This window comes from Xenopus laevis, chromosome 8S (assembly GCF_017654675.1).
Source record: "Xenopus laevis strain J_2021 chromosome 8S, Xenopus_laevis_v10.1, whole genome shotgun sequence".
NCBI classification, from domain to species: domain Eukaryota; kingdom Metazoa; phylum Chordata; class Amphibia; order Anura; family Pipidae; genus Xenopus; species Xenopus laevis.
Genome location: NC_054386.1, coordinates 84708650 through 84780738, shown reverse-complemented (window position 1 = coordinate 84780738; position 72089 = coordinate 84708650). Strand labels below are relative to the sequence as shown.

Here is a 72089-nt window from a genome sequence, read left to right as displayed (position 1 = left end):
AATTCCAATCCACAGCAGTAAATGAAGGGAGAATTTCACTGCATACAGTCAGGTTTCTTATAAAAATGGTACACATTTTTTAATTAAAGTATATTGGAGATTGGTTTCTTTTTCATTAAAGAAAGCAAAAATGGGATTTTATTTTTTTGCCTTTACATGCCCTTTAAATGGATAATGATCGAGTATAAATAGGACCAAAGCATTTCTACCATTTGTCATTCATATTATAATAGGTGTATCCCAACTGCTCAGAGACGAAGCTAAGAAACCATTCAACCTTGTTTTATAACAATCGTTTTCATTCCAAAAATATTATCTAAAGTAAATGGCATTTAGCCATAGTAATTTATGTGAAGTGTTATTTCCAGATCTCTCATAGCTTCTAAGTACATGGTATTCATTCCTTTGGCATTTACATTTAAAACGTTTTTTTTGTATTTTATTTAATTTATTTATTTATTTATTTATTTTTGCTGAAAGTGTCTCTTTATATATTTCTGCAGAATTACAGCACCACCTTGTGTTAAAAATACATTAATGCAAGTAAAGACTGTCTTCCAATTGATTTGTGGATTTCTGCCTGTAACAAATAATTTTCCTTGGCCAAATATGTGTGCTGGGCAGGCATGGACTGAGATTCAAAATAGGCCCTGGCATTTCAGGTATACAGAGGCCCAAACAGCCCCCGGCCAGCCCAATATATAGTGACTGTCTATGGCAACTATGGCCCCTCTGGTATTTGCCAGAACCCACAGTCCGGGCCTGATGCTGGGATAATGACGGAGCTCTGCACAAAACTTTGTATTTAGGGTCTAATTACAAGCTGCTTAGTGGCCATTAATTATCATACAATCTCCACTTCGAAATGCCGGTTTCCCTTTGACAGACCAGCGCCTATTTTTTTTGTTTTTTTACTTGGTGATCTTAATTACAATCCTATTTAATCCTAAGAATCTCTAGCTTCCTCTCCACATCCATGTTCCACATTTCCCTGCAGGAAGACTACAGGCTGAGCCACAAACAGTTTCACAAAAGACAGAATAAACAAACCAAGAGGAAAACAATAAGAGGTTACAGTTTGTAGTATATCAAGACTGATAGATGTAATACTGGAAACTCTTTGAACTTCCTTCCCTTTAGGGTTAAACACAGTGAGGCGTATACGTGTCTGCTGGGAAAGGACAAATCTGAGATATCCTGGACTACTTACGATGGGGAATATCAGGATACCTGGTTCATAATCATGAACAATAACAAAAAGATTGCAGCTTGAAGGCTGATGGAATAATTGCCCACAAAAAAATCTCCTTTTCTGTGGGCAACTAATCTCCTGTAAATGCTTTCCCACCATCGATAAAGTGAATCAAAAGTGGTAAAACCCATGTGTCACTTTGATCTTCCCCTTGGGGACCATTACCATGGCATTTGTTTTTAGATGGGGTCAGTGACCCCCGCTTGAAAGAGTCAGAAGAACCAAAATAATTCAAACACTATCTATGAAATAAAACATTAAGGTCAACGAAAAAGTTGCTTAGAATTAGTCATTTTAAACCTTATTTTAAAGTTTCCTCATGAGGCTACATGCCATCCCGTATGCCATCCCGCGGGCGATTCGTATTCTTGCCAGCAGGAAGGCATTTCAGGGAGATTTTTTTTACAAAAAAATATTTTTTTAATAACCTGCAGGTGGTGCATATCCATTATACCAGTAGTCGCCAAAAGTTAGATCATGCTTTTCATTCAGATTTTTAATTTGTTAAAGGAACAGCAACACCAAAAAATTAAAGTGTTTTAAAATAATTAAATTCAGATGTACTGTTGCCCTGCACTGGTACAACTCGTGTATTTGCTTCAGAAAAACTACTATAGTTTATATAAACAAGCTGATGTGTAGCCATGGGGGCAGCCATTCAAGCACAGGATACACAGTAGATAACAGATAAGTACTACTATAGTTTATATAAACAAGCTGCTGTGTAGCCATGGGGGCAGCCATTCAAGCACAGGATACACTGTAGATAACAGATAAGTACTACTATAGTTTATATAAACAAGCAGCTGTGTAGCCATGGGGGCAGCCATTCAAGCACAGGATGCACAGTAGATAAGAGACAAGTACTACTATAGTTTATATAAACAAGAATCTGTGTAGCCATGGGGGCAGCCAATCAAGCACAGGACACACAGTAGATAACAGACAAGTACTACTATAGTCTATATAAACAAGCTGCTGTGTAGCCATGGGGCAGCCATTCAAGCACAGGATACACAGTAGATAACAGATAAGTACTACTATAGTTTATATAAACAAGCTGCTGTGTAGCCATGGGGGCAGCCATTCAAGCACAGGATACACAGTAGATAACAGATAAGTACTACTATAGTTTATATAAACAAGCTGCTGTGTAGCCATGGGGGCAGCCATTCAAGCACAGGATACACAGTAGATAACAGATAAGTACTACTATAGTTTATATAAACAAGCTGCCGTGTAGCCATGGGGGCAGCCATTCAATTTTATAAAAGGAGAAAAGGCACAGGTGAAAGAGCAGATAACTAAAAAAGTTCCCATTGTATATTACAGGACTTATCTGCTATGTAAACCTGAGTCTTTTCTCCTTTGAATGGCTGCCCCCATTGCTACACAGCAGCTTATTTATATAAACTAAAGTAGTCTTTCTGAAACTAAAATTTTTTTTTACCAGTGCAGGGTAACAGTACATTATAAATTATAAAGTATGGGCACTCCTGTAATATACAATCAATAATAAAAATACATTGCTGTGCATGCCTCTCTCAGCTACACTGTATGTTCCAAGTCTTTCTGTATACACGTTACTAAATATTATTTTTGGTTTGCACATCTCAGGCTCCTTGTATACAGCTCAAACATTTAGCAACTATTTTTAAATCTCACACAGTTGTTGACTAAATGTCTAAAATGAAGACATAGAAGAATTAGCATCTGGTGGCATAAAAAGAAGTTACAGGCCCTAACAGCAACATCTTCAGGAAGACCCAGCAGTTGAAGGGTATGTTACCTGTTTTGAAAGGTCAACCTTGGCAAGCAGGACACCAGAAAAAAATCCAGTGGGCCCTGATAGAGCTTTAAGTCTCCCACTCGCCATATAGCCAGTTCTTCAGTCCCAACTATCAGAAACTCGCACAGGAATTGGCAGGGGTGGGGAGGTTTAGGCAAGCAGCAGTTAAGGGGGTCTCCTAGCCTAGTGGTGGCAGCTATATAAATCCAGGTGTGTTCATGTGCAGGTAAACTTTAAAAATAAGTGAATTTAAAATGAATGAGGGTGATATTCTGAGCACTTTTTCCATTTCCATTTATTATTTATTTTGTATTTATTCCAAGATATTAAGGGATACATGTACTGTTAATATGAATAAGTTTTGTTACAACAGCGCCACCTGCTGGTCAGTTTCCCACCAGTCTGACCACCAAGTAGTCAAGGATGTTGTCAGGTGAAAGAAAGAGGCTGCTCTGACATGAGAAAGGTTTCTACATTTTTTTCCTAAGCAGAAGAACATCAGAGCAGCCTCTTTATTTCTCCTGACAACTAACAGAAGCACTATTAACTGATGCGGTTTTAAAAAAATATTTTTTCCCATGACAGTATTTTGTGTGCTCTAAGTGGCTGACGTAGGTTTATGAGGGGAGGCCCAGCCAAGGTAGTACAAACTTACAGAAATTGTTTGATGTATAAACTTTGGTTAAAAGGTATGCAACTTCAAGAAAAGGCTTGTGTGACTTGGGTAGAAACTTCCATAGGTCTTTATGTAACGTATGTGTCAAGCGATTGCAACTCCGAGTAGAAAGCAGGTTTGTAGAGTTTAAACTTAACACAAACTATTCTGCAATAGAACATCAAAAAAAATGTTAACATCAACTGTTTATATTAGGATATATTTACTCAATGACACAGCCGTCTCCTACATGAACAGTAGCGTTCGTTGAGGGGGCGGGCCCTGGTGCGTGACGCGCAGCCGGGCCCCGCCCCCCTCCGTACCGCCACATTAGCCCGCATTTCTCAGTGGTGCACGGACTGCCGGGGGGCCCTGGCCCGCTCACACCCCCTGTTCCCCCGGTAGTTCCGCCACTGTACATGAACTTTTCTGCAATGGAATGACGTTTTACTGCAGAAAAGTGGGATTGAGCACAATATCAATGTTCATTGGGATCTTGATTTGGGAAAAAGACATTTTCCATAAACATATTTTGCTGCTGCTTGTAAGTCACAGTGCCACTTGGCCCCCTATAGTTCCTGGGCGCCCCAGCAGTTGCAGGGTCTGTTTCTTTTATAGTTACACCACTGATTTTCAGACCAAGTGGTTGTGGTTGAAAAAAAAAAAAACATACATCCTTGGTGCAAATCTTTTCGCTTTACCTATGCAGATATGTTTCATTATATCTGGTATTATTACTCTTATCTTTATCTCTTTTTATGATGAACTTTAATATTGTGCTGGGAACCTTACAATAAATAGGCTGTGTCTTATAGCTACACCTTGGTGTATATTTTGGTGTATCTTATTAGTTTTGTTTGTCTCAGCATCATTGAATCTCTAATTCTGGCCCTGGAAACTCAGAGAATCAAAATGCGCTCATCATAATGAGGTATTTTTATTGCAGCTGTTACAATAGAAATCTTTATTTATCTTTCTTTCACATAAAAAAGATCTGACATTCATCCAGTAGATAGGAGACAAACCTCCCCTACCCTCAGTGGATTTCTCACATTTGAGAGGCGCTGCTGGTGCACAGAAGTGGCTAGAGGTAGCCTGTACTGACAACTTCTTTACCCTTCTCTCCAACAAACCCATCTGTATAGCAGTGCTGTTCAACATGTAGTAGAGCTGTTTGACAATAATGAAGAATCTAAGGAAGTCCATAAGTAGTTCACATAATTCAGCACATACTGAAAGAGGCCCAGTTGCACAACCCTGAGCCTTCAGCTTCAGACCCAACTGTATTTAGATACACATGGAGGCTACCTCCATGTGTACCTAAATATATGACTACCTGATTTTACACGTTTCTTTGGGGAGACTACTCTTTGAGTGGCTGTTCTTCATCTAGACGATGTAGTAGAGCTGGTTATTTCTCATACTACATGTTCAAATGATGCCATGCAGAAGTCTACAAAGCCCTTGAGCAGACTGAGGACCATATAATTATTTTTATCTTGACAGCGCTATATAAATAAATGATGATGATGATTTTTATGGATTTCAGACTCGTTCAAAAAGTGCACTTTAAAAGGAAAGGTAACCTAAAAAATAACTTTTCAGGTGTTGAAGACCAAAAACCTCAGTTATAGCACAGTTATTGGTCAGGTGACTTCTTGAGGAATAAATAAATACCTGCACCTTGGTGATTTTTGTTCATCCCAACCACTTACAAATCACACCAAGGGGGAAATTTACTAAAGGGCGAAGTGACTAACGCTGGCAAAAATTCGCAGCGTGATGTCATTTTGGAACTTCGATTTACTAACGCGTAACTTCACTAGCGAAGGAGATAGTCTCTAGTGGTACTTTGCACCCTAATGCCAGACGAAGTTGCACTCCGGCGAACTAACGTAACTATGCTAATTCACTAAGGGGAAAATTTACTAAAGGGTGAAGTGACGTCATTTCTGGACTTCGCCGATTTACTAACGGGTGCTGGTGTAAATTCGCTAGTGAAGGAGATAGACTTCGCACTCTAACGCCAGGTGAATTTTCGCTCTGGCGAATGGACGTAACTAAGCAAATTCACTAAGATGCAGATTTTAAAGAACGTTAGCTCTTGCGCCAGACTTGCCTTCGCCACCTCAGACCAGGCGAAGTGCAACAGAGTAGAATAGAGTTCCTCAAAAAAAATTTGTAAATTTTTCTAACTCCCAAAAAACGCTGGCGAGTTTTACGTTTTTCAGGGTGATAGGCTGCAAAAGATCGTAAAATTTTTTTTTGGGTACCCAGCTCCCGCCCTACATTTCCTAACATTTGGCACATAAACTATACACTGGGCTCATGTGTAGGGCAATATAACAACTCTATTTTCTTTTATTAAGGTTCCCTGGGCTTGTGTAGTGTAATGTATTTGCTGTAACATATACGTCCATTGTAATTTAACTTCCCGCCGTATTCAAATTAGCCAAAGCTAGCGCAACTTCGCTTTGCTTGCCGAATTAAACTTCGCCATTGTTCGGCGCCCTGGACGCAACTTTGCATTTTAGTGAATTAGCGTTGTCTTGGCGAATTTTCGCCTGGCGAAGTGTTGCGCTGTGAGCGAAGCCGTCGCTGGCGAATTTTCGGAGGTTAGTGAATTTTCCCCCGAGTAATACAGAATTTTGATGTCTAAGAACAGGCAGGTCAGGAGACAAAACAGCTGAAAAGACAAAAATAACCCATGTACAGGTATTGTACTTGATAAGATAAAAAATATTTACCCATGGCCTGTAACCCTCTGCACATCTCTAGGAACCAAGTGAATGCCTAGTACTTATAACCCACCATGCCTCTGCGCTGCCTCATTGAAACTGCCTTCATATTACTTGTCATTTTGCAAAATACAATGATTTAAATTTAGAACAGATCAGCTGGAGGATTCCACCCTCTGTGACGTCTCTTTATCCAGGGGAAATAGCAGCTGAAACTTCGGTAGTAACTCCAACAGCAGCAAGTTAATCAATCCCTGTTACATAGTACCAGGGCAGGATACTGGGACGTGAATGCCTTTCTGTCCGGCAGCTGCAATTGGGGCGAGAATATAAAACATAATTATAGTAGATTAACAGAGTAATGGGGTATTGAGCCTCCTTTCTGTATTTGAGCCTAGCAGTACCTATCTGTGTTCAGTTTATAAAACATGTGCAGCAGGTTATAGATACCGCAATACATTCTTAAGGGAGAAGGAAAGCTACAAAGGCAGTTTATTGCCAATAGATTAGTCACAATAGTGCAAGCTAGAATGCCATTTTTATTATTTAGAATGCCTTACCATACCTGAATAAACAGCTCTAGACACTGTCTCTGTTTGTTTAGGACAGCAGCTGCCATATTAGCTTGGTGTGATATCACTTCCTGCCGGAGTTTCTTCCTGATTGCTCATAGCTCTGAGCTCAGATTACAGCAGGGAGGGGAGGAGGGAGAGGAGCAAACTGAGCATGCTCAAACCCTAGCCCTGGAGGTTTATGCTGAAGGCAGGAAGTCTGATACAGAAGCCCATGTGTAAACAATAGAAGGAAAGAAATGTGGTGTTTCTTTTGACAGAGGACTCAGAGCAGCATTACTTTGCAGGGTTTACTGATGTATTTATATGGACCTTTCTGATAAAGCTTACTTAATTTCAACCTTTCCTTCTCCTTTAAAATAAGTCCAAAGTGGCAGAAAATCTGATCACACACCGTTATAAAGTGATCTTTAATATAATTCAATTGTATTATCTTGTGAAATCCTTTATTCAATCCAGTACTTTGTATAACTCTTATAAGCTTTTATATATGAATAATTTAATAAAATGCTTTATATCCAAAACAGAATGACAGAGCTTGGGGCCTGGGAGCTCTGATACTAATGATATTAATTCAAATTCTTGACAAAACACTTACCTAGCCTGTATTTATTTTTGGCCTCTGCTCGCTCCTTTGCATCGAAATACCAGACAGTGATGGCGTAACTGCATGGAAAGGAGACAAGTGATTAACAGCAGCTTCTGCTAAATAAATAAACATATTTGTGTGTGTGTGTGTGTGTGTATATATATATATATGTATGTGTATATGTATATTTATTTATATATATATATATATATATATATATATATATATATATATATATATATATATATATATATATATATATATAGTCCAAGCGAGCGTGGAACGCACACCATAAGCAAACATCCAAATGCTGGGTGCCAGTCTGTAAAATTATACAAATATCCCATAGGTGACGGCACTCCAAAAATAGTCAGGATACACAGGTCATCTAGTCATAATCGAGGTTTATTGGTGGACCAACGTTTCGATTTCGTATTGGAATCTTCGTCAGGGTGACCAACGTTCTCACCCTGACGAAGATTCCAATACGGAATCGAAACGTTGGTCCACCAATAAACCTCGATTATGACTAGATGACCTGTGTATCCTGACTATTTTTGGAGTGCCGTCACCTATGGATATTTATATATATATATATATATATATATATATATATATATATATATATATATATATATATATATATATATATATTAGGGATGCACCGAATCCACTAATACATATATATATACACACATATATATATATACATATATATATATATATATATATATATGTATATATATATATATATATATATATATATATATATATATATATATATATATATATATATATATACACACAGCTGGAATATTAAATCATAGTATAAAACATCAAAAAAAACGCACTCATGGGTCTTTAAATTGCAAAAAGATTAAATTTCAAACACACACATATATATATATATATATATACATACATACACACACATCTGCCATAAGTACATCCACATATAAATACAAAACAACACACAACAAATGTACATCATGCACTTTTACATTTTATATACATTCTATATTCTATAACACCCCGCACAGAAACATACTACATGCTTACAATCAGAAAACATACACAGCAGAAGAATACACAGACACACCCCCCATCCTCACCGCATGGCAAAGGCTGGTTTAACTTCATGAGGATTGCGCCGGTCTGACCAGAAGATTAATAACCGATCAAATAATGGCTCAATTTTGGCAACCACTGAACGGCCCTCGGGGAAAATCTGCAGCAGCCCACCTTGGACCTGAAAGCAACACAAGGATATAATGTGACTGGTATCTTCCATGGCTAGTAGAAGGAAGTAACATTTAACTCATTAGTAAAATGAATCCTTTAAACAAAAGAACGGACAAATGTATTTATAGCTCATAATTATTCCTTTTTAGTTTATCTTCAATACACCATTTAAAGGGATTGTTCATCTTTAAATTAACTTTGAGTATGATGCGGAGAGGGATATTCTGAGACAATCTGCAATTGGTTTTCATTTTTTTATCATTTGTGGTCTTTGAGTTTTTTAGGTTGGTATTCAGCAGCATTTCATCTGGTTGCTATGGCCCAAATTACTCTAGCAACCATGCACTGATTTGAATAAGAGACTGGAATATGAATAGGAGAGGGGCTGAATGGAAATATGCTTAATAAAAAGTACCAATAGCCATTAACATGTAGCCTTACAAAGCATTTGTTTTTTAGATGGGGCTAGTGACCCCCATTTGTTGACAGTTAGTCAGTCCTACCTTGGTATCCCAGTTCTGATTAAGGTAATAGATACAGGTTAAGCAGCGACCATCTCTGTTCGGATTATCCACATGTCGGACATATCCCATCCCATTTCCAGGATAACAAGCCACCATTGCCTGAATGTACAAGATATTAAATTCCATTAAGTGCAGTTTGTTCAATGTAATATAATCACTATAATTATTGGCAGCATACAAAAAAACTCAACATTTTCCACCTTTTTTACAATATAATGCTGCCGTTATTAAACTAAACACCATGTATACACATCAGTGAGGCTTTTTTAGTAAACAACGTGAGCATTAACAAATTATCACTCAAGCTGTACCAGTACTGCAGTAACAATAAAAGAGAAAGCAGATCTGATGCTTTTTAGGAGTCACCTCATACTGGTATAATGCAGTTAAACTAATAATAGCAAACTGACGACCAGTTTCTCTTGGTTACTGGACCATGACAACGTTTGTTCATGTTAAAGGGGTTGTTCACCTTCAAATAAACTTTTAGTATGATGTAGACAGAGAGGAGAGTGATATTCTGAGACAATTTGCAATTGGTTTTCATTTTTTATTATTTGTTATTTAGCTTTTTATTCAGCAGCTCTCCAGTTTGCAGTTTCAGCAGTTGAGTTGCTAGGGTCCAAATTAGTCTAGCAACCATGCACTGATTAGAATAAGAGACTGGAATATGAATAGGAGAGGGACTTGACAGAAAGATGAGTAATCAAAAGTAGCAATAACAATAAAGTTATAGCTTTACAGAGCATTTGTTTTTAGATGGGGTCAGTGACCCTGGTTTGAAAGCTGAGAAGAATTCAAAGAAAAAGGCAAATAACTAAAAAAAAACTATAAAAAAATAAAGAAAGAAGACCTATTGAAAAGTTGCTTAGAATTGGGCATTCTATAAAATAGTAAACGTTAATTTGAAGGCGAACCACCAATTTAATATATAATTCATTTTATAACACTGAAGTGATCTCGGTGTGCGTGTCTCAGTGCATTTAAAAACAGATTATACGGATACTGTACAGAGGGGTCCTGACCAAGATATAGGCAAATAGGGGATTAGGGGTCCTACTGTGATATAGGCAGTGCATGATACGAGAGGTTATTATAATACTTTGCTTGGACAGAGTTGATTTTCAACGAAGAAGCTGCTCGGATTAGTAGTGAAACGTCTTCAATGATTACTCAGCAAGTCCAGTTGTTTTAAAATTACCTATACTATATATACCATGACCTGTACAATATAGTTGGATATCCCTCAGCTCAAATGAAATTCAAATTAATTCTAAATGCTGAAGTAGTCTTGTAGTATTTATGGGTAGCAGCAAAAAAAAAATCTTCTTAAGGGGGTGGGGTGGTGTGTGGTGTGGTGTGGTGTGTGTGTGTGTTGAATAAATTACCCCCTCTTGTAAATTATAAGGATATTAGAAGTTACAGAGGAGTTTCATGACCATCTAAAAACACGAGGCCGATGGAACGCCAAGGTAACTTCTAATATCTTCATATTTTACAACTGGGGTACTTTATTTATTATAATACACAAGTTTCAGTGAGTCATGTGACAGAAATTACATCAGAACTCACCGTTTATAACTGATGACATCAGAACTCACCGTTTATAAGGATATAATTCACAAGATATTCATGGCTTTTGTGTATTTTATATATTATTATATTATCGCTCACCCTGCCTTCATGGTGACGTGGGTATAAATACCCCAGGTCCTGCATTTCTGGGTTTGCGAACTTTAACACATTAGTCACAGATCAGGAGGAAAGAAACGCACTCACCGAGTTGAACCAGTGGTCCGGGTGCATCGCCCCAAACCCTTAGCTTGAGGGAAAATCCTTGAAGTGAAAAATGTCGGCAAGCACTCCGTACACCACTCGTAAGGATAAAACGTTGAAGTTTATTTCAGCAGTTTAAAATCATCAGTATCCTGATGATTTTAACTAGTGATGCACGAATCCACTATTTTGGATTCGGCCGAATCCCCGAATCCTTCACGAAAGATTTGGCAGAATACTGAACCAAATCCTAATTAGCATATGCAAATTAGGGGTGGGAAGGGGGAAAAAATTTGACTTCCTTGTTTTGTGACAAAAAGTCACACAATTTTCCTCCCCGCCCCTAATTTGCATATGCAAATTAGGATTCAGATTTGGTTTGGCCAGGCAGAAGGATTTGGCCGAATACTGGCCGAATCCCGAACCAAATCCTGGATTCGGTGCATCCCTAATTTTAACCTGCTGAAATAAACTTCAACGTTTTATCCTTACGAGTGGTGTAGAGAGTGCTTGCCAACATTTTTCACATACCATGACCTGGATGAATGAAAATCTTCATAGTCATTCCTAAGCATACTCACACCTACATATATACAACATGCTCATTATCGTCATGTAGATACCCAGCTTTCTGCCTGCTTCATCACAATAGGAATGTGGTAGGCTAACTGTATAAAAGCCTATACTCTTGATATCTTACAGAACAGCATGTTGATTAATATAGTAATTCTAATTTTCACTACAGGGTACAGGGTTTCTGTTATTGCTGTAGAACTGCACAGTACAGCTTTACAGTAAAGCATGTAAAGTCTCAGTGTATGGATAGTCTGCATACGTATTCAGTGAAGTTGATCTTATCTTTCCCAGCTCCGGCCCCATGTGCGTCAGAGCTTTAGGAAACTTCACAATATCCTGCTGATAAATCACCAGGGGGCAAGGCCACAGCGTTCCAGCCAGTCACTCTTAAAATGGCCACAGAGGGAGGACAAACTCTACCTGCCTGAGCAATTGGGGGCTATTTTTAGACGGGGTAAAATTTTCCTTGCGACCTGGTAAAATTCAACAACCAATTCTATTCCCGGATGCAGCTGAAATTGCTGAATAAAAAGAAAAGGAGGAATTATATTGCCTCTTTTTTTTTGTGGTGTTGTATAAGTTTTATGACTTAAAGATAGAAAACACCTACAAGTGCACTCATCTACAAGTTAGAAAACAAAAGCAAAGATCTGATTGGTTGCTATGGGCAACATCTCCAGAAATCTCTCCATTGTTAGGGCTTTAGCGCACGGGTAGATTCGGGGATATTTCGCCGCCTGGCGACTAATCACCTCTTTTTCAGGGCCACAATCTTCCCAAACTGCCTTCCCCCTGTCTTTTGGCTGCTGCAATGCACTCGCGGCGCCCGAAGTTTACTCGTAAAACATGCCCCCTTAGCATTTTGTTATATCTATGGGTGTAGCCAATACATGAATTGGTCTTTTGTCATGTAGGGGCCCAGATAAGATATCACTTCAAATATGGCTATGCCAAAACATCCAGTACCCCATAAAGTCTGGTTGTTGACAAGTTGCAGTTGAAAAACAGAAAAGAAAACAGGCAATATGGTTTCCTTATCACCAAACAGTTTGAGCTATGGGAGAGTCACAGAGTCACCTCTTAGATGTGGTTGCCACAACTGCTACAGGCCCTTGTATAGTGAACACAGAGAACATGTGTGTATAGTGAACAGAGAACACGTGTGTATAGTGAACACAGAGAACACGTGAGTATAGTTTACACAGAGAACACGTGTATATAGTTTACACAGAAAACACATGTGTATAGTTAACACAGAGAACACGTGTGTATAGTTTACACAGAGAACACTTGTGTATAGTGAACACAAAGAACACATGTGTATAGTGAACACAGAGTACACGTGTGTATAGTGAACACAGAGAACACGTGTGTATAGTGAACACAGAGAACACGTGTGTATAGTGAACACCACGAACATGTGTATTTAATGAACACAGAGAACATGTGTGTATAGTGAACACAAAGAACATGAATGTATAGTGAACACAAAGAACATGTGTGTATAGTGAACACAAAGAACATGTGTGTATAGTGAACATAGAGAACATATGTGTTGTTACTGAGTTTTGCCACACTCTCGCCCCTACAACTGCTTCTCTGCAATGGCCCATTGTGAAGACTCCAAGGCTTGATACCCCCTCACAACCTCTGTCTGCATGGAGATGATCATATTTTTTTGTGCAAGAGGAAGAGTAAACAAAAGTTTTAACTGAAAAAAAAAACCTCATACTGCCAAGCACTGGAAGAGTTAGAGGCCCATTTAGAGTCGAATAATGAGGGTTAATTAACCTTCGATATTCAACCATCGAAGTAAAATCCTTCGACTTCGATATTCGAAGTCGAAGGATTTACAGCAAATACTATAACGAAAATACCATCGAACGATTCAAAGGATTTTAATCCATCGATCGAACGATTTTCCTTCGATCAGAAATTGCTTAGAAAGCTTATGGGGAAGGTCCCCATAGGCTAACATTGGTGCTCGGTAGGTTTTAAGTGGCGAAGTAGGTAGTCAAAGTTTTTTTTTTAAAGAGACAGTACTTCGACTATCGAATGTTCGAATAGTCGAACGATTTTTAGTTCGAATCGTTTCGATTCAAAGTTGTAGTCGAAGGTCGAAGTGGCCTATTCGATGGTCGAAGTACCCCAAAAAAAACTTTGAAATTCTACGTTTTTTTACTTCGAACCCTTCACTCGAGCTTAGTAAATGTGCCCCTTAATCTCTTGTCAGAAATGACACTTTGTAGATCACACCCGATTAATTGCAGTTGCATATATGATTTCACATAATCACAGGACACTAGAGGGCAGGACTCAAACCCCTGACCTCTAGACTCACCAGCAGCTGTCTGTACACGCTGGCAGTTGGGCTTGTGCAAAGAATCACTGTAGGAGGCCTAGTTACATACAAAAGTGACAGAGCAAGTGACTGACCGATACTAGCTTTTTACATGCAAGTACAATTAACATTTATGTTATACTGTGCCACTATTAAAAAGACCACTGCTGAAAGTGATAAAGATTTAAAACTGGCCCTTGTTTATGTATAAGTATAAGTGTACCTTAACATAGGCTGCAGATACCCCCGCGGATACAAACATTATTATGGTATTTGAATGTATCAGTCAATGCAATTGAGGTGGACTCCGCGCTTGGTGACGAAGGTTTCTGAGTGGCATCGCTTATAGAAACTCCAGGACCCACTTGTCCACATTTAAAAAAGGATAATTAAACAAAGCTAAAAGCGCGTTTTTAAGGCTTGACAATTCCTAAAAGAAAGAGGGTGCCTCTAAACTCTGCAAAACTTTTGTTTTAATGGGTTTGTACTAGTTACTATAAAGAATGATACCGATCATATATAAAGGGGACATATATATGAAACGCGTTGGTTTTTTTTTTTATTAATGTGAATAAAAGATTCTATTATATATCAAAGGAGTTCCCACTGGCTATTTACATTCTAGCTGACAGGAAGGCAGGGGAAGCAGTTCGGGGGGAGTTTAGTCGCCTCGATTAAGAAGAGATTTGTCGCCGGGCGACTGATCTGCCCGAATCTGAGCGTGTCTGCCCTAAGAAGGCAATGCATACAAACGCTGATTACCGCTCCTACCGAATGTGAGTAGGCTTATTTAGATCACAGCTCCCTATTTAAAGGTTTAATACACAATTGGCACCCTCTTTCTTTTAAGAATAGTCAAGCCTTAAAAGCGTGCTTTTATCTTCGTTTAATTATTATGGTATTTGTTTTTGTTAGATTCTATTTTTTTTTCCTCATCTTTTCTTTCTTTCCCTTTTATTCATACTGGCATCCCTTATTTTCCACATTGCGTATATAATATTTGCTATATTGACAACGTTACGTTATGTTTTTTAAAGCAATGTGTACCAACTGTTATACCGTGGAAAAACGACTATTACTGTAAACCTTTCACTTTTTCTTGTATGTATTGTAAAATAGAATTTTAAAAAACTGCTAAAATACCAAATATCTAATAGCCTTTAGCTGCCAAATTTCTACTTCCTTCCACCTCATATTACTATGCATTGACAGGCCTGTTAGTGTACAGACAGGGTGGATTTTGTCACAAAAATGAATTCCACACTGAAAACTGAAATTAAATTAGAATATAGGTTGATCTCCGCTTCAAGCAGAACAAGAGTAAATGCTCCTTCAGTCAGGAAGACAAGTGAAGAAAGGAAGCAAATTTTATGAATTTTTGTCATGGTTTCCCAGATAATCTATGCTTGTTCGAGATTCCATAACAGAGTTAAAGGAAAACTATACCCCCCGAACAATGTAGGTCTCTATATAAAGATATTGTAAAACCCTGCTTCATGTAAATAAACCATTTTCACAATAATATACTTTGTTAGCGTTATGTGCCATTGGGTAATCATAAATTGAAAATTGCCATTTTAAAAAATAAGGGCCGCCCCCTGGGATCGTAGGATTCACGGTGTACACAAACCAACCAAACATGTTAGGTCACATGAGCCAATTAACAAAGAGTTCTGTCTTTAACTAACAGAAAGAAGTGTGGAAGCAAAAGATGTAGTATTTCTGGTCAGGTGATCTCTGAGGCAGCACACAGACCATCACGAAATGGTGGTTCAAGACAAGAGATGTAAAAGGGTAATATTTACTTAAATATATATTCCAGTTTGGTAAGATTCTTTAATATGCCACTTAATATGATATAAACTGTTGCTTAAGTATTCATTTTGCGGGGTATAGTTTTCCTTTAACCAGTGGAGTGAAGCAAGGCTTCACTGCCAGAGTAACCAAAATTATCCCCGTTAAGGTACAGTTCAGCCAGAGTTAGCCGACTATAAACAAACTCACACATGATTATTATTATTGTTATTATCCTTTCACAATAGGAAACTGCTTCACAGAAATCATTCACATTAGTCCCCAGCCCAGCCACAGTGGAAGTATCAGTTTCCTCTTTCACAAACGCACCTACAACTAACTCATAAGGAAGGAAACATGATGGCTAAATATGTTCTGACCCTGGCTGATGATTTGGCCACAGCAGACATGTTGGCAGCTCACTGGCCCATACATTATGCCAAAATGGCAACCTGCCTAATTAATATCTAACTGGAGATTGCCCGGTTATCCTGTTTGGAAATTCTCTTGAAGGGGTGGTTCACCTTCAAGTTAACTTTTACAGGGGAATGTAATAAAAGTCGCAAAGAGCAAAACAATTTGCACCAATAAGACTAAAAATCAACATCTCGCAATGTAATATTGTTCCTTAAACTGTTATTGCATTGCGAATTTTAATTGCGCATTGCGAATTTTAATTGCGCACTCATAAGAAGTGCTTGAAGGTGTCGTAATCTTTTGGAGCAAACATAACTTTTTCATTAAGAAGTTTTATTACATTGACTGCGCATTGGCGCAAACTATAAAATTCGCAAACAGTCTTTCACTGTCGGAAGTGGTCGCTAAACAGTTTCCGGGCTCGCAAAAGCTATATTAAATTCGCACAAAGCAAAATTTGTTCGTGCAAAGGCAAAACTTTTCACATTGCGAATAGTTTTTCCGTTAGCGATTTTTATTACATTCCCCCGTTAGTTTGTTATAGAATGGCTAATTCTCAGCAACTTTTTAATTGGCCTTCATTTTTTCTTTTTTATAGTTTTTGAATTATTTGACTTTTTCTTCTGACTCTTTACAGCTTTCAAATGGGGGTCACTGACCCCTTCTAAAAACAAATGATCTGTAAGGCTACACAATTGTTGTTGTTACTTTTTATTACTGATCTTTCTATTCAGGCCTCTCCTATTCATATTCCAGTCTCTTATTCAAATCAGTGCATGGTTGCTAAATTCATTTGGACCCTAACAACCAGATTGCTGAAATTACAAACTGGAGAGCTGCTGAATAAAAAGCTAAATATCACAAAAACCACTATAAATAAATAATGAAAACCAATTGCAAATTGTCTCAGAAAATCACTCTCTACATCATACTAAAATTTAATTTAAAGGTGAACAACCCCTTTTATTTTGAAATGTAATTACTGTCTGGCAGTTTATATTCTCTATGGCAATGTAGCAAAATTCTGTTACAACCCTCAATAATTTGTCAGAAATATCCTTATACATGTTGCTTAGTTGTTAAATGTAATAAATGACTCCCTGAAACTTGCAGAGTATCTCAGTATATACTGTAAAATATGTTGCTGTTCAGTTTAACTTCACTGAAACAGCCCTTATTTGCAAATGTTTTTGTATAAATGGGGAAAGATAAAATCCCAAGCAACATGAAATGTTTTTTTGGACAAACAAGATTCAAGGAATGGAAGGCAGGCAGGTGGGGCACAAAACAAGCACAGCTTATCACTGTAGTCCACAGGTCCATGTAATGCTTGATCTATAACAAACAAGGGAAAGTTGTGCTCTCCACTAATTTTTAAAAACCATTAGGCGGGGGTGCAATGAGGCTGTGACCACAGAATACATATAGACAAATACAAGAGGTTCTCTGCACTCAACCCATTATCAATATATTTAAGACAGAGACATTTTGTGCATACTGCTACTGAAAAATGCCTTACCCTTTAAACAAAACAGGGATTGTTTGTCCATATATTGCAATATATTTAAGCTGGCCAACTACGTCAAAGTCATCCCATATCTGGCCAGTCCTACACTCAATTTTCATCTGATTCATTAAGAATTCTATTGCTTCATTATACAACTTTTTACCTTTACCTTTTTACAACGATTTACCTACAACTTACTTGCTGCTTTCAAGGCTAAAACTCCCAAACATGGTTGTAGCTCCCACCCTTCCCAGCTATAGTCCGGTGCTCCCAGCGGTGGCCAATAAAAGGGCAACCGTGTTTGGGAGTTTTAACAGAAAAGGGATACTTTGCCACAAACATGTTTGCAGCACTGGGACACATTTTTATATAACGTTTATTTTATATACCTTAGGTCAATGGCACACAGGGCACTTTGAGAAATCATGAGCTAGAGTCCTGCGCGGAACCAATTTACGAGACCTGGACCCGACCCCAACCCGCGACCTGAACCGCAACCCGCATATTTGCCCACATTGATATGCTACCCGACAGCGACCCGCAACTGCCTTATCCGCAACCCGCCGACAGGACGTGACAAACCGGAAGTGACATCATCAAAAGTTTTGTAAAATTTTTAAAGGAGTAAAATATAGACAATATAACATTAAAAATTTAGATGAGAAAATACTGGCCAATCGATTGGCCCCCCTTATGCCCCTACTTATAGATGATGATCAGGTGGGCTTCATACTGGCACGACAGGCGGGAGATAATACCAGACGGACTATTGATCTCATAGATATTGTTAATACTGCACCCCAACCAACCCTACTTCTAAGTCTTGATGCCGAAAAGGCCTTCGACCGTCTTGATTGGAATTACATAATTTCTCTTTTGGAATTTATGGGCTTTGGGGGGAGTTTCCTCAGGGCGGTCGAGGCCTTATATAGTGTTCCCACAGCTGCGGTGAAAGTGAATGGCTCCTTATCTAGGGAATTTCAGATTACCAATGGGACCCGACAGGGTTGTCCTCTTTCACCCCTTCTCTATGCCTTGTGCATAGAGCCCTTGGCTTTGGCCATAAGGTCTAATCCTGATATTAGGGGAATTCAATTTCACCAAAAAACATACAAACTGTCCCTATTCGCGGATGATGTCCTTTTAACGGTGACACAGCCCTATACGTCCCTCCCAAATCTTCATAAAACACTTCAGGAATATGGTATTCTCTCTGGATATCAGATAAATTCACATAAAACGGAAGCTCTTCCGCTCCATTTCCCTCCCCTTATGTTAAAAACACTCCAATTAAATTTTAATTATTCTTGGAAGCTAGACTCTATTAAATACTTGGGCATCAATATTACTACAACATATGAGGGTCTGTATGCGAGCAACTTTCCCCCTTTATTGCAACACCTCAGACACGATCTTGACAAATGGAACCAGGGTACGTTGTCTTGGTTTGGACGGCTGGCCACGATAAAGATGAATGTGATGCCGCGATTGTTATATTTATTTGAGACACTTCCCATTCCAGTACCCACTGCGGTGTTGAACCGTATCCAATCTATGTTCACTAAATTTATTTGGGCCTCTCGTAAGCCTCGCATAGCTAAGGGGGTGTTATTGAAGCATACAACACAGGGGGGTCTCTCAGTCCCGGATGTTAGGAATTACTACAGGGCTTGTCAACTTAGGCAGGTAGTTCATTGGACGGCTTTGAAACCTCCAAACAAATGGACGGAATTAGAAGGCTTAGCGGTGCATCCCCTTCATTTAACTAACCTTATATGGGGTTCCAACCAGACACTTCATAGAGTGTCGCGCACACTACACACAATCGATTTCACGAGAAAAATATGGAAAGTGGCCCAAACACAACATGCTTTGCAATCTGTGTCCTCCCCACTGCATAGTGTACTTGGGAACCCGGGATTTGTGCCCGGCCTGAACTCAGATTTTAAGGATATTTGGGGCCATCCAAAAATTTTTCATTTACAACGTATCTGGGATGTTGCCAAGCACAGACCCCTTGACCTAGTGACTTTACAAACTAAAGCGGATGGCATAACTATCCCACTTTACCAATACTTACAGGTTTCCCATTACTTGAGGTCTCAAATGAAAATGTTCTCTGCAGGGGGTTTGACACCGTTTGAGCAAATCTGTCGGAACGGTCCGGGACAAAAGAAAGCTATTTCTAGTATTTATGGGTTGTTGTTAAGTCTCCCTACGACAGACTTCCCCAAACATGATTACATGACATACTGGGAACATGTGTTCCCTGCTGATGTGAGTCTCACCACGTGGGAAGCTATTTGGGACAATGCGAAAAAGTCTTCTATTTGTGTTCAATACAAGGAAAACATATATAAAATTCTGTTTAAGTGGTATTATACTCCGGAGAGGCTCCATAAAATTTATCCCACTACTTCGGATAGATGCTGGCGGAATTGTGGGCAATTAGGTTCTCTGCCACACTTACTTTGGGATTGCCCCGTAATTACCCCCTATTGGGAGGAGGTGAGGGAGCTTCTCAATACAGTCCTTCAGGTGACTGTTGAAAAGGATCCTTGGACATTTCTGTTGGGGAAACCCGATTCTACCTTTGTTAAGCCAGTTAGGCGGTTGATGAATCACATTCTGTCTGCAGCTAGGAGATTGCTCTGCCAGAAATGGAAACAACCCAACAAACCCACTATAGAGGAGTTACAGAATAAGATTGTGGAAATAAAGCGTATGGAATATCTCTCAGCACTTAGCAATATTTCGATGCCCATCTATACCGAGACATGGAGCTCTTGGGTCGCCTGCTTCCCTGTAGATTGACACGTTTTGTAATTGTCCGGCCGTTCCCCACCTGCCCTTCCTTTTAAATATGATACTGGAATAATGTCCTCTGCCTGCTCTTATGGTTTTGCTTTTGTTTTCGTTTTTACTTTTGTCTTTTTTTCTGCTTTTTCTTTTTTGTCTCTCTCTTTCTGTTATATCAGTATGTATGCAATTTCCAACATAGATAAATCTGCAATGTGTGCAGTACTCTCATGCCTATTTCGTGTGACTTTTCTGGATTGTCATTTTATCTATGTGAAATGCTGTCACGGATGCTTACTGATATTTGTTGTTCAAAATACTGAAAATAAAGTGTTTCAAAAAAAAAAAATTTAGATGAGACCGTTAACCCGCATCTATTCCCACTCCCGAAAATCCTACCCTCATCCCGCAGGGTACCCACTTTTTTTTAGTGGGTAACCCATGGGAACCCAACCCACCGCAGGACTCTATCATGAGCCCCTCAATAACATAATCAGGAAAAAATGAAAAGGAAAGGAAGCAGTTATGTGACTGGAAGGCTTATGACACGGTGATTCCATTATCCAGCTATGTAAAGGGTTTTTTTGGCACTATGTCTCCAGGGGAATGCAATTTTCCACATCAAAGCACCCTGTGTGCCAATGCCCCTGAAGATTAACAGATTGCAACATCATTTATTGGAAGTCTTGCCAAGTAAACAGAGGCCAACAATAATGTTCAGCCTGGGACCTGATGCATCGCTTCTCTCCTGCAGTAGTGTTTACCAAGCAAATAATGGCACAGAACTACTGCTTGCAGATGAACTACAGCCAGGCCATACACAGCACCTGTTAATGTTTGTTTTCTTGTTTTTTGTTGTGTAGTTAAGCCACACTGGCCCTACTGAAATTTGGCATAGGAGAAAAATTATGAGAAGAACAGTACTGTAAAACACAGTGCATGGTGGTCATTTGTTCTAGTGTTAGAAAAATGTAAAACGTACAGATAAAAAACTGAACAACATATAGAAGCAATAGTAATTATTATTACAGGTATGGGACCTATTACCCAGAATGCTCGGGACATGGGGCTTTCTGGATAATGGGGTTTTCCGTAATTTGGATCTTCATACCTTGAGACTACTAGAAAATCATGTAAACATTAAATAAACCCAATTGGCTGGTTTTGCTTACAATAAGGATTCATTATATCTTAGTTGGGATCAAGTACAATGTACTGTCATATTATTACAGAGAAAAGGGAATTGTTTTTAAAAATCCGGATTATTTGATTATAATGGAGTCTATGGGAGATGTCCTTTCTTCAATTCTGAAACTTTCTGGATAACGGTTTTCCGGATAATGGATCCCATACCTGTATTAATAATAATATTAACAACACATTGGGATCCCTTAAACGCTCATATTACTGCAAACACTCAAGATTGTACCAGTCAAAAATATAAACTATACATAAAGTAGAACAAAAAATACATAGAACAAAAAGTTTTTAAAAGTACAACTGTACTTAAGAAATAGTCTTGCATTGTGGACACAAATTCAGCCCAAAATAAAAATACACAGGGTTAAAATAGCACACAGGATACTTCAGAAACGATTTTTTTATAGTGAGAGCTGTGAAGATGTGGCATTCTCTCCCTGAATCGTACAGGCCGATACGTTAGATAGCTTTAAAGGACCAGTAACATCAAAAACAATTTTTTAAAAATTTGTTAGTATACATAGAAAAAAAAAACAAGACAAATTAAACTTTAAAATCACAAGCCCTTTATTAAGAAATAACTTACCGAAACTCCACTTACCTAAAAGGCGACGCGCGTTGACGACCCATCGTGCGGCACTAGATTTCTCCTCCCTGGCTATCTCCCATAAGGAAGGCAGGGAGGAGAAATCGAGTGCCGCACGATGGATCGCCTGAGTTCGGTAAGCTATTTCTTAATAATGACTTTGCAATTTTAAAATAGAATTTTTCTTGTTGGGTTTTTTTTTTTTTTCGATGTATAGTAACACATTATATTAAATAGTTTTTTGATGTTACTGGTCCTTTAAGAAGGCTTTTTAGCAAGTGAGGGAATACAGGGTTATGGAAGATAGCTCATAGTACAAGTTGATCCAGGGACTAGCATACCTCCCAACATTTTGGAAGTAAAAAGAGGGACAAAAAAATTTTTTCCGCACGTAGAGCAGCAATTTTTTTGACCACACCCATTTCTGTGGCCACACCCCCTAATTACCATGTTCTTTTACAAAATTTGGCAGGTTATGAAAGTTTGAAAATATTTCTGTGTTTTTGTGTCTCAAAATTGTTACAAAGTATCTTATTTGCACCTGTTAGCTGTTCTGGGCTCTCTGCTAAAAGCCAATTAAGTGAGAAACTTTGTTTCTTTTTCTGGCTGTTCAGTGCAGAGAAAAGACGGACTTTCCAGTACAAATGAGGGACTGCTGGTTGAGCTGTCAAAAGAGGGACTGTCCCTCCGAAAAAGGGACAGTTGGGAGGTATGGACTAGTCCGATTTTCCCCCTCTGAGGCAAATTGGAAAGGCTGCAGATGGGGTTTTTTGCCTTCCTCTGGATCAACTGGCAGTAAGGCAGGTTAAAAAAAAGAGTCAAAAGGTTGAACTTGATGGACGTGCCTATTACTATGCTATTAGTTCTCCATAGCATTCTCATCATTCTAGGTACATGGCTTACTATATCGTTCTTTAAGCCTCTGATTTGATACAAACATTTAAAACGAATCGTATGACCGTCACACAGTGTGACTTCTCATTTGGCACCTTTAGGAGAGTTCTAGTAAGCATGAGATTATATAATACTGTTAGTGTAGTGGGACAGGGGATCATTTGCAGTGCTAGCGCTGTGATAAAGGTTACAATATTTTAAAGTAATATTTTGAAGCAGGGAGAATTGTGCAACACACGGCTTCTATTGCATCCAGTTATGCTGAAGGCAAATCTCACCAATCAAGAGCAAAATATATTGAATTTTAAATCGATCCCTAGAGAAAAATACTTCTGTTTCCAAATGCCTAATACCGGTCTTTCACTAAGGTCTATAGCACGTGGGTGTTTCGACTGACCCACTATGTATCAGCAATCCAAACAGTGAGTCACAAAATGTCCCATGTGATGCAATGCAACATGACACATGTAGGCAAGGCCTACAACTGTAGCCAAAAATGCACCAAAGTTCCGCAATGTAATCAAAAGGAAGAAACCTGTGGCACTACCTAATATTGCCATAAAGAATGTAAGTTCTTACTTCCAGAAGCATTACATTACTACTACATGTTTCTAAGAGAGGTTAACCACCCAGTAAAATAATACATTGACCATTCGTTCCAATTAGATAGAAAGTAGAAGCTATCTTGAGAACTGAAGGGTTAACATGCCTACGTGCCGACCCTTGTAGGCCTCTGTACTAGTTTTTCTGTACGACCCTGTACTGTCTCTTCTTAGACAACCTTGCATAAGTATCATCATGTACTATAAACAATATTATCAGCTTGCCTCAGACAAAATATCTTAGCTAACGCGCATGCACATATTTGTCTCTTTTTTCTATTTTGCCCATCCTGAAGGATATACCTATTACAGACATATACTATGCTAATAACTATGCTGATACGTCACTATAATTGGGACGTCTTTACTTATAACCTATATAAGCCTATGTTTGACCTTCAATAAACGGAACTTGTTATTCTGATCCACTCGTTGGTGTTTCTTTGTGCAAGTTCCCCTGATCCGGAATACGAGGCATTGTTGGACAGCTAGAATCCAAAGGTTCCAGTAGCAGTCGGTTCGTTGTCCCCTTCAAGAACTATACTCAAGGATCAGAAACACAAAAATTTAAAGTGTTCTAAAGTAATGGAATTATAATGTATTGTTGTGCTGTGCTGGTACAACTGGTAAATTTCCTTCAGAAACACTACTAAAGTTTATATAAACAAGCTGCTGTGTAGCCATTCAAAGCTGGAAAAGGGAAAAAAAGCACAGGTTACACAGCAGATAACAGATAAGTACTACTATAGTTTATATAAACAAGCTGCTGTGTAGCCATTCAAGCACAGGTTACACAGCAGATAACAGCTTAGTACTACTATAGTTTATATAAACAAGCTGCTGTGTAGTCATGGGGGCAGCCATTCAAGCACAGGATACACAGCAGATAACAGATAAGTACTACTATAGTTTATATAAACAAGCTGCTGTGTAGCCATTCAAGCACAGGTTACACAGCAGATAACAGCTTAGTACTACTATAGTTTATATAAACAAGCTGCTGTGTAGTCATGGGGGCAGCCATTCAAGCACAGGATACACAGTAGATAACAGATAAGTACTACTATAGTTTATATAAACAAGCTACTGTGTAGTCATGGGGGCAGCCATTCAAGCACAGGATACACAGTAGATAACAGATAAGTACTACTATAGTTTATATAAACAAGCTGCTGTGTAGCTATGGGGCAGCCATTCAAGCACAGGATACACAGTAGATAACAGATAAGTACTACTATAGTTTATATAAACAAGCTGCTGTGTAGCCATTCAAAGCTGGAAAAAGAAAAAAAGCACAGGTTACACAGCAGATAACATATAAGTACTACTATAGCTTATATAAACAAGCTGCTGTGTAGCCATGGGGGCAGCCATTCAAAGCTGGGAAAAAGAAAAAAGCACAGGTTACACAGCAGATAACAGAAACACTGTAGTATACAATGAGATTCTTCCGAACTTACTGTATCTGTTATCTACTGTGTATCCTGTGCTTGAATGGCTGCCCCCATGGCTACACAGCAGCTTGTTTATATAAACTATAGTAGTACTTATCTGTTATCTACTGTGTATCCTTTGCTTGAATGGCTGCCCCCATGGCTACGCAGCAGCTTGTTTATATAAACTATGGTATTACTTATCTGTTATCTACTGTGTATCCTGTGCTTGAATGGCAGCCCCCATGGCTACGCAGCAGCTTGTTTATATAAATTATAGTAGTGCTTATCTGTTAACTACTGTGTATCCTGTGCTTGAATGGCTGTCCCCATGGCTACACTGCAGCTTGTTTATATAAACTATAGTAGTACTTATCTGTTATCTACTGTGTGTCCTGCACTTGAGTGGCTGCCCCCATGGCTACACAGCAGCTTGTATAGTTGCGTTTCTGAAACAAACACACCAGTTTTACCAGTGCAGGGCAACAGTACACTTAGGTACATATCAGATGACACAGCAGGTACAGTGACTCTGGTAATTCACTAATTTAGTGGGAATCGTTAACTGTATCAATGTACCTTATATGGCCACGCTGCCAAGTGTTTTCGACATACAGGGAGCCACTTTTCATGACAAGTAGGTACAGATTTCTTTCATCCACTTGCAGGAGGACAGGAGTAAATAAAAATTGCACATCTACATGAAACCTTAATAAGCATTTCACCTACCTTAGTTCTCCCGTTGATGACATAATTCTCCATTTTACCACTGCAGTACATAATGACCTCATCTATTTTGGACATCAATGCTCCAATGTTCTCACAGCCAGGCTCCTTCCCTTCCACCCAGGCAATTTGGTCTCCGCGGATGTTTTTGGATGGTATGGTCCTCTGACTGACAAGCTGGCCGTCCCGAAATTTTCCACTTCTATTAAGCATCTGTACTTCTTCCAGGACCCTGGAACCTAGTGCCTCTCCTAAAAAGTGATCCTTGACACAGATACCATAGTATGTCATGCAGGGAACAATGTAATCCAATGACATTTGTTGGGGAGACACTACTGAACTTTTGATCCCCACAGGCCGTGGTGCAAGTTGCCCTTCCCTTGTGGAATTGGGTTCATGGTGAATATGGGCATCCTCGTGTACCTCTGTCTTGCGTCTCTTACCCTCCATGGGAGGGAATACTGAGGGACCACTCTCGGAGGCAATACCCCTAACACCAATCTCCGTAAGTCCATTTTCCGTCCATTTTCTTTTAGTGGCAAAGCCATCTGTCCTTCCATTAATTGGCATTCCAATTTCTTGGCAGGGGTTACTACTATCGACTTCTCGGGTGAATGCCCTCTCTCTGTTGACTATAGCCCCACTCTTTCCAGCTCTCACCAGCTGCATCTCTCCACTGGCCAAACCTCCGGCCCTAAGTGCAGCCACTGGGCAAGCTAGTAATGCTAGTTGCTCTTCCTGTTCAGCAGAGGGGCCCTCACCATTTTCTATAATCTGCACAGCAGCTAGGTGATTGTGGCATTGAAGAACCCCATCTAACGAGTTTGTAGAGGACTGGACATCCGACGTTGTGCGAGATGCTTTCATGGGATATTGTGGGAATCTTTCCACCCCCATCCCAACACGCTGAACACTAGGCACAGCCTCTGGCAGGTTAGCAGTGTGAACTTCAATCCTTATACACTTCCCCTGCTGATGCCCTCTATCCATCTCCGTTTAATCAAGTCCTCTGCACGTAGCACACGTCCTAACCCCATTATTCAACTCCTACTGCAGATCAGAGTAACAATTAACAGACATAGCTCAATCACTGCACTCAGGGATTCCCCAGAATATTTCCAGAGTTGTCTTCTTTTACCAGACTTACAGCAAAGAGAGGGGGAACCAACAGAATTTTCTCCTGTGGAGAAGCAAAGTGAGAAAATGAAAAACAGGAACCGCGTAAAAAGAAGAGAATGATTGTGAAGCAGTCGCATGTTTTTTCTTTTGTTGTAGGAAATCTGCAGCCCTCCAGCGCTCTATAGCTACAACTAGCAGTATGTCCAACATTTAAGGGTGTAAGGTTGTCACCTTTTCTGAAATTATTGTCCCAAACTGGTGCACAACGAACATCAAAAATCAAGTGCCTGGGTGCTGGTTTCAAACACATATGTATAATAGGCAAATAACCGCACTTACAGGTCTTTCATAATAGTGAAAATAAAAAGGTTTATTCAACGTTTCGGCCCCTATTTGCAGGGCCTTCTTCAGGAATCAAACCTGAAACCTGAAGAAGGCCTGCAAACAGGGGCCAAAACGTTAAATAAACCTTTTTTTTTTCACTATTATGAAAGACCTGTGAGTGCAGTTATTTGCATATATATATATATATATATATATATATATATATATATATTGTTGTTTTGTGGTCCGATCTATATATTATGCATAATACATTTCCCTGATTTTACACCATTTTTTTCTGGTCCGCAGAAAAACTTATATATATATATATACACACACAATCTTTGAAATTATTTATTACTGCATCAGCACTCCCATTTTTCGTGATTTAGTGTTCTTTTATTTATACACACATATTATAGTGTTCCATATATGTGTGTATAAATAAAACAACATGATTCCCTTGCAGCACGCACTCAACGGAACAAACATCTTTATTCACTGGACAATCTTCCTAACGCGTTTTGTGTGAAAACACACATACTCATAGCCATAGCGCATAGACTGCTCCCGAATTGGTATTTTAGATATTTTAGTTATAAATAAAAGAACACTAAATCACGAAAAATGGAAGTGCTGATCCAGGAATAAATTATTCCAAAGATTAAGTGTATGCTGGAGATTGATCATGCATCCCGAACAGTAACGAGGACAGAGTGTGGACGCTTAAGTATATATATTTATGTGTTGAAAGAAGTCACACTCACAGGTCTTAGCAGGAAAAATAAAGAAAAACTTATTGTGAACGCCCTGAGGTGCTCTGAGTGCCACCCCGCACATTGTAGCCGGTGGGAGGCAGTCGCCCCGAAGAAGAGGAGATCTCCGCAAACTGCCTCCTGTCGCCTAGAATTTTAAATCGCCGGCGGGATGGCACTCAGAGCACCTTGTCTTCCGAAGTCGCCTCACGAGGAAACTTCCGGCGACTTCAGAAAACAAATCGAGTGCCATCCAGCCAGCGATTTAAATTCTAGCCGACAGACAGGAGAGGCAGTTCGGTGAGATTAGTCGCCTTGAAGAAGAGGAGATTTGTCGTCGGGTGACTAATCTCCCCGAATCTGCCCTGACCCTCATGGTGTATATTGCTACACAGCGAGTACATTTACATATACACCATGTAACACCCCGAATGACACGTATATACAACAAAGAATAGGGACTAATGAGGAGAAGTCCAGTGTGAAGTTCTGTAGCTGCTGAGCCCAGACCCCACATTGTGCCAGTCATAAAGATGGTTGTACTGAGATACTCACCCGGCAGCCACTAACAGCTCGGCTCTTCTCAGGCCATTATTACTGATCCGTAGCAGCTGACTTTCTCCACAACACCCACAAGCCTCTCTGTCTGCCCTCCCTGTCCAGTCTGGGGAAAGGAATGTTCCTATAAACGGGAGTTTCAGGCAAAGCAAAGTCGAGCCCCTTCCTGTAGACACGTTGGGCTCGTCCTCTTCTAGAGCGCGTTCTCTATACCATTGTGAGGTGCGAGTTGAGCCCCAGAGAAGTTCAATAGAGCCAGCGAGATCCCTTCCTTCTGTACCACAACAGTCTGAGACACCCACTCCCTCTCCATAAGGCTTTGTGTCATCTACACGTGCGCAAGAATCATGTGACAAGAGCGGAGAAACGCGACGCCCGCAACTGACCACCAGAGGGGGGTTGTGAGCAGGTTTTAAAATAAAATTACTGTACATTCATCTTTATAAGGGCCACTCCTGTCATATAATATTTATCAGCCGTAATCCATTTATCTTTTCTTACAGGGATTCTGCCATGATTTTTATGCTGTAGTTTTTATTTCGAAATTGCACTGAAAATAATTCACTCTACAATATAAAATTTCTCATACCTCCCAACTGTCCCTTTTTCAGAGGGACAGTCCCTCTTTTGACAGCTCAACTCGCAGTCCCTCATTTGTACTGGAAAGTCCCTATTTTCTCTGCACTGAACAGCCAGAAAAAGAAACAAAGTTTCTAACTTAATTGGCTTTTAGCAGAGAGCCCAGAACAGCTAAAAAGTGCAAATAAGATACTTTGTAACAATTTTGAGACACAAAAAAAACAGTTTAGATGAGGAAAAAATATTTTCAAACTTTCATAACCTGGCAAATTATGTAAAATGAACATGGTAATTAGGGCGGTGTGGCCACAGAAAGGGGCGTGGTCCGCAGCGCTACGTGCGAAAAAAAATGTTGTCCCTCTTTTTACTTCCAAAATGTTGGGAGATATGCCTGAACCAGCAAGTGTATTTTTTTAGTTGTAATATTGGTGTGTAGGTGCAAACCAGGTCAACCCAAAGATCCCAAAAGTAGCCCAAATCTGTACCTTGTTTAGTCTGTACTTTCAAAACCCGCCTGGGCTTTAAATTAGTAGCCCAATTTGCCAACCTGGCAACCCTGTGTCCACCTCATTAGCACCAGTGGGATGTGCAGACAATAACAGGTATACACACCCAAGGGATCCTGGGAAGGGGACAAGTTTTAACGTGGGAATAACCCTGGTTAATATTAGGGAAATAGTTCTATGGAGTACATTAAAGGATAAGTAAACCTTTATAAAATAAGTGAATTTAAAATTGATGAGGGTGCTATTCTAAGAAATTTTGCAATGTACATTCATTATTTATTTTGTTTTTATTCCAAGATATTAAGGCATACATGTCCTGTTAATATGAATGAATTTTGTTACAACAGTGCCACCTGCTGGTCAGTTTCCCACCAGTCTGACCACCAAGTAGTCAAGGAAGTTGTCAGGTGAAAGAAAGAGGCTGCTCTGATGTTCTTCTGCTTAGGAAAGATGTGAGAAAGGTTTCTAAAAAATTTTCCTAAGCAGAAGAACATCAGAGCAGCCTCTTTCTTTCTCCTGACAACTTCCTTGACTACTTGGTGGTCAGACTGGTGGGAAATTGACCAGCAGATGGCGCTGTTGTAACAAAATTCATTCATATTAACAGTTCATGTATCCCTTCATATCTTGGAATAAAAACAAAAATAAATAATAAATGGAAATGGCAAAAGTGCTCAGAATATCACCCTCATTCATTTGAAATTCACTTATTTTTAAGGTTTACTTATCCTTTAAAGATATAATATCACTGTGCTCTATTCATCCATTTGACCAAAAATATGCGGTTCCGGTGTGCCTTTCCATTGCAAAGCTTTGTAAATTAATTAGGAACACGTTCGGCATATTAAACGCAGGTGATTTATCACAGAGGCATGTTTTGTCCTTTTCTGCCCGGCATTTCCCATATTGGCACGCTTCTAACATTGCCTAGGGGCTGGACAGTCATGGGTTAATTAATCGGCGTTTGTGTGGTGGGAATAATAGACTTTGCTACAGAGAATCTTGTAAGCAGCTGTTAGATTCATAGTTGCCAATATCCAAAGCCAAATAATGTCAGGAATACATTGTATCTGTGACGCTGGATTGCATGGCTGGTTACAAAATGGTGCAGAGTGTACTCCAACCATCCACTATAGTTCGTAGCAATCAGATTTTATTTATATGCTGCTACTAGGATATACAGCACTGTACATTTACAACAGGGGATCATTTATAAAGTTTGCACAGCGCATATTTGTTCGCAAATGGTTGTATTGCCCAGAAACGTAACTAGAGGGGGCGGGCCCTGGCGCAGGACACGCAGCCGGGCCCCCCGCCCCCTCCGTATGCCCGGAACTAGCCGGGAATAAGCAGCGCGCAAACTGCCGGGGGGCCCTGAGGGGGTGCAGGCCCTGGCCCGCTGCTCGCACCCCCTGCTCCCCCGGTAGTTCCGTCACTGGTATTGCCCATGTTTTTTCCTGAACACGAAAATATTGCACTGCTGTGCCCGTCTTTCCTCTGTTTGCGAATTTGCATTGAGAGAATACATTTTCGCAAATGGCTGGCAAAGGTGACGGGTGTTTGCGTGAGTGTGGCCACTGTGCAAGGTTGTTGTGCTCGAAAATGTCGTTGACAGTAACTTAAATTTGCGAAACTGTTTTGCGAATATTTTCTCCGCCACCAAAGTTGTGGCGTAATTCAAACACAGAGTGTATCTTTTTCCTCAGTAAATACATGGACAAGCATTATGTTTTTAGCTCATTTGTTTCATTGGTGCTTCTTATTTCGTTTTAAGGGCATTGGCACACACTGCTACTGGGGGAGATTAGTAGCCCAGCGACAAATCGCCTCTACTTCGGGTGACTAATCTCCCCTAAATGCCTTCCCGCCGGCTACAACGTAAATCGCCGGCGGGAAGGCATTTTTTCACTTTTGTAAATTATACATTTCGCAGTCTGCTGCAGTATATTGGACTTTTGCATTGTAGGTTGACAATCCACATAGGGGCTACCAAATGGCCAATCACCGCACTTATTTGGCACCCCAAGAACATTTTTCATGCATTTGTTGCTCCCCAACTCCTTTTACTTTTGAATGTTGCTCATGGGTTCAAAAGTTTGGGGATCCCTGGCATAAGGCAACATGATCTCTTCAAGTATTTTGATGTATTGAAACTGATCCATGATCCCTGGTAGGGATGTCGCGGACTGTTCGCCTGCGAACTAATTCGCGCGAACATCGACTGTTCGCGTCCGCCGAATGTTCGCGAACGTCGCGCGACGTTCGCCAATTTGGGTTCGCCTTAGCTGGCGCTTATTTTTGACCTCTCACCCCAGACCAGCAGATACATGGCAGCCAATCAGGAAGCTCTCCCTCCTGGACCACCCCTACACCCCCTGGACCACTCTCCTTCCTGCAGCGTTTTTTCATTCTGCCTGTGTGTGCTTGGAAGAGCTAGTGTAGGGAGAGAGCTGGTTAGTGATTTGAGGAACAGTTGATAGTAACTTTGCTGGCTAGTAATCTACTTGATAACTGCTCTGTATTGTAGGGACAGAACTCTGCAGGGATTTGAGGGACATTTTAGGTTAGGTAGCTTTGCTGGCTAGTAATCTACCTTCTACTGCAGTGCTCTGTATGTAGCTGCTGTGGGCAGCTGTCCTGCTGCTGATCTCTCATCTGCTGACTGCTGCCTGTAACCCAATAGTCCTTGTAAGGACTGCTTTTATTTTCTTTTTTGTTTTTTTACTTTGCTACTATAAGAGCCCAGTGCTATTAGTCTAGCTGTGTTGGGGAGTGGGACTGGTGTGCTGCTCCTCCTAGTAGTTCATCACTACCAGCACCAACCAGAGTCAAAATTGTTACAAAGTATCTTATTTGCACCTGTTAGCTGTTCTGAGCTCTTTGCCAAAAGCTAATTAAGTTAGCTGTTCAGTTCAGAGAAAAGAGGGACTTTCCAGTACAAAAGAGGGACAGGGGGTTGAGTGGTCAAAAGAGGGACAGTTGGGAGGTATGCAAGTGCCACCTAGCTGTGTGAGCTTTTTCACATTCTGTCTAAATAACAATAATAATTCTGTGTCCGTAAACATCACCTGAGTGATACAGCAGCAATAATATATTGTAATATATAATATCCGTATCCACTACTGTATACGTTGCCCTTGCAGGCATTGTTTGCCCAGTCTTTAACCAAGTGCCACCTCGCTGTGTGAGCTTTTTCACATTCCGTGTCCAGAAACATCACCTGAGTGACGTAGTGTGATTTCTGCCCTTTACAGCACAAAACGCAGCGCTGTGTCAACAATGTATTTTTCAGATACATTTTTGCCCTTGATCCCCCTCTGGCATGCCACTGTCCAGGTCGTTGCACCCTTTAAACAACTTTAAAATCATTTTTCTGGCCAGAAATGTCTTTTCTAGCTTTTAAAATTCGCCTTCCAATTGAAGTCTATGGGGTTCGCGACGTTCGCGAACCGTTCGCATTTTTGACGCAAGTTCGCGAATATGTTCGCGAATATTTTTTCCGCCGTTCGCTACATCCCTAATCCCTGGTATGAGATTAATAGTAGGGATGTAGCGAACGTTGGAAAAAATGTTCGCGAACATGTTCGCGAACGTCCGGACAAAAATGCGAACGGTTCGCGAACGTTGCGAACCCCATAGACTTCAATGGGAAGGCGAATTTTAAAAGCTAGAAAAGACATTTCTGGCCAGAAAAATGATTTTAAAGTTGTTTAAAGGGTGCAACGACCTGGACAGTGGCATGCCAGAGGGGGATCAAGGGTAAATATGTTTCTAAAAAATCCATTGTTGACACAGCGCTGCGTTTTGTGCTGTAAAGGGCAGAAATCACACTACGTCACTCAGGTGGTGTTTCTGGAGACGGTATTATTATTGATATTTAGACAGAATGTGAAAAAGCTCACACAGCTAGGTGGCAGTGGTTTGAAGAACACACTGTGCAAATAATGCCTGCAAGGTCAACGTATACACTACAGCAGTGGATACGGAATATATTATTGCTGCTTGGAAAACGTCACTCAGGTGGTGTTTCTGGAGACGGTATTATTATTGATATTTAGACAGAATGTGAAAAAGCTCACACAGCTAGGTGGCAGTGGTTTGAAGAACAGATGCAGATGAGAGATCAGCAGCGGGACAGACAGCTGCCCACAGCAGCTACATACAGAGCACTGCAGTAGAAGGTAGATTACTAGCCAGCAAAGCTACCTAACCTAAAATGTCCCTCAAATCCCTGCAGAGTTCTGTCCCTACAATACAGAGCAGTATCAAGTAGATTACTAGCCAGCAAAGTTACTATCAACTGTCCCTCAAATCACTAACAGCTCTCTCCCTACACTAGCTCTTCCAAGCACACACAGGCAGAATGAAAAAACGCTGCAGGGCTTCAGTTTATATATGGAAGGGGAGTGGTCCAGGGGGTGTGGGGGTGGTCCAGGAGGGAGAGCTGCCTGATTGGCTGCCATGTATCTGCTGGTCTGGGGGAGAAATGGCAAAAAAAAGCGCCAGCTAAGGCGAACCCAAATTGGCGAACGTTGCGTTACGTTCGCGAACATTCGGCGGACGCGAACGGTCGATGTTCGCGCGAACAAGTTCGCCGGCGAACAGTCCGCGACATCCCTAATTAATAGGCCCAGCACAATAGTATGAGAAACATCCCCATATCATGATGTTTGGGGGTCGTCTGACAAACTGTCTGCAGCCCCTAGAACCAAAAAAAGAACAATCTTGTTTTCATCAGTCCATAAAATGTTGTGTAATTTCTCTTTAGGCCAATCAACGGGCAAATTTACTAGTGCATTTTTATAACAAAAAAAATCAGCAAAATGACAATGCTCAGGGACATCACCTATTTACCAAATTACAGAGAAGGCAATTTTGCTAGTGAAAAATCTCAGCACAAGAGAAGTTTGGTGCCGTTTCACCAGATGAATTTTTACCCAGGCAAACGATCGTAAATTTATCAAAGCATGAACTTTTCTATGTTACCCTTTTCGCCAAAATCTATTTTGCCAGGTTCTGGCTGGTGAATTGAAAAGATGAAGCTACATCCTCAACATTAGGTCAGTCACATCATATCCTGTATCCAAAAAAGTCATAAAAAGACAAAATGCTGGCGTTTCTTTATATAATAATGTGGGAATATGTTTAAAAGTTGCAACTGTCAAATATATGTTATTTACACTTTTTTAACAATTTGAAAAAACTTTGAAATTCAAAAGGACCAACTTAAATGAAGTCAAAGTTTTTTTTTTGGTCGAATAGGTCCGTCTTCGGCCTAATTTGAATCGTACGAATTGAAGTAATAGTGCATTCGATCGAATTTGATTCATACTTTTTCCCAAAAAAAACTTTTTCAAAAGATTTTTCAAAGTCCACCAATTGATTCCAAATGGGTTTTATGAGGTCCCCCATACGCTAAAACAGCAATTCGGCAGGTTTTAGATGGTGAATGGTCGAAGTCAAATTTTTAAAAGAGACAGTACATGATAAATTTTGATATTCGAATTTTTCGAATTTTTTTCAAATTCGAATAGAATTTGGACTATTCCCTTGTCAACGTACACATAAAATAGCTCGAAATTCAATTTTTTTTATTCGAAAATTCACCTCGACCTTTGATAAATCTGCCCGTTAGAGACACATTCCTCAATGGTCGAATTTTGAATTCATTCGAGTTTGTAAAAACTCCCCTAAACTCCAATAAATTCAAAATTCGGCCAATCGAAATGTATTGAAAAAAATAAAATCAAATTTTTCAAACTTAGGTGAATTACTATCAAATTCGTTTTGCATTTTAAAAACTCCATTCAAGTTTTTTCTCTGAAAAAAACTTGATGTCAGGAAGGCTGCAAAGAACTCCAAATTTAACCCTGGACGTCGCCCAGTGACTAAAACTGTAATGTGGCAGGCTTTAAGTGGCGAATAGTCGAATTTGAGTTCTTAAAAAACCAGAGTATGATATATCTCGAAAATCTAATTACATTTTTTTTTAAAAAAAACTCAAATCGAATTTAAATAACTCCCTAGTCGAATTTGACACTTTTGACCATAAAAAAATTTTGAAAATTCAAATTTTCAATTTGACCCTTGATAAATCTGCCCCTTACTGTACAAACTACTTACTGTATCAAGGCCTACGTGCTAAATGATTTCATTCACCACAACTGCAGAGAGCCTACAGCATGTATATTGCATGTTTGTGCATCTGATTTTTTTGGGGGGGGGGGGGGTTTCCACAGATTTGGCCAAACCCCACAAGACTCAGCTATGGCCAAACTCAATATGAAGTCTTCTTTCCATGTAACTTTACTGCACACAGGACAACGTTGTTTTGGACAAGTTTATTTACAGAAGCAGCAATGTCATGTCTATTGTGGATCAATAATGTTCAGCAATCCCTCAAGTCTGTAAATGTTCTTTACAAACTCTCATTATTACACTAGAGTGTTGATTGGATTGAGGGATGTATTCCCTTACCAAAATCCACCAGTTTGCCACATTTATTCCTTGAACAGAACAAAAAGGTTTTTTTTGAAAACATTGTAAAAATCTTAGGGATGCACCGAATCCACTATTTTGGACTTGGCCAAACCCCTGAATACTTTAAGAAAGATTCAGCCTAATACCGAACTGAATCCTAATTTGCATATGCAAATTAGGGGTGGAAGGGGGGAAACACTTTTTACTTCCTTGTTTTGTGACAAAAGGTCATGCGAATTCACTCCACATTTCTAATATGCAAATTAGGATTCGGTTCAGCCGGGTAGAAGGATTCGGCCGAATCCGAATCCAGCTGAAAAAGGCAGAATCCTGGCAAATAGATACAAGACACACCAGCACAACATGGATAATTCCAGCAGGATTTGGCCAATCCTGGCAAACCCTGAACCGAATCCTGGATTCGGTGCATCGGTGCAGATGGTGAAAGTTCATAAAAAAAAGCTTACCGATAGTGAAACAGGCAAACAGAGAGTTGACAGGCCTATACTCAGGGAAAAAAATTTTTTTTTCAAAATGCATCTGCTAATAGTGCTGCTCCAGTGGAATTCTGCAGTGAAATCCATTTTTCAAAAGAGCAAACAGATTTTTTTATATTTAATTTTGACATAGGGCTAGACATATTGTCAGTTTCCCAGCTGCCCCCAGTCATATGACTTGTGATCTGATAAACTTCAGTCACTCTTTACTGCTGTACTGAAAGTTGGAGTGATATCACCCCATCCCTTCAGCAACCTAACAACCGAACAATGGGAAGGTAACCAGATAGCAGCTCCCTAACACAAGATAACAGCTGCCTGGTAGATCCACGAACAGCACTCAATAGTAAAATCCAGGTCCCACGAGACACATTTAGTTACATTGAGTAGGAGCCTGCCAGAAAGCAGTTCCATCCTAAAGTGCTGGCTCTTTCTGAAAGCACATGACCAGGCAAAATGACCTGAGATGGCGCCTACACATCAATATTACAACTGAAAAAATACACTTGTTGGATTAGGAATGAAATTTTATATTGTAGGGTGAATTATTTGCAGTGTAAACAGTGTAATTTAGAAATAAAAACTACATCATAAAAATCATGACAGAATCCCTTTAAAGGAGAAATCAACCTGTTCTGAAAAAAAAACCCGTACCCCCCACCCTCTTCCCCCCAGGCTAACTGCCCCCCGGGGAGATGCCCCATACTCCATACTTACCCCTCGCCGCAGATTCTTCCAGCGAAGTTCCACGCATCCATCTTCTGCGTCCTCTGTAAATTGACTGCGAGATCGGTATTTCTGCGCATGCGCAGTTGGAGTAGTTTTCCAGTTTGCGGAACTGCGCATGTGCGGAATTACACGCAAATTGCCGATCTCAAAGTCACTTTACAGAGGATGCAGAAGATGGACATGTAGAACTTCGCTGGAAAAATCTGCGGCGAGGGGTAAGTATGGAGTATCTCCCCCGGGGGGGGGAGATGGGGGGGTACGGGTTTTTTCAGAACAGGTTGATTTCTCCTTTAAGAAAATGAAAGACTAGGCATTAGCTGTAGCTGGTACATTAGGAGAAGCACACAGGTGATCATACATAAAATATCTTAGTAAAAGTGAAGGGGAATAAAAAAAGAGAACAAGATAGAACATAATAGAAATAATGTAATGGTTTATTAGGTAGCTGATATAAACTGTCGAGAGATTTATTTATGCATTATGAGATACAGATGATACCAATGATGCAGACATGCAGTGGAAAATGCAGCAGACGTTATAGGCAAATATATAGCACACAGGAGTACAGGTCACAAGCACAATGACAAACTGAGCACAGACAAATGCAATTGATTTTAGACTGAGAAAAATAAAAGATCTGTTCCAATATTTAGCAGATTTCAGAACGTAATTTAGTTTGACAGCAAACATGGATCTGACTTGAGAACCGGCTCATACAACACCATAAGCATCATGCTTTTAACAGCCTAATTCTCTCTACTTTCTAAAAAAAAAAATTTTTCTGAAAAATGCAGACAAATTAGCGGAACGTGAACCTTCTCACCAAAACTTCCTGCTCTATTTTCCCCTTTACCTCCCCTCCCGCTTCCTCCCAGGAAGACAAGAGGAGATTGTCACGCGAAATTCTCATTATAGTATTCTTAGAAAAACACGTGCGTATGTGTACGTGTCAGTTTGTAAGGGTTACGAACGGATAAATGAAGTGCAATGGGTCAGCTCGTTCTTCTAAAACACCTTATGATACTGAGATGTCAATATTGGAGATGGAAAATAAAAGTCACTTTCTGAAAAAGAGGAAACCAAAACCGTCGGAATATGGGGCACGCTGCATAAGACTTTCCTTCTCCTTTAATGAAAGTGACATATTTAATAGGTTAAAGGACAAGTAAACCTTAAAAATAAGTGAATTTAAAATGAATGAGGGCGATATTCTGAGCACTTTTGCCATTTACATTTATTATTTATTTTGTTTTTATTCCAAGATATGAAGTGATACATGTAGGGGCCGATTCACAAAGAGTCGAATATCCATTCGAAGGATTTTAATCCAACGATCGAAGGAATATCCTTCGATCAAAAAAAAAAAAACGTAGGAAAGCCTAACATTGAGTTCGGTAGCTTTTAGATGGCGAACTAGGGGGTCGAAGTTTTTTCTTAAAGAGATAGTACTTCGACTATCGAATGGTCGAATAGTCGAACGATTTTTAGTTCGAATAGTTCGATTCGAAGTCGTAGTCGAAGGTCGTAGTAGCCCATTCGATGGTCGAAGTAGCCCAAAAAACACTTCGAAATTCGAAGTTTTTTTACTTCGAATCCTTCACTCGAAGTTAGTGAATCGGCCCCGTAATGTTAATATGAATACGTTTTGTTACAAAAGCGCCATCTGCTGGTCAGTTTCCAACCAGTCTGACCACCAAGTAGTCAAGGAAGTTGTTAGGAGAAAGAAAGAGGCTGCTCTGATGTTCTTCTGCTTAGGAAAAAAATTTAGAAACCTTTCTCACATCTTTCCTAAGCAGAAGAACATCAGAGCAGCCTCTTTCTTTCACCTGACAACATCCTTGACTACTTTGTGGTCAGACTGGTTGGAAACTGACCAGCAGGTGGCGCTGTTGTAACAAAATTCATTCATATTAACAGCACATGTATCCCTTAAAGGAGAAGGAAAGCTACGGAGGCATTTTATTGCCGATAGATTAGCTGCAATAGTGCAAGATAGAATGCTATATTTATTCTGTAGAATGTTTTACCATACCTGAGTAAAAAGCTCTAGAAGCTCTCTGTTTGTTTAGGATAGGAGCTGCAGTATTAACATGGTCTGACATCACTTCCTGCCTGTGTCTCTCCCTGCTCTGGGCTCAGATTACAGTAGAGAAGGGAGGGGTGGGGGGAGAGGAGCAAACTGAGCATGCTCTTGCCCAGGGCAATGATGTTTAAGCTGAAGGCAGGAAGTCTGATACAGAAGTCCATGTGTACACAATAGAAGGAAAGAAATGCAGTGTTTCTTTTGACAGAGGACTCAGAGCAGCACTACTTTGGGGGATTACTGGTATATTTAGATGGACCTTTCTGATAAGGCTTACTTAGTTTTAACCTTTCCTTCTCCTTTAATATCTTGGAATAAAAACAAAATGAATAATGAATGTACACTGCAAAATTTCTTAGAATAGCACCCTCATCAATTTTAAATTCACTTATTTTAAAGGTTTACTTGTCCTTTAAAGTTAGAAGCAGTGTCAACAAGTCAACAGTTGGTACTGTGTAAGAAAAAAGTGAGAAAAGGACTGGAATATTTTATGATATAAAGGAGTCACAAGATCTATTCAAACGCTGTAATGATAAACTGTAAGATATTACGTTCTCTTGCATAACATTAATTTAATGCTACTAGAGTTCAATATTAAGGAATTACATGCACATTTCTCCATAAATTCTCTCTGAGGGGCACGAACCAAATTTTTGTCTTAGGTTTTATTTAAGGATAGTAGGTGAGGAATGTTTTGAGGAGATACAGGCATACATACAACCACCCACACACGCATTTATGGACTTTCCCGTGCAAGAGGCTATGCCAGACAATTTTTCAGTGTAAGTACACATAAGAAAATCTAAGAATCTCGCACTTCATTTAAAGGCATTAAAATGAGAACACAAATTATCACAATGGAAAAGTATATAATTATAACCTGAAAAACGAAAAACAAAATATGAATACCAGCAGACGGAAACATGAAGCTTTCTGATGATATTAAAGCAATACCGTCATGAGAAAACATTTTTTTTAAAACACATCCGTTAATAATGCTACTCCAGCAGAATTCTGCATTGAAATCCATTTCTCAAAAGAGCAAACAGATTTTCTTATATTCAATTTTGAAATCTGACATGGGGCTAGACATATTGTCAGTGTCCCAGCTGCCCCCAGTCATGTGACTTGTGCCTGCACTTTAGGATGTAACTACTTTTTGGCAGGCTGTTATTTCTCCTACTTAATGTAACTGAATCAGTCCCAGTGGGACTTGGCTTTTACTATTGAGTGTTGTTCTTAGATCTACCAGGCAGCTGTTATCTTGTGTTAGGGAGCTGCTATCTGGTTACCTTCCCATTATTCTGTTAGGCTGCTGGGGGGGGGGGGGGTGATATCACTCCAACTTGCAGTACAGCAGTAAAGAGTGACAGAAGTTTATCAGAGCACAAGTCACATGACTGGGGGCAGCTGGGAAACTGACAATATGTCTAGCCCCATGTCAGATTTCAAAATTGAATATAAAAAAATCTGTTTGCTCTTTTGTAAAATGGATTTCAGCAGCACTATTAACTGATGCATTTTGAACAAACCATGTTTTCCCATGACAGTATCCCTTTAACTTTAACATTATGCAGTGAAACTTTGAATTATGTAATCACCTAAGCACCTAAGGGGCTGCACATTTCTAGAAGTTACATAAATATTACAGCTGTACAGTATATAAAAGGACATGCTGTAACCCTCAGATAAACAGTTTTGGCAGTCAACAGAATTTTGCTCGCCATGCTTTATAGAGGGCTGATACGCATAACTTTCCTTTATACTCCTTAAAGGAATAGTTCAGTGTGAAAATGAAAACTGTGTAAATAGATAGACTGTGCAAAATAAAAAATGTTTCTAATATAGTTAGTTAGCCAAATATGTAATATATATAAAGGCTGGAGTGAACAGATGTCTAATAAAACAGCCAGAATCCAACTTCCTGCTTTTCAGCTCTATAACTCTGAGTTAGTCAGCGACTTGAAGGGGGGCCACATTTCTGTTCAGTGAGTTTGTAATTGATCCTCAGTTTTCAGCTCAGATTCAAAAGCATCCCATGTGCCCCCCCCCCTCAAGTCTCTGATTGGTTACTGCCTGGTAGCCAGGGTAACCAGTCAGTGTAAACCAAGAGAGCTGAAAAGCAGGAAGTAGTGTTCTGACTGATATGTTATTTATAGAATCACGCCAGCCTTTATAAATTACATTTTTGGCTAATTAACTATATCAGAAACATTTTTTATTTTGCACAGCCTATCTATTTACCCAGTTTTTATTTTTACACTGAACAATTCCTTTAAGAGAGAATAAGTGAAATGATAAGGGGAAATAACATCTCAAGTTTTAGCAAGATGCTGATTTTCTTCTTAAATGTAGATGTACAAATGTTACAGTATGACTTTACACAGTAAGCTGACATAGCATTATTATACAGTATATTTTACAGCTGTAGTAAAGCTGAACCAGATAATTGTTGTGAAATGCATAGGACAGTAATGACAAACTTTACATTGAAGCTGTTGCTAAGTTCCAACAACCGGAGGCCAAGAAGTTGTGCAAAACTGACACCAAGGGGCACATTTACTTAGCTCGAGTGAAGGAATAGAATAAAAAATACTTTGAATTTCGAAGTTTTTTATTGGCTACTTCGACCTTCGAATTGAACGATTCGAACTAAAAATCGTTCGACTATTCGACCATTCGATAGTCGAAGTACTGTCTCTTTAAAAAAACTTCAACCACCTACTTCTCCACCTAAAATCTACCGAGCATCAATGTTAGCCTATGGGGAAGGTCCCCATAGGCTTTCTAGCCAATTTCTGATCGAAGGAAAATCGTTCGATCGATGGATTAAAATACTTCGAATCGTTCCATTCGAAGGATTTAATAGTTCGATCAAACGATTATTCTTTCGATCGTTCGGTCGAACGAATAGCGCTAAATCCTTCGACTTCGATATTTGAAGTCGAAGGATTTAACTTCGACGGTCGAATATCGAGGGTTAATAAACCCTCGATATTCGACCCTAAGTAAATGTGCTCCCAAGTACCCAAAAATATAAAATGCAGCAGACCGAAGGATTTTTTTTTTTTTTAATAAACTGGGTATATGAACAAAACAAGCTGACCAAAAATGATATGTACTAAATGTCAGCTCTGATACTGGGTGAATAAGGAGCACAAATATCAGTCGTTCTTCATGCATAATGAGTGCACTGACTATTGTGTTTCTTTGATCCTGATTACTGTAATATATAACATTTAATTTTTTGGTGCTTATATATATATATATATATATATATATATATGTTTATTATAATAACCACAGTTCCTTCTTGGGATGGAATGGGGGCTGACACTAGGATGAATTATTTGGCTTTTCATCCACTTGGAGGATATTTACAGAGTGGCCACAGTGACTGACAAAGATGTGATTCTTCTCTCCAATGTTTTTAGTGCGTAAGGAGCCATATCAGGAAGGATGCCATCACACGGGCTTCCAAACACAGAGCAGGGAACAAGATGAATCCTGTAGTTAGGGCAAGTGCTTTCATTTACTTGGAAAAGGATGAGCAAGCTTCCAGGGCAAGCTTCTACGTCTAAACTGATAAACTCCTGTAAGCAAAGCAGAAAATGGATAACGTAAATGCAAGGGTATTAATGTTTACGTGAATGCTATGGTCTTTCTTCATTTAAAATACTGTAAAAATAAAACTATACTGTAAAAAAACGACTATATGCGCCTTCAGTTGTACAAACCATCATATTAATATCTAGAACTCCTTATACTTTTTTTTTAGGGAAAAAGAAAATGCACTCTGAATTTAGGGGTTTATTTACTAAAGTTCAAATTTTTCTGGTCAGAGTTTGAAAGGGGAAAACACTTTTATTATTGGGAAAAAAAAATTTCCCCCGAGATTTATTATTCCCCAGAGGCTGCTAAAAGCCTGAATAAAAAGTACTCCGACTCAAAACTGCCAAGGTCATGTAGAAGTCAATGGCAGATGTTCCTTTTCACAATTGGAAGCTATCATGGTCTGTGCTGGGTTTCGTCCAATAATCCAAAAAATGTTCAGGTGTCAAATATGAAAAAAAATCGTATTGGAATTTTCTCCCACACCAAATAGGGTAAAATTGTGGATGGGCATTTGACAGATCTACCGGGGGTGCAGGGGGTGCGAGCGGGCCAGGGCCCGCACCCCCTCAGGGCCCCCCGGCAGCTTGCACACCACTGGGCGGGGGGGGGCAGCTGCATGTCCCCCCCCCTCTAGTTACGTTACTGGATCAAAGTTGTTTTAATAAAATAATGAGAAAGATCCGGTTTTTATTGAATAACCCACTTAGTGTTGCAACCCAAGAAGTGATTTAGGAATTTGACACTAGGCATTTTGCCGTTAGTTCAGGGAGAATAATATTAGACAAAATTCCCATCTCTTACTACAGCCACTTCTCATTAATTTGGATGGTAAATGTCTTGCATGCAGACATGGATCTATTAGGGATGCCAAATATATTTACCACTGCAATTCTTCATGAAAGGACTGTGGTGATCAAAATGTGCGATGGAACTCATTTTAATTACTATTGCATTGTTATAAGAACTTTGACTGTATTAGAAGGGATCATGGAGAACTTCCCTAAAAAGCACAAGTCCCAAGCCATCAGTTAAAAGGAAACCATACCCCCAAAATAAATACTTAAAGGGCAAGTAACACCAAGCATTTAAAAAAAAAAAAACTAAAAAATGAATTCCTCTCCCCTCTATTAATTTGGCTATACTTGACAACGTTAACTCTTTTTAATGTTTAATACATAAAAATTGCAATAAAATCTCTCTTCCGGTGGTACACAGTGTTTTAAAAAGGCGATGTGGTGACTTTGCACTTACTTGTGCGCTACCCAACTTCCTTTTTAAAGCCGGAAGTTACTTGCTGACTTTAGAGATGATTTTCTGCCTGCATTCTTCTCCCTTTTGGTTAGCGTAATTTATTTCCCAAAGAGCTGCGAGCAGAAAAGGAGTGAGCGTGAGTGCACTGACTTTGTAGGGGTTCTATTTGTTCCTTGACAGATTTATGGCTGACCTGTCTGCTGACTTCATTGCTAGCAGCTCTTAGAGAAATACCAGTCACGCACACTCTTATGCCAAGAATGTAAAAAAGGGAGACGAACGCTGGCTGAAAATCATCTGTAAAGTCAGCAAGTAACTTCCGGTGCAAAGTCGCCACATCGCCTTTTTAAAACGCTGTATGGTTTATTTTCATGAAGCAGGGTTTTTATAGAGACCTTCATTGTTCAGGGGTATAGTTTACCTTTAAGGATGCATTCTATAATAACTAGTGCTCCAATTTATACCTAGCCTCCAATTTCTGTATATCTGGCATTGCTTACAACATGTGATAATGCACAGTATACCACGTAAAACAATGCCTATAGTTTATATCATCTAATGCAAACAAATGCCATTACCTTTAGAGTGGTTGTATTAGCAATTGCACTGTTGCCTGCTCTGCTGTTGGGTGCCATGAGAGTGCTTTGCATGTCGTGGTGAGGCATCACCATACTGGATCCCAGACCACATCCTCTCTGGGTCAAGCTCTCCTAAACAAGCACAGAATGAGGAAAGGTTTTGCTTTTGTACATCACTAATACATTTCTTACAACTGAAAACATCTGTGGACTTCTAATACACACAGCATATTTCAAAGATACAATGTCTAAAACGTTGTCTCAGATACTAAGTGATCATTGTGCTTCTGCTATCACAGAGAGTCAATTCCAATACAAATTGTTTCTATAAATGTCTGAACCATAGCTTGTAAACTATTGTTATGTATCCAGTGTCGGACTGGGACACCAGAGGCCCACCCAAAAATCTTAGACCAGGGGCCCACCAAAAGACCTTAGATCAGTACTCTCAGTACTATTAGAATTCCTCTCCTCATGCAACCTCTATTCTGCTAGTCTCTTTTCTTTACATGCTATAATATATTATTCAAACGATTTAGTCTCTTTGTTCTCATAGAAATAGGCCAAATATTTTGAAGCAGGAGGGCCCACTGACACCTGGGCCCACCTGGAGTTTTCCTGGTATCCCTGTGGGCCAGTCCAACACTGTATGTATCCCACAGGACAAGTTAAACGGTTTTTTTTGTTTTTTAAAGTGGAAAATTCCTTTAGCTTTATAATTTGGCAAAGACATGGTACACCGATTGGAAAAGTCTTAGCATCTAGACCAGTGATCCCCAACCAGTAGCTCGCGAGCAACATGTTGCTCACCAACCCCTTGGATATTGCCCTCAGTAGCCTCAAGGCAGGTGCTTCTTTTTGAATTCCTGGCTTGGAGGCTGCCAGTCCACATAGGAAGCTAAATAGCCAACCACAGTCCTCATTTGGCACCCCAATAACTTTTTGCATGATTGTGTTGCTCCCCAACTCCTTTTTATTTTTGAATTTGGCTCACGGGTAAAAAAGGTTGGGGACCCCTAATCTAGACTGTGGCTTTATATTCTAAGATAGACTCCAATTATACAGCTTGCTTCTGAACACTTAGGGGCAGATTTATCAAAGGTCGAGGTGAAGTTCTGAAGTGAAAAACTTCGAATTTCAAGCTGTTTTTTGTGTACTTCAACAAGGGAAGTCATACTTCGATTCGAATTTGAAAAAACTCTTTAAAATTTCGACTTTGACCATTCACCACCTAAAAGCTACCGAAGTGCTGTTTTAGCCTATGGGGGACCTCCTACAACCTGTATGGAGGCAATTGGGGGAGTTTGGGGGATCTAAGGTCAAAGTTAAAAAGAGTTAGAATTGAAGTACTAACGAAGTACAATCGTACGATTTGAAGTAGGCCGAATTCGGCCCACTTCCACCCAAAAAAAACTTCGACCTCCAATTCGAAGTTTGAAGTTTTTTTTAACTATGATAAATATGCCCCTTGAAGTGCATTGTGTAGGGGGTCAAAATTCTGCAGGGTAACAGTAACCCTATACATTCCAAAGGAAAAAAAACAAAGAAATGCAGTATCATACATATCATAACACCAGTATTTCCAAACTTATATGAAGCCACTGTTACTTTAAGGTTAGAGGATTTTTTTTCACATTCTGTTACAACATGTGGAAACGTATGGGATTTCCTTTCCCCAGCAGTGTACATTTAAGGGATAACTAAAATAGGCATAGCTCTCACAGTTGGTTTAGACGAGAAAAAGCAGAAAAATGAATAAAACCATACACCAGTTATACATTTTTTCTCTTACAAATCATATACCCACAAAAACATTTATTTTCTCCATATCTGTCAAACTTTAGTAAAGACTGGATCAAAATGTTCAAATTGAAAAATATAGATCATAGCAGATCATTTACATGTCCAGATTTGGACACTTGCCAGCGATATGAACCTAAATCCTTTTAATTTTAGCATGTATGTGTTTGTAAATGAGTCCTTGTTATTGTTTTTTTTTTTTTTTTTTTTGCTCAGCCATGTTGAATTGTTTGTTTTTAGAAATGCTGAATATTCTGGTCTCCAAAGTAGAAGGTTAGCTGCTTCGTTCACAAGATCTGTCTGCACAGGGTAGGGTTGTTTTATGCATACATTATATAGACACAATGGGTAGATGGGGCACAAGTTTTGCTTTTGGAGAGCAGGGACACAAGGGTTTGGAATATTTAATGAAAAAGCCACAGAACACAGAAAAAATTGATATATTTGATGGAGAGGGCCAAATATGTCCATGAATTTCAGCCACTAATCCGGTGGTTATCTGATGTTCATTTAAGACTCCTTTCAGGTCCAACATTAGTTCAGGAAACCTTTGGTTCATAACAATGGGAAAGACTTAAAGGAACAGTTCAGTGTGAAAATAAAAAACTGTGTAAATAGATAGGCTGTGCAAAATAAAAAATGTTTCTAATATAGTTAGTTAGCCAAAAATGTAATGTATAAAGGCTGGAGTGAACAGATTTCTAATAAAACAGCTTTTCAGCTCTATAACTCTGAGTTAGTCAGCGACTTGAAAGGGGGCCACATGGTACATTTCTGTTCAGTGAGTTTGTAATTGATCCTCAGCATTCAGCTCAGATTCAAAAGCAACAGATATGACCCACGTTGCAAGGTACATTCATTATTTATTTTTCTTTAATTACAAGATATTAAGGGATACATGTACTGTTAATATGAATTAATTTTGTTACAAAACCATCATTATTTGACTATTCTGACCACCTAGTAGTCAAGGAAGTTGTCAGGAGAAAGATAGAGGCTGCTCTGATGCTCTTCTGCTTAGGAAAAAAAATAGAAAGAGGCTGCTCTGATGTTCTTCTGCCGAGGAAAGATTTGAGAAAGGTTTCTTTCTCCAAACAATTTCACCATGAAATAGGCCAAATCTTTTTAAGGGACTACAGACTAAACAACAAGTCTGCATAAATGCATATTTTCAAATTCTATTAACTTAAGAGATTCCTTACAAGACTAATTAAAAAATAAAAAAACGAATGACCAATACTTTGATGTTACAAAAAAGAGAATTGCCCCTTACCTGATTCTATTTTACTCAGTATCGTCCTTGCACATTTTAAAAAAGCTTCTTCCACATTTTCTCCAGTCAGCGCACTAGTTTCCAAAAACATCAGTTCTGAAAATGTCACAAAAACAATATACAGTTGTGTATATATACATCAATGTATAAGTGTCTACATGATTACGTATAAACCCGAGTTAATATTTTGTGTGTCAACAAACAAAACGTCAAGTCCAAGGGCCACATTTATCATTAGTCAAAAGTCGGGTCTGTGGAAAAATATGTATTTAACAGGATGCTAGCCTATACAGGGCCTGACAAAAAGGGCCCATGATTTTTGGGATAATGCCCCCAGTTCACAAGGATATAATCATTCAAAACCAGTTATCCCAAAACTCAATATTATATTAAAAAATAGTCTTTATTCAAAAATCATGTTAAAAAGATATACAGACCACATGGTATTCCGCCTTACACGTTTCGCTCCCCCTGGTACTTCTATGTCTATGACTGAGTACCAGGGGGTACGAAACTCGTAAGGAACAGTACACCTTGAATGGCTGCCTCCATGGCCACACAGCAGCTTGCTTATATAAACTATAGTAGTGTTTCTGAAGCAAACATACCGGTTTTGCCAGTGCAGCATAACAGTACATTATATTTTCATTACTTTAGGACACTTTAATTTTTTGGTGTGACTGTTTCGTTAACTCTTTCTCACCATTCTCCTGAGCGAAGCGGGATGCCTCAAGGAATGTCACCTCTCGATCAGCATCCAAATCTTTTTTGTTTCCACACAAGATAATAATAATGTTTGGACTGGCCAGAGTCCTGGCATCTGTCAACCAGTTGGTAAGAGCATTATAGGTTTCTCGGCTGAAAGAAAGGAACAAGAGTTTAAATTCAGTAAGAGTGGTAGCATTAGATTTCTGGGACAATTCTGCATATATACTCAAAAGAGTTATTGTTCTCTACAATTCCTGGGTCTGCCGTCTCCATTGTTGCTTCCAAGGTTTCAATATTTTATACAGTGCTGGAAAGCACGCAGAGTTAATCCTGCTGTACAATAGTTCAATATTACTGCATTTAAAGGAGATTAAACTCTGAATTAAACACTGAAGAAATTAAATGACATGTCAGTCAAGAATACCTCTAAGATTACACTAAATCGTGCAAGGATATTATTCCAAATTTTAACAATTTTAAAATCATTCATACTAACAATAAAAAAAACATTGCGGAATAATTGGCATAATTAAAATTTCCCTCTGTAAAAACAACACATGCAAGGTAGAGGATTTTGTTATTTCTCTATGTCCCTGTATCATTACTGGTCTTGCCAAACCTTCAATAATTTTATGAATTCTTAAATAGTTCTTACAGTACAGGAGGGGTGATATCACTCTTACTTGCAGTAAAAAGAGTGACTGAAGTTTATTAGAGCACAAGTCACATGATGGGGGCAGCTGGGAAACTGACAATGTGTCTATCACCATTTCAAAATTAAATATTAAAAAAAATAGTTTGCTCTCATGAGAAACCGATTTCTTTTTTGCCATGACAGTATCCCTTTAAGTATTTGGTTCAAATAGGTTAAAATATGTAAAATATGATAGAGTAATAAACAAGCCACAATTAGGCTGGTTATTGTGTTATACTAGCCAAGAGTCATTCATCCAATACAAGATGTCTGAAGACCTGAAATAGATTTTGACTTTTCATAAATGGGAAAAAATGCCAAGATTATAACATATGAAAGCATTGCTTTTTGGTGCTTTCTGAAAATGTACTTACTTACAGTAATACTTACTTACAGTATGTCCTGTCAGTCTATGCCTACAATTCCCAAATACATGCTGCCTAGCAAACAGGGCTAATACTATGCATACAATCATGACATCAAAGTTGACATAACATCTGCATCATAATAACCCAATTTTACAATATACTCAATCTTATAATAAGTTAATCTCAACATACAAAGTTCTGTTGACTTCATATAGGTAATGATTTACTGATTTTAGACATAAAACACATGCCAATAACACATGCCAATTACCTATGACAATATTTTTAAAACAATATGTAAACTAATATTGTGGTTGGTCATCTTAGGAATTTAGGCATATCATTCATATTTGACATGTGTCTATTCATCAGGAGAAGACTTTACACATATCTAGGGATGTAGCGAACGTCGGAAAAAAAGTTCGCGAACATATTCGCGAACTTGCGCAAAAACGCGAACGGTTCGCGAACGGTTCGCGAACCCCATAGACTTCAATGGGAAGGCGAACTTTAACATCTAGAAAAGACATTTCTGGCCAGAAAAATGATTTTAAAGTTGTTTAAAGGGTGCAACGACCTGGACAGTGGCATGCCAGAGGGGGATCAAGGGCAAAAATGTATCTGAAAAATCTGCCTGTGTGTGCTTGGAAGAGATAGTGTAGGGGGAGAGCTGTTAGTGATTTCAGGGACAGATGATAGTAAGTTTGCTGGCTAGTAATCTGCTTGATACTGCTCTGTATTGGAGGGACAGAAGTCTGCAGGGATTTGAGGGACATTTTAGCTTAGGTAGCTTTGCTGGCTAGTAATCTACTGTTCTCTTTAAACAACTGCCATACGTTGACCTTGTAGGCATTGTTTGCCCAGTTTTTTTGGACGCAGCCACTGAAGCACAGTTGCCAGAAAAAATATGCCATATAAATGCTGAAAATAGTCATTTTTCGCCATACGTTGACCTTGTAGACATTGTTTGCCCAGTTTTTTTGGACGCAGCCACTGAAGCACAGTTGCCAGAAAAATTATGCCATATAAATGCTGAAAATATAAATTTTTTTGGTTGCAGCCACTGAAGCACAGAGGCCAGAAAAATTATGCCATATAAATGCAGAAAATATGCATTTTTTGGTCGCAGCCACTGAAGCACAGTTGACAGAAAAATTATGCCATATAAATGCTGAAAATATAAACTTTTTTGGTTGCAGCCACTGAAGCACAGAGGCCAGAAAAATTATGCCATATAAATGCAGAAAACATGCATTTTTTTGGTCGCAGCCACTGAAGCACAGTTGACAGAAAAATTATGCCATATAAATGCTGAAAATATAAATTTTTTTGGTTGCAGCCACTGAAGCACAGAGGCCAGAAAAATTATGCCATATAAATGCAGAAAATATGCATTTTTTTGGTCGCAGCCACTGAAGCACAGTTGCCAGAAAAAATATGCCATATAAATGCTGAAAATAGTCATTTTTTGCCATATACGTTGAGTCAACGTATGGCAAAAAATGACTATTTTCAGCATTTATATGGCATATTTTTTCTGGCCTCTGTGCTTCAGTGGCTGCGGCCAAAAAAACTGGGCAAACAATGCCTACAAGGTCAACGTCGTTGACCTTGTAGGCATTGTTTGCCCAGTTTTTTTGGCCGCAGCCACTGAAGCACAGAGGCCAGAAAAAATATGCCATATAAATGCTGAAAATAGTCATTTTTTTGGTCGCAGCCACTGAAGCACAGTTGCCAGAAAAATTATGCCATATAAATGCTGAAAATAGTCATTTTTTTGGTTGCAGCCACTGAAGCACAGAGGCCAGAAAAATTATGCCATATAAATGCTGAAAATAGTCATTTTTTTGGTTGCAGCCACTGAAGCACAGTTGCCAGAAAAAATATGCCATATAAATGCTGAAAATAGTCATTTTTTGCCATACGTTGACCTTGTAGACATTGTTTGCCCAGTTTTTTTGGTTGCAGCCACTGAAGCACAGAGGCCAGAAAAAATTAAACCAGTAGGGTTTGCACCCTAGTTTGTAACGGTGGCGGAGGGAGGAGGAGGACGCTAAAGGACAGCTGTGTGTGGAGTCATGAGGCTTGAAGAGAAGGACAGCTGCATAGAAGTCAGAACAAGTCTTCCGGCGTGCAGTAACCCTCCGAGATCCACCCCTCATTCATTTTAATAAAGGTCAGGTAATCGACACTTTTGTGACCTAGGCGAGTTCTCTTCTCAGTTACAATCCCTCCTGCTGCACTGAAGGTCCTTTCTGAGAGCACACTTGAGGCTGGGCAAGACAAGAGGTTCATGGCAAATTGTGACAGCTCTGGCCACAGATCAAGCCTGCGCACCCAGTAGTCCAGGGGTTCATCGCTCCTCAGAGTGTCGATATCTGCAGTTAATGCCAGGTAGTCCGCTACCTGCCGGTCGAGGCGTTCTTTGAGGGTGGATCCAGAAGGGTTGTGGCGCTGCCTTGGACAGAAAAACATTTGCATGTCTGACGTTACAGACTGGCCAAAGGGCTTTGTCCTTGCAGGTGTGCTCGTGGCAGGATTACTGGCACCTCTGCCCCTGGAATGTTGATGAGTTCCTGAAGTGACATCACCCTTAAAAGCATTGTACAACATGTTTTGCAGGCTGGTTTGTAAATGCCGCATCTTTTCGGACTTGTGGTATGTTGGTAACATTTCTGACACTTTATGCTTGTACCGAGGGTCTAGTAGCGTTGCGACCCAGTACAGGTCCTTCTCCTTAAGCCTCTTGATACGGGGGTCCTTCAACAGGCATGACAGCATGAAAGACCCCATTCTCACAAGGTTGGATGCAGAGCTATCCATCTCCGCTTCCTCATTATCAAGGACTGCATCATCCACGGTCTCCTCCCCCAGCCACGTACAAGACCAGGGGTCCCCAAAAGGTCACCACTAGCCCCCTGGGAAGCCTGCTCCTGTTGGTTCTCCTCCTCCTCCTCCACAAAGCCACCTTCCTCCTCTGACTCCACTTCTGGCACCTCTCCCTGCGTTGCAGCAGGTGCCTGGGTTCGTTCTGGTGATTCCGACCAGAAATCGTGCGCTTCCAGCTCCTCGTCACGCTGGTCTACAGCCTCATCTGTCACTCGTCGCACGGCACGCTCCAGGAAGAAAGCGAAGGGTATTAGGTCGCTGATGGTGCCTTCGGTGCGACTGACCATATTTGTCACCTCTTCAAAAGGTCGCATGAGCCTGCAGGCATCGCGCATAAGCACCCAGTAACGGGGGAAAAAAATCCCCAGCTGTGCAGATCCAGTCCTACCACCCAGTTCAAAAAGGTACTCGTTGACGGCCCTTTGTTGTTGCAGCAGACGTTCCAACATAAGGAGCGTTGAATTCCAGCGAGTCTGGCTGTCAGAAATCAAACGCCTGACTGGCATGTTGTAGCGCTGCTGAATGTCAGCAAGGCGTGCCATGGCTGTGTAGGAACGTCTGAAATGGGCCGACACCTTTCTGGACTGGGTGAGAACGTCCTGGAATCCTGGGTACTTGGAGACAAAACGTTGGACTATTAAATTTAACACATGTGCCATGCAGGGCACATGTGTTAAATTGCCTAGTCTCAACGCTGCCAACAGATTGCTTCCATTGTCACACACCACTTTTCCGATCTGCAGTTGGTGTGGGGTCAGCCACCGATCGGCCTGTGACTGCAGAGATGACAGGAGTACAGATCCGGTATGGTTTTTGCTTTCCAGGCACGTCATCCCAAGACAGCGTGACAACGGCGTACCTGGCACGTCGAATAGCCTAGGGGGAGCTGGGGGTGCACAGGTGTGGAGGAGGAGAAGGAGGACCCAGCAGCAGAGTAAGAAGAAGAAGAAGACGAGGTAGAGAGCGATGGAGGAGTAGAGGTGGTGGCAGAACCGCGTGCAATCCGTGGCGGTGACACCAACTCCACTGTTGTTGTTGAGCTACCCATTCCCTGCTTCCCAGCCATTACCAAGTTCACCCAGTGGGCAGTGTAGGTGACATACCTGCCCTGACCATGCTTGGAGGACCATGCGTCAGTAGTCATATGGACCTTTGGCCCAACACTAAGTGACAGAGATGCGGTAACTTGGCTCTGCACATGTTGGTACAGGTGTGGTATTCCCTTTTTAGAAAAAAAATTGCGGCTGGGTACCTTCCACTGCGGTGTCCCAATTGCTACAAATTTGCGGAAGGCCTCAGAGTCCACCAGCTGGTATGGTAAAAGCTGGCGGGCTAAGAGTGCAGACAAGCCAGCTGTCAGACGCCGGGCAAGGGGTGACAGTCAGACATTGGCTTCTTACGCTCAAACATGGCCTTCACAGAAACTTGGCTGGTGGCAGATGACTGGGAATGGGAACAGGTGGTCAAGGTGGAAGGCGGAGTGGAGGGTGGTTCAGACGGGTCAAGGAGAGCAGAGGTAGAGCAGTAAGATGCTGGACCAGAAGGAGTGTGGCTTTTAGTTTGCCTGTTGCCTTTGAGGTGTTGCTCCCAAAGTGCTTTGTGCTTGCCGCTCATGTGCCTTCGCATAGAAGTTGTACCTATGTGGCTGTTGGGCTTACCAAGGCTCAGTTTCTGACTGCACTCATTGCAAATTACAATGCTTTTGTCAGAGGCACACACATTAAAAAAATCCCACACTGCTGACTTTTTGGAAGTGTGCGATCTGGCGGTAACAGTAGAAGTTGGCGGAGTTGGCGGTATTGGCGGCAATGGCGGGTGCGTTGGCCGGCTGAACACAGGTGCCGATACATGTTGTTGCCCTGCTGATCCCTGCGGGCTGTCCTCCCTGCTTCTTCTAAGTCTTATTCTCCTACTGCCTCTCTGACTCTCCGTCTCTCCATCTGAACTACCCTCCTCTTGCTCTCTTCTACTAGGCACCCACAAAACATCAATCTCCTCATCATCATTCTCCTCAGATGCATCAATTTCTTCTGACACATCACAGAAGGAAGCAGCAGCGGGGACCTCCTCCTCATCACTCATTATGTCCATCTCTATCGTGTTCTCTGCCAGAATTAAATCTGGTGTAAGGTCCTCATCTCCTTCATCTTCTTCTGGCAATAATGGTTGCGCATTACTCAGTTCAAGAAACTCATTGGAAAATAACTCCTCTGACCCCAGTGAAGAAGGGGCACCGGTGGTGGAGGAAGTGTTACGTGGGGTGGCCATAGCAGTGGAGGATGAGGAGGATGTTGTGGTAAAGTTAGAAACGGTAGAGGATGGGGTGTGCTGTGTAAGCCAGTCAACTACCTCTTCAGCATTTTGGGAGTTCAGGGTCATTGGCTTTTTAAAACTGGGCAATTTGCTAGGGCCACAGGATTGCATAGCAGCACGGCCCCTAGCACGGCCTCTGCGTGGCGGCCTGCCTTTGCCTGGCATTATTTTTAAAAAAACAACAACAACAACAAAAACTCAGTTGGTTTTTCTGGAAACGATAATACACACAGCTAGATGGCGGGTTGAAGAAAACACTGTGCAAATAATGCCTACAAAGTCAACGTATACACTACTACAGCGGTGGATACGGATTACGTAAAATATATGAATGCTGCTTGAAAAAAAGTAACTCAAGTGGTTTTTCTAGAGACGATAATATTATCAATATTTAGACAAAATGTGAACAAGGTCACACAGCTCGATGGCGGGTTGAAGAAAACAGTGTGCAAATAATGCCTACAAGGTCAACGTATACACTACTACAGCGGTGGATACGGATTACGTAAAATATATGAATGCTGCTTGAAAAAAAGTAACTCAAGTGGTTTTTCTAGAGACGATAATATTATCAATATTTAGACAAAATGTGAACAAGCTCACACAGCTCGATGGCGGGTTGAAGAAAACAGTGTGCAAATAATGCCTACAAGGTCAACGTATACACTACTACAGCGGTGGATACGGATTACGTAAAATATATGAATGCTGCTTGAAAAAAAGTAACTCAAGTGGTTTTTCTAGAGACGATAATATTATCAATATTTAGACAAAATGTGAACAAGCTCACACAGCTCGATGGCGGGTTGAAGAAAACACTGTGCAAATAATGCCTACAAGGCCAACGTATACACTACTACAGCGGTGGATACGGATTACGTAAAATATATGAATGCTGCTTGAAAAAAGTGACTCCGGTTGTTTTTTCTGGAGACGGTAATATTATGGATATTTAGACAGAATGGGAACAAGGTCACACAGCTCGATGGCGGGTTGAAGAAAACAGTGTGCAAATAATGCCTACAAGGCCAACGTATACACTACTACAGCGGTGGATACGGATTACGTAAAATATATGAATGCTGCTTGAAAAAAGTGACTCCGGTGTTTTTTCTGGAGACGGTAATATTATGGATATTTAGACAGAATGGGAACAAGGTCACACAGCTCGATGGCGGGTTGAAGAAAACAGTGTGCAAATAATGCCTACAAGGTCAACGTATACACTACTACAGCGGTGGATACGGATTACGTAAAATATATGAATGCTGCTTGAAAAAAAGTAACTCAAGTGGTTTTTTCTAGAGACGATAATATTATCAATATTTAGACAAAATGTGAACAAGGTCACACAGCTCGATGGCGGGTTGAAGAAAACAGTGTGCAAATAATGCCTACAAGGTCAACGTATACACTACTACAGCGGTGGATACGGATTACGTAAAATATATGAATGCTGCTTGAAAAAAAGTAACTCAAGTGGTTTTTCTAGAGACGATAATATTATCAATATTTAGACAAAATGTGAACAAGCTCACACAGCTCGATGGCGGGTTGAAGAAAACACTGTGCAAATAATGCCTACAAGGCCAACGTATACACTACTACAGCGGTGGATACGGATTACGTAAAATATATGAATGCTGCTTGAAAAAAAGTAACTCAAGTGGTTTTTCTAGAGACGATAATATTATCAATATTTAGACAAAATGTGAACAAGCTCACACAGCTCGATGGCGGGTTGAAGAAAACACTGTGCAAATAATGCCTACAAGGCCAACGTATACACTACTACAGCGGTGGATACGGATTACGTAAAATATATGAATGCTGCTTGAAAAAAGTGACTCCGGTGTTTTTTCTGGAGACGGTAATATTATGGATATTTAGACAGAATGGGAACAAGGTCACACAGCTCGATGGCGGGTTGAAGAAAACAGTGTGCAAATAATGCCTACAAGGCCAACGTATACACTACTACAGCGGTGGATACGGATTACGTAAAATATATGAATGCTGCTTGAAAAAAGTGACTCCGGTGTTTTTTCTGGAGACGGTAATATTATGGATATTTAGACAGAATGGGAACAAGGTCACACAGCTCGATGGCGGGTTGAAGAAAACAGTGTGCAAATAATGCCTACAAGGCCAACGTATACACTACTACAGCGGTGGATACGGATTACGTAAAATATATTATGGCTGCTTGAAAAAAGTGACTCCGGTGTTTTTTCTGGAGACGGTAATATTATGGATATTTAGACAGAATGTGAACAAGGTCACACAGCTCGATGGCGGGTTGAAGAAAACAGTGTGCAAATAATGCCTACAGGGCAAATAATGCCTAAAAGGTCAACTTATACACTACTACAGCGGTAGTAAAATAAAAAAAAGTAAAATAAAAAAAAAATGAATATTAAAAAAAAAAAATTAAAGTTGGTGCTGCTGAACTACTAGGAGCAGCAGATTAGCACACCAGTCCCACTCCCCAACACTGCTAGACTAATAGCACTGGGCTCTTATAGTAGTAGTAGTAGTAGTAGTAGTAAAACAACAAAAAAATAAATAAAAGCAGTCCTTACAAGGACTACTGTTATTGCAGCAGTCAGCAGATGAGATCAGAAGCAGGACAGCTGCCCACTGCAGCTACATACAGAGCACTGCAGTAGAAGGTAGATTACTAGCCAGCAAAGCTACCTAAGCTTAAATGTCCCTCAAACCCCTGCAGACTTCTGTCCCTCCAATAACAGAGCAGTATCAAAACGATTACTAGCCAGCAAACTTTCAACTGTCCCTGAAATCACTAACAGGCAGCAGCTCTCTCCCTACACTATCTCTTCAGCACACACAGGCAGAGTGAAAAAACGCTGCAGGGCTTCGGTTTTTATAGGGAAGGGGAGTGGTCCAGGGGAGAGCTTCCTGATTGGCTGCCATGTACCTGCTGGTCTGGGGTGAGAGGGCAAAAAAAAGCGCCAACAATGGCGAACCCAAAATGGCGAACGTCGCGCGACGTTCGCGAACTTCTGGCGAGCGCGAACACCCGATGTTCGCGCGAACAAGTTCGCCGGCGAACAGTTCGCGACATCTCTACACATATCCCACATATGTTAACAAGCAAGATCCACTACACCAGGGTCTACATATGACAGTTAGATCTGTAAGGTATATAAAATTAAGTATCCTAATTCATGGGGACCCTTGACCACCAAGCCCTGCCTCGGAGAGCCTCTGGCCAAGAAGGGAAGCATGATAAGAGGTACGGTCTAATTCACCAGAGTGATCCAGTTGTTGACCGTGGGAAGTTTGTATCCTATCCATGTCATTGCAATAGCTTTCCTTACATAATATAGTAGTGGCCTGTATCTGGTTCTGGCATAGTTAGCATTTATAAGGTCATCTAAGATCCCTAGTGTACACACCTGAGGTGTTAGCAACATAGGAGAATCTAGTTCATCTGCTAGGCCATTTATAACCTCAGTCCGGAACTTGGCTACCTGTGGACAGGACTATGGATCTTAGCCGTATGGGTGTAAGATAGAACTGGTGTAGCCAGTTAAAATTAATTAGCTTATCCGATACAGAAAATAAGTAGTAATAGCTTCTGTCTGTTGCTTCATCCCAGTCCTCCTCCGTTAGGTCTGGGATGCTGGTCAACCTCTTATGATAAGACTTCTGAAAGGGTAAGGAGGTAGTTTTCAGTAAGGTTTTATAGAGTGCTGACATAGGTTTAGTTAGGATTTGTGGTTTCAAATTGGGGTTGGAAGATTAGTAGTTCAGTTCTACCAAATTGAGGAGAGGTTAGGTTCAACAAGTTTCTCTTTAAAGAACTCATATGTACTGAGCATGGAACCATCTAGCACATCCTGTAAGCGTCTAAACGTGGCCATACACAGACCGTGTCGGCAGCTTATTGGCCCGTGTATGGGGCCCCCCGACGGGCTTCACCAATCGAGATCTGGCTGAAAGTCGGCCAGATCTCGATCGGATGGGACAAAAAATCCCGTTGGATCGCGGCTGCATCTATTCGTTGATGCAGTCCCGCGATCCGACCGCCCGTTAGGCATCATTAGGATCCGATCCTTGGGCCCTAGGGCCCACGATCGGATCAGCCCGATATTGCCCACCTCAAGGTAGGCATATCGGAGGGAGATCCGCTCGTTTGGCGACATTGCCAAACGAGCGGATCTCTCAGTGTATGGGCACCTTAACCTGTTTGGGGGGGGGCAGTATAAGACGTCAGGAAATTTATAGAAACTAGTACTGGTTGATGGTTAGGTGATAAGGTATCCAGATCAGGGTGGATTTGGATTCCAATGTATTTAAAACCCTCTACTGTCATTGGGGGTGTCCTGTGGCAGGGCAGGAAGGGGTTTCGGATCCACACATAATAAAGCAGATTTATCCCAATCGACCTGGTGTCCAGAGAGTTTTTCAAAGTGTGCGATTATAGGGACTAGTGTATCTAATGAGGGGCCTGCATCTGCTAAGTAGACTAATAAATCATCTGCATAAAGAGATACTCTTTCTTCCACTGGTCCCAGCCCTCCAGCGTTGGAGCTTTTCTTTTCAGGATGGCAAGAAGCTCAATGACCACAGCAAACAGCATGGGTGAGAGGGGACACCCCTGCCTGGTGCCCCTAGCAAGTGGAAAGGGTTCAGCTATTATTCCATGTGCCCTGACCCATGCTATGGTAGCAGAGTATAGCATACAGATACAGCTGCATGCTATACTATATTCAGGAATGATTAAGTTTATTGACTGCACAACTCACCTTGCAATGTCATAAACTAGCAGTGCCCCAGCTGCTCCTCTGTAGTAACTGCGAGTTACCGATCTGATAAAATATTAGAAAATTTAAGTTTAAGATATAGTTTTCACTCGCAGACATGCATAACTTGCATTTCACAAAAAATGACTTGCTGCCTATTGTTATCACAAATAAATCTATGTTTTTTGTCATTTCTTAAGTTAAACCAGAATACTTAAGTTACTCTATGCTTGGACCTTGCAAGGTAGATAATTTGATTATGAAAACTCAGATACTTGATTTTGGTTTATCTATGCAATAGTAATCTGTCTACCTTGCAAGGGCCAAACATGGAGTAGCTATGATTTCCCGGTTTAGCTCAAGCGATAACACAAATCATTGGTTTTTTTTTTTTAAAACAATGGGCAAAAAGCATGTTTATCTCAAGCGCTATTCACCAAGTTTCATATGGGCACTCGAGAGGCAGTTTAGATGTCTGTCATCTGAGCAGTAAACCTGCTAATTTTTCTTAATGGCATGTACACAGCATCAGCACACCAGAGAGTGTCATGGCCAAACAAACACATCAGTGCAAATTGCTCAAGCATGTTGAGTCTCAAATCAGTCTGTAAACTGGTGTATGGCTGACAGGAAACATGCACTTGCTATCCACACATTTCTGTATAGCTGTGAAAAGTTACAGCTTTCCCAACTTAAAAATTATTTAAAGCATTTTCATTTGTTTCAAACAATGATGACTAGAGAATATTAAAAAAAAAAAAAACATTTTAAAAGTCCTAATAAGTAAGACTCTCTAAGCATGTTTTTGTTTGTCCTCATACCCCCTTTTACAATTCAGTGTTATGTCAGAATCTCATGAATAATTCACAACAAGACTTAGTATATTAGTTTTAAGGTTACACGAGACCTGAATCTCTCCTGTCCTGCCGTATCCCAGATCTGCAGCTTAACAGATTTACCACCGACATTAACAATTCTAGATCCAAATTCCACTCCGATTGTATGATTTGAATCTTGTTTAACTGAAAGAAAAGAGGGAAATCAACCTTTACCGTCAACAAAATTCTACAGCACGCACAGCATCTATTATACTCCAAGAGCGATACAACAATAGTCTATACAACCTACTATATAATGAAAATGCCACACTGTCTGGTAGACCAGTTATAACAAAGCTAATACAAAATGTGGACAGACATTAACTTACCAGGAGACAAGGGTGACAGTTTTATGAAATATAAAATGTTGAAAAAAAGCTTCTTTTAAGCTGGCCACACATGCATCAACCATTGTCGTCATTGTGCATAGAGGACAGCAGTGAGCATTAAAGGACTCCTTTAATGCTGCTCCAGCAGAATTCTGCACTGAAATCCGTTTCTCAAAAGAGCAAACTGATTTTTTTTATATTTCATTATGAAACCTGACATGGGGCTAGACACATTGTTTCCCAGTTGCCCCCAGTCATGTGACTTGTGCTCTGATAAACTTCAGTCACTCTTTACTGCTGTACTGCAAGTTGAAGCAATATCAACCCCCCCCCCCAGCAGCCTAACGGAACAATGGGAAGGTAACCAGATAACAGCTCGATAACACAAGATAACAGCTGCCTGGTAGATATAAGAACAGCACTCAATAGTAAAATCCAGGTCACACTGTGACACATTCATAATTTATATGTTCTTAATTTGGTTTTAATGTCTCTTTTTCACAGCCTGTTTGAGGATACATTTTGCTACTTTTTGAATATGGATGTCTAATTGAAACAATGTCAGATAAGTGAAACATATATGTTACTAATTAAATGTTTGAAATGGATACTATGTTGCAGTTCCACTAGATGGCGCTGTAACAACAAAGTATAAAAAGGAGACTGTGTACACTGATTTGTTAGCTTGATAAAGAGTAGTGCCAGGCTTGAAACGTTGCGATAAATGCTGCCCTGCGATTAAGAATAAAAGCAATTTTAATTAAATTTTGGAGTGCTGCCCATTCCGATTTACTTGAGACAAGTCCCAAATCCAGAGAGGTTGCATTACACTATGGGGGAAATATAATAAAATTCGCAAAGAGAAAAAACTTGTGCATTTCACAATATAATATACTTCATTAGACTTTTATTGCATTGCAAAACTTCAAACCTGCTTGAAGGTGGCATAAAAGTTTTACATACACTGTTATTACATAGACTGCTCACTATCGCAAACTATAGGATTCCCAATCAATATTCTACAGTCGCGTGAGGGGGCAAAGTCTTTGTAGAGGTAACATTCTTCACTATGCAAACATTTATTCGCATTGCAAATAGCAATACACCAAATCCACTATTTTGAACCCCCGAATCTTTCACGAGAGATTTGGCCAAATAACGAACCGAATCCTAATTTGCATATGCAAATTAGGGGTGGGAAGGGGAGAACATTTTTTTACTTCCTTGTTTTGTGACAAAAAGTCTCACAATTTCCCTCCAAACCCTAATTTGCATATGCAAATTAGGATTCGGATTTGGTTCAGCCAGGCAGAAGGATTGGGCCGAATCCGAATCCTGCTGAAAAAAGGCAGAATCCCGAACCGAATTCTGGATTCAGTGCATCCCTAATTGCAAATGATTTTTGCATTCCCCCATGTGAGCCTATGAGGAGTTGAGAAATGGCTAGTAAGAGTATCATAGTTTCTTTCCACCTGTGGAATCAGGTGTATCTGTATAAATGTACATTTACATTTATTTTTGGTGGCATAAACTGAATGGGCATACAAATAGTAAAGTAAATTTTCCCTCTAAATGTCCCCTGTGCCACCAAAACTTACTTTCGGGGGAGCCTCCTTCCTTTGCCCACCATAAGTTTACCCTGCCCCATGAGACAGAGTAACACTTATATGCGTACCCCAGAATAGAAGAAAAAAGACCTATGTTAGTATAACCTACCTAAAATGTTAAGCTGTTTAGGGAGCCTTATTCTATTTGGTGAAGGGCTGCATGCATGGGAAGCATTACAATAGTCTCCTTACATACAAATAAATTATACAAGGAGACTTAGCCTGGGACGTTATTTCCCTTTAATTGTGAGACTATTTTTATTTTGTTTAAACACACAGTCAGTTAAAGGAATGGAATCCAGAAGTATGTTTTTTGTTTGGGGTTGAAACTACAGAATGCGTTTACTACCACGCCCACTCACACCACAGTGTTAAGGTGAAAAAACTCACTGCTGTATCCACTGTATTAAAAGTCTAGTACAGTTATGGGACCTATTATCCAGAATGCTTGGGACCTGGGGTTTTCCGGATAACAGATCTTTCTGTAATTTGGATTATCATACTTTAAGTCTAATAGAAAATCATGTAAACATTAAATAAACCCAATAGGCTGGTTTTGCTCCCAATAAGGATTAATTATATATTAGTTTGGATCAAGTACAAGCTACTGTTTTATTATTACAGAGAAAAGGGAAATCATTTAATTATAATGGAGTTTTATTTATATTTTTTAAGGTGATTAATTGTCCAACATTTCTTTGTGGTGCCGAGACTGAATAAGGGAAAATAAACTACTAAAGAAAAGACTAACTATAAAAGATTCAAATGTTCATATGAAGCAGTGATGTTATAAGCTATTAATGTGCCAAGCAACTAGTTACTTTCATTATATAAATGCAGCACTGTTGGTTTTCCTGCATCAGCAGTTCTTGGCGAACAGTTAACTTAGTTAACTTCATTATGCATTATATTCAACATAAAACAAGGATAAATATTAACGGATGAATAGTAGAGATATCTCCCTCTGGAGGAATCTTTGCATATGAATAGTACTCACATTTACTTTCAATAAACTGATGAAGAAGGCAGGACTTCCCTGTCCCAGCACTGCCAATGACAAGGAACTTGAACAGGAAGTCTGAAATTGCAGAAATATACATGAAAACATGAGAGGAATAAGAATCAATTTCCTATAATATAGTGGTACAGGTATGGGACCTGTTATCCGGAATGCTCGGGACCTGGGGTTTTCCAGATAACGGATTTTTCCATAATTTGAATCTTCATACCTTGTCTACTAGAAAACCATGTAAATATAAATAAAACCCAATAGGCTGGTTTTGCTTCCAATAAGGATTAATTATATCTTAATTGGGCTCAAGTACAAGCTTCTGTTTTATTATTACAGAGAAAAAATAAATCGTTTTTAAAAATCTGAATTATTTGATTATAATGAAGTCTATGAGAGACAGCCTTTCCGTAATTCGGAACTTTCTGGATAATGGGTTTCCGGATAACAGATCCCATACCTGTACTAGAATATTGCTGTTTTTCATCTAATTTAGAGCCAAGTGTTTCTCTATAGCTTTTATGCGGTTTCCACGCATATTCCTCATTCCCATTTAAAAAGTTTTTGTTTGAAACAATAAACAGGCATATTTGTTTAGTATCTGGCATAAGTCTATAGTCAGACATTTTGATTTGTTATAGTGGAAGGAGCAATCTCCAAGTCTTGAGTGCATATAACATTAGTGTGAGTACCCTCATGTGCCATTAACCTGTAGATATAATGAGAGCAGATCCACAAACAAATCGGACTCTAAATCATTGCACATGACATGAATGGTAGTACGACCACACACAGACTGAGGTCAGAACAAATACTTATATCCGCTTTTTCTCTTCTTTCCTATTAACTTCTTTACGTCTATATTAAGCCACATAGGATGGTTCTTGGAGCTTTTCTCAATAAATTGAGAACAGTAACATTTTAATTCAGGTGCAGACTCTAAACTGTTACAATGTTGCAACATTTAGTCGATATATTTCTCAGCAGTATCAGTGGAATATCAGCAACTATTGTATCAATTCTAACAGCTGCCTGTAATGAACCCCAGAGATTCTGCTCAGCAGAGACAAAGAAGAAATGTATCAATTTAGAACAGTTTACAGAGTCGGCGACCCCCCCTTCCAGCAACCTTTACTATCAAAAGAGCCATTTTGCCCCCTCTTCCACTAAAGAAAATTAGTCTGGAGCCGCAAAACATAACACAGCTTATAAACTTTTAAACTTTTTTTAATTTTAACCGTTACAACAACAGAATACAACAAACAGAAGTGCAGTGTGTATGTGTAGCCTACTATGCAATAAATTAAACACTGAATAGCCCTATTAAATGCTAGTGCTCTCATCTGTTTAATGTGACTTCTGTTTCTGATGCTTCATGCTGATCTTCCCTCTCTTGTCTTGAGTGTGTGACCGCGGAAAGGTCCATGAGGAATCCTCTTGCTGTGGCTCGGTCTTGCCTGTCACTCCTGGGACGTCTTTACAGCCCTCGCTCCTGCTGGCGGCTTCCTGCGTGTGCGACCCCGGTAAGCTAACCGCGCACTCAAGAAGCCGCCAGCAGATGTGGGCTGTACAGACGACGTGACAAGCCGCAAGACTGAGCCACAGCAAGCAGGATGAAGAGCCGCGGGTTGCCTACCCCTGCTTTAGAAGGTGAAAAATGACACGCTACACTTCAATATTAGAAAAATGGTGACACAAAGTCATTGCAAAAAGTCGTTATTTCTGGTGATCGATCTGAAAACAACCAGTTTTGAAGGTGAACAACCCCTTTAAAGGGATACTGTCATGGGAAAATGAATCAGTTAATAGTGCTGTTCCAGCAGAATTTTGCACTGAAATCCATTTCTCAAAAGAGCAAACAGATTTTTTTATATTCAATTTTAAAATCTGAAATGGGGCTAGACATTTTGTCAATTTCCCAGCTGCCCCAAGTTCTGTGACTTGTGCCTTCACTTTAGGAGAGAAATGCTTTCTGGCAGGCTGCTGTTTTTCCTTCTCAATGTAACTGAATGTGTCTCAGTGGGACATAGGTTTTTACTATTGAGTGTTGTTCTTAGATCTACCAGGTAGCTGTTATCTTGTGTTAGGGAGCTGTTATCTGGTTACCTTCCTATTGTTCTTTTGTTTGGCTGCTGGGGGGAAAAAGGGAGGGGGTGATATCACTCCAACTTGCAGTACAGCAGTAAAGAGTGATTGAAGTTTATCAAAGCACAGGTCACATAACCAGGGGCAGCTGGGAAATTGACAATATGTCTAACCCCATGGTAGATTTCAAAATTGAATATAAAAAAATCTGTTTGTTCTTTTGAGAAATGGATTTCAGTGCAGAATTCTGCTGGAGCAGCACTATTAACCGATTCATTTTGAAAAAAATAAATAAAAAAAAAATTCCCATGACAGTATCCCTTTAAGGTACAAAAAAAGTTTTTTGCATCTCTCAACTTGTGGACCAAATAGAGGACCATGCAACACCCCACATCTGCACATCTTTCCCCAGTTGCCCACAAAACCACAAACACCAGTTTCTTGGCCACACTCCATTTATCCCTACACCCCTCCCCCCCCCAAAAAAATTAAATTTTTACTTTTTCACTGGTGATTTTTGGTACCTAGCCAAGGCCCCTGAACCCTCTGTTGACAATCCCCTACCACAACACAAAACATTTATTTTATGTTCTCAGTAGTGTATGCAGATTACTTTGGCTAACTATATGGATGCAAACAAAATAGCATGTTTCTTGCACCAAGGCCTAGATTTTGTTTGTTTCTTGAGCAAATTTTATTTGTGGTGCTTGTTCAGAGAGCTATTGCTCGTTATGTCACACTTCAGAGGAAGGAAGAGAATATGTCATCTTTAATACTCCTCTGCCTAAATCAAATTGCAGTTAAACTAATTTTTAATGATTTGTTCCCCTCCTGTGGTAGTTCCGCACTTTCTGACAGGAAACACCCACGTCTACAAAGAAAGTAAAGGTCAAGGACAAAAATGTCAGCTTGTAATGGGGACCAAATGTTGTAAAACATTACATAAAACCTGTTTTTATACCTATTTATTCTAGGAGACAGCATAGGACATTAGTACTTTTTATCTGTGTGGTTTAAAGCACTTCTGGTTTGTACAGGAAATATTCAGTGGGAACCAAAATATACATGCCGATAATCCATCCTAGTGGTAAATTACTTTTAACAGCACAGAACCAGACATATCAGTGTACAAGCAGGAGAGCCATTACACAAGATATTATTATGAATTTCGTTAACCAAAGAACCACTACTTCAGGCAGACTTTGGCAAAGAGAATCATGGCTCCATTAGTAGGCAGGACTAAATGTTTACAGTATGACAGACACACATGCATCCTCACACAGAGATACTCTCACATATCGGTCTCCAGAAATATTCAGAGAACCAAAGCTAAAAACAAGGAAACAAAAAAAGACACGAGCAGAAACCATTAAATAGAGAAATAACATGAATAAAAGAAAGATTTAACTGAACATAGTCCTCAACCGGTGCGTAGATGCAGACCATGCCATTATTTTATCAACATACTGGTTCTTTCACCCATTGAGCAATGTAAAAAAAATAAATAAATAAATAAATGATGGATTAAAAAAGTGATAAAGTGTTAAGCTTGACACTAAACACCTTCAAGCGGATAGTGGACCTCTATATTAGAAGAGCAGTATACCACATTATAACACAAATTCAATAAATAGAAATTATCCCCATGCATAATAGACTTCTGTTTATCTGTACTCAAAATTATTTACTTCTCATGGGTAAGTATATCGGGAGTAATTACGGGGGTAATTCCCCTCCCCCTGTACACAGTGAAATGAGTTTGAATGTAAACAATAGGCTTTATAAAAAACAACATAACCCTTCCTTTCCCTAAGCTTCAGCCATTGTTAAGGTGGCCATAGACTCAAAGATCCGCTCGTTTGGCGATATCGCCAAACGAGTGGATCTTTCCCCGATATGCCACTAACGGCATGGCTATATCGGGGGTAATTACGGGGGTAATTCGATTTGACAGTATGGCCGAACGATCGAATTACGATGCGCCAAGGGGCTCCGACGGGTCGGTCAGTTAAAAATCAAACCTTCCCGATCGATATCGTGGCCAGAAGCCCCCATACACGGGCAGATAAGCTGTCAAATCGGTCCAAACGACCAATATCGGCAGCTTTATCTGCCCGTGTATGGCCACTTTTAGTCTTTGAAATAAGTAAAAGCAGGCTATAAAAAGGGCTGGCAATCTGCAGGGGATGGGACCTGTTATCCACAATGATCAGGACCTCATGGTTTCCGGATAAAGGTTATTTTTGTAATTCGGACCTCCATACCGTAAGTCTACTAAAAATGTACTAAACTTTAAATAAACCCAACAGGATTGTTACGCCTTGTTATGGGCTAATTATATCTTAGTTGGGATCTAGTACAAGGTAATGCTTTATGATCACAATGAAAAAATAAATAATGTGAAAATGTAAAATGTAGTCTACGGCAGATGCCTATTGTAACTGTGGGCTTTCTGGATAACAGGTTTCAGGATAACAGCAAATGTTGGGACTCTCGGATTTTTGCGTCTATGGCCAGCTTTAGATCTACCAGGCAGCTGTTATCTTGTGTTAGGGAGCCGTTATCTGGTTACCTTCCCATTGTTCTGTTGTTTGGCTGCTGGGGGGAAAGGAGGGGGTGATATCACTCCAACTTGCAGTACAGCAGTAAAGAGTGATTGAAGTTTATTAAAGCAGAAGTCACATGACTGGGGGCAGCTTAGAAACTGACAATATGTCTAGCCTCATGTCAGATTTCAAAATGAAATATAAAAAAAAAAGTTAGCTCTTTTGAAAAACGGATTTCAGTGCAGAAGTCTGCTGGAGCAGCACTATTAACAGATGCATTTTGATTTTTTTCCCCCCATGACAGTATCCCTTTAACTTAAAGGGGTGGTTCATCTTTAAAGGGATCCTGTCATCGCAAAACATGTTTTTTTTCAAAACACATCCGTTAATAATGCTACTCCAGCAGAATTCTGCACTGAAATCCATTTCTCAAAAGAGCAAACAGATTTTTTTATATTCAATTTTGAAATCTGACATGGGGCTAGATATTTTGTCAATTTCCCAGCTGCCCCTGGTCATGTGACTTATGCCTGCACTTTTGGAGAGAAATGCTTTCTGGCAGGCAGCTGTTTTTCCTTTTCAATGTAACTGAATGTGTCTCAGTGGGACATGGGTTTTTACTATTGAGTGTTGTTCTTAGATCTACCAGGCAGCTGTTATCTTGTGTTAGGGAGCTGCTATCTGGTTACCTTCCCATTGTTTTGTTTGGCTGCTGGGGGGAAAAGGGAGGAGGGTGATATCACTCCAACTTGCAGTACAGCAGTAAAGAGTGATTGAAGTTTATGAGAGCACATGTCACATGGCTTGGGGCAGCTGGGAAATTGACAATATGTCTAGCCCCGTGTCAGATTTCAAAATTGAATATAAAAAAAAATCTGTTTGCTCTTTTGAGAATTGGATTTCCGTGCAGAATTCTGCTGGAGGAGCACTATTAACTGATTCATTTAAAAAAAAAAAAACGGCTAATTCAAAGTAACTTTTCAATTGCTTATCCTTATTATTTTATTGTTTTGAAAGGATTTGCTTTCTTCTTCTTCTGACTCTTTCCAAGCTTTCAAATCTAAAAACGAATGCTCTGTAAGGCGACAAAGGCAGCGATTGCTACTTTACTTTTTATGGAGGCCCTCTCTTATCAATACCCCCAGTCTCGTATTCAAATCAGTGCAGGGTTGCTAGGTTTATTTGTACCCTGGCAACCAGATTGCTGACATTGCAACGTGGAGAGCTGCGGAATAAAAAGCAAAATAACTCTAAACCCCAAATAATAATAAAAAGAATGAAAACCAATGGCAAATTGACTCACAATATCGCTCTCTACGTCATAGTAAAAGTTAACTCAAAGTGAACAAGCCCTTTAACCAACCGAGCAACTCAGCTAAACAACTAACCAGGGTACATAACCAGTCTCTATCAAGCTGTCAGGCAGAGCTGATGAACAAACGGATTCCAGTAGGACGGGTTCATCACAATGGCTTCACAGTGTTCACATACACCAAGCCAATCTGACGCAAATCAAGTCCCTGCCCTAGCCCAGCAATGTATCCTACCACCTTTGTTCGCCAAACTACCCTCTGTCACTGAACCCCTCCGCCCACATATCCGCATTTTGCTGTAGTAGCGCAGGGTCCTGCTGCGTGCGGTGTTGCTTTAACAGACCATCCTGCCAATATCTAGTAGGGATTCTTGTCACGTCATTCCTTATTAGCTACGCGTTAGTCATTCCTGCCTTCCGCAGCTCTGGGACATAGGGATCCCCTTTAAAACACAGACACCGCAAGACACTCTCATTCTTACAGACTCTGCACCTCAAACACCTGTCAAGACTACGTGGGACTGTATTAAAGCGCACTTCCCTAACGTTGCACAGACAGACTCAACGCCTTACCGTATGTCTCAGACATGATGCTCTTGTAGGCCCCTCTCCTCCTCCACTGGCCCCAGGGCCCGGTCTCTCTGTTTCTTTGCTTTCCTCAAACAACCCTCGGGAAATAAAATATGGCCGCCCCAGCTTCACAGCCCGTTTCTGCCCAAACTTTGCGTGCTGATGCAATGGACGTAATGTCTCTAAATCAGGCCGCAATACGAAGGCTACTACTTCATCACAATACTAATAGGACGTTGGACGCATTACGCACTGTGCGTAATGATATCACACGCCCATAACCCCGAATGAAAGTGTTCTAAACCTAGCAAATGGTGTTTGTATTTTGTGGAAGATGCTTGTATTTCCTTTTGCGTCTTTGGGCTCTAATACTGACGTTGGTCTTAAGGTGTAACCAATCAGATTCAGAGACAGTATCAGTACTGGATGGGACCCATATTACACAGATAAATAACCCCAGTGATTAGTCCACTGGTCACCTGACAGCTGCTGGAGGGCAATGCCAACAAATTTACAGGCAACTACATGCCGGTAGCCCTGACCTTTGCAGGTGTTCTACCAGTTAGGCCGGTAAAATGAGGGCCCAATAAAAAAAGACCATTTGCATAGTACTTTTCTATCTTCTGGTACCCCTGCACTGGCACATTCTTGTTTTTCACAACAAGTGGGGCCCAACAAATTGTCATTTTTTTCCAGAAATCTCAAAAAATGTTTTGAAAAATGGAAAGAGGGACAAAAAGATCCGTGGCCACACCCCCTAAATACCATGGCCATTTTATAAAATGTGGCAAGTTATACAAAGTTTGAACAAATTTCTCTGGATTTTAGGTACATGTTTTATGTGTTATAACAGTTAATGTAGGTGAGAGTCCCCTTAAAGCTGCAAGTCACTGTTCTCCCAAAAGACCTGCTTATCTTAAATAGTTACAATTGTATCTAAATGCAGGTGCTGCGTATTCTGTGCTCTCTGCCAAAAGCTTCTTATTTAATTACGTTTCAGAAACAATGTAATTTTTTCTAGCTGTTCAATGCAGGAGATCAAAGGGAAATGTAGGACATTTCAGTAACAAACCTGGACTGCGTGCTGATATGTTAAAATCGGAACAGTTGGAAGATATGCCAGGATACCAAATCCACAGGAAGTTGTTGGTTTATGGCTTAAGAGTGAGTGCCTTCCCTTCCTTGGGCCTAAAAGACTCTCCCCCATGAAATCCCACTGTTGACATCACTTTGCTATGCCTACTCCTGTGCTCCTTCAGGGCCCCTTCTGCCAACTCCTCAACAACCTGCCAGAAGGCTCAATTAGTTCTTGTTTGCTGGCCTGCCCTGTCCTGTTTATGTCTGAGCACAAAGGTGAAAAGTGCTTTTGTGCCTTTAAAAAAACAAACTTTCTTCTACCCCAGGCCACCATCAGGGGAGTACAGGAGATACTGCAGTCAGGGGTCAGTCAAACAGAGGCCCAAAGGTAAAAAGCACAATGGGAAGGGTTTGGGCGGTGCAGGGGTGGAGTTTTATCATACTTCAGGGGTGACCAAAGTAGATCTAGGCATGGCCATAGATATGAGGGGAATCCTATGTTTCATTGAAGCCCCATTTTGCATGTATATATTGGAAATTCAGATCATCCAGGGGGCCTAGGAGACTAGTGGGCTAATAATTGGGGCACTGTAGGGGTGTGGTCCCTACTACATTATTAGTATGTGGCCCAATGATTACTGATGGTGGCCCCACTTTTACCCCCTACAGCCCCTGTTCTTTGCAACTTCTTCTCCTAATATTGTATCTCTCTCTCTTGTGAGCAAATTCATAATGTAAGGGAATCAAAACACATTTTTTGTATGATTCTTTTGTAA

General features: G+C 40.1%; 2 protein-coding genes and 1 long non-coding RNA gene across 5 annotated transcripts; all 3 read right to left on the bottom strand.

The window, feature by feature from the left end:
* Window positions 1–6205: 6205 nt before the first annotated feature.
* Window positions 6206–29109, bottom strand: egln2.S (egl-9 family hypoxia-inducible factor 2 S homeolog). The gene is made up of 6 exons (XM_041575310.1): window positions 28766–29109; window positions 26016–27192; window positions 9341–9460; window positions 8708–8844; window positions 7605–7672; window positions 6206–6744 (listed from the first exon to the last, which is right to left on the bottom strand). Exons 2-6 carry the CDS (start codon window positions 27000–27002, stop codon window positions 6692–6694), a joined length of 1365 nt encoding a protein of 454 aa, XP_041431244.1. The 5' UTR covers window positions 27003–27192; window positions 28766–29109; the 3' UTR covers window positions 6206–6691.
* Window positions 29110–37975: 8866 nt separating this feature from the next.
* LOC108700675 lies at window positions 37976–38791 on the bottom strand. Its single transcript, XR_001933013.2, has 2 exons — window positions 38356–38791; window positions 37976–38196 (listed from the first exon to the last, which is right to left on the bottom strand). It is a non-coding gene; the product is annotated as an uncharacterized LOC108700675 (long non-coding RNA).
* A 3908-nt stretch (window positions 38792–42699) lies between these two features.
* On the bottom strand, window positions 42700–70478 carry rab4b.S (RAB4B member RAS oncogene family S homeolog). Of its 3 annotated transcripts, none has more exons than XM_018231881.2 (8): window positions 70240–70478; window positions 63712–63792; window positions 60808–60922; window positions 59904–59966; window positions 48863–49017; window positions 48160–48255; window positions 45086–45218; window positions 42700–43226 (listed from the first exon to the last, which is right to left on the bottom strand). In XM_018231881.2, the coding sequence occupies exons 1-7, from the start codon at window positions 70253–70255 to the stop codon at window positions 45103–45105; spliced, it is 642 nt and encodes a 213-aa protein (XP_018087370.1). In that variant the 5' UTR covers window positions 70256–70478; the 3' UTR covers window positions 42700–43226; window positions 45086–45102.
* Between the last annotated feature and the right edge of the window lie 1611 nt (window positions 70479–72089).

Bases quoted from the DNA above. Each gene is read 5' to 3' on its own strand.
- egln2.S (XM_041575310.1), bottom strand. From the start codon at position 27,002: ATGGATAGAGGGCATCAGCAGGGGAAGTGTATAAGGATTGAAGTTCAC. The intron at 8,845-9,340 runs GTAGGACTGACT...TGTTGCTTTCAG, and splicing joins ATCAGAACTGGGATACCAAG to GTCCAAGGTGGGCTGCTGCA. The intron at 7,673-8,707 runs GTGAGGATGGGG...CTTTCCATGCAG, and splicing joins AAACCAGCCTTTGCCATGCG to TTACGCCATCACTGTCTGGT.
- rab4b.S (XM_018231881.2), bottom strand. The intron at 60,923-63,711 runs GTGAGTACTATT...CTTTTCTTTCAG, and splicing joins TCAGTTTATTGAAAGTAAAT to TTAAACAAGATTCAAATCAT. The intron at 59,967-60,807 runs GTCTCGTGTAAC...ATATTTTATCAG, and splicing joins GCAGGACAGGAGAGATTCAG to ATCGGTAACTCGCAGTTACT.